Source organism: Vicia villosa, linkage group LG5, assembly GCF_029867415.1.
Source record: "Vicia villosa cultivar HV-30 ecotype Madison, WI linkage group LG5, Vvil1.0, whole genome shotgun sequence".
Classification (NCBI taxonomy): Eukaryota; Viridiplantae; Streptophyta; class Magnoliopsida; order Fabales; family Fabaceae; genus Vicia; species Vicia villosa.
The window spans coordinates 146,614,324-146,686,412 of NC_081184.1; the positions used below are offsets into that span (position 1 = coordinate 146,614,324).

The following is a 72,089-nucleotide window of genomic DNA, read 5'->3' on the forward strand; positions in this document are numbered from 1 at the left end:
ACGTGCACGATCAAGTTGAAATTTTTTAACAAACTCATGAATGATAGCATTGCATGAAATAAATAATATGTCCAAAGGAACTTTTACAGAACAACCTTGTGTGCATCATTTACACGAGAAAAAAAAAAAAAAAAAGAAAGACGAAATGTGAAAAAAACGTTGAATAAGCCAATGGTAAAAAAATGAAATAAAAATGAAAAACCGTGGACGGCAGGATTCGAACCTGCGCGGGCAAAGCCCACATGATTTCTAGTCATGCCCGATAACCACTCCGGCACGTCCACACTGTTGATAGATTTTCTACATTTTTTAAACAATTTCATAAGTTTGGTGATTAGAGTATCCAGTTGTGTTCAACAATAGTATTCATAACAGATCTTTCACAACTAATTCAATCATGATGGAGTATGTTTTTATAAGACTATTTCATTCATGTTCAGTTGTGTTCAACAATAGTATTGATAACAGATCTTTCACAACTAATTCAATCATGATGGAGTATGTTTTTATAAGACACTATTTCATTCATGTTCCCTCGTTAAGTTTTGTGTTGTTTTGAATTTTTTTCTGCAATACTCCATTATTATATTTTAGAAGATGAGTATATCCAAGTGAGTTTTGTTGAAGGACAATCTAACCTTTTTTATTTCAATGAGTATATAATTGTGAACTTTATTTAAGGATGAACTAATTTTTTTAATTTCGTCGAGTACATTTTTGGGAGTTATATTGAAGGATTGAACTAATATTTTATTTCAAAGAGTACATTTTTGGGAGTTTTATTGAGAGATGAACTAATATTTTTAACAAGTTTTGAACGATTCAAATATAACCAACAAAGATTCAATAAAATGAAGTATGACAGATACAAAGTTTTGTAATAAATATATTTGCTTAACAATAAGGAAGAATGCTTAAACAAGCTCTTTCGGCACTTTCTATCCGCTGTATAACTCCAAACCAATGAAATCTTCATTCTACATTTAAAAAGTTCTACAGCAAAATAGTCTTTGGAGATGTGTGTTCACAATTAGCATAAAATTAACAATTACAGAACTACAGCTTTTATATATTACGAACTCGTTAAATAAATATAGCCTCAATGATGTAGAGAGAACAAAATTTCAATTAATTTAGATTCCATGTTCTACATGATGTGCAACCAAGCTTGGAAATCAGGGTCTGAAAGCCGAAAATGCCACAACAGAGTTGTGTCCACCAAATCCAAAAGAATTTGAAATACCTGGTAAAAAAAAAAAAAAGAATGCTGTTAGTTAATACTGCTTCGTATTAATATTATAGTCTTAGTAGTGTCGAAAATAAAACAAGCTGGGCTGGGTGTTGAATTATTTAGAATCTTACCAACATTAATTTCATGCTGCTGCTTGACATTTGGCACTGTATCAAAATCAACTGCAGGTTCTGGATTCTGCACACAATAACAAGGCAGACATAATGAAAAAAGAAACACAAAACATCTCTTTTGCCCACACCAATCACCAAGCAACGAAAACAACGCGGCTTGACCTGAAAAGGCAACAATCCTAATCCTGAATATCAAAGAATGAAAGCAAACTTACGAATTGATTGATTGATGGATGCAGCCATCCTGTTGTTATGGCTTTTACAGTGGCAATAGCTTCCAAACCCCCAGCTGCACCAAGGCAGTGCCCTATCATAGACTGATAACATAGAAGAACATATCCACCAGTTAATGGCCACGGAATTAATAAAATATAACCTGTTACAATCTAGAACACAGAAAGCTTTCACTAGCAAATAAAAGCCAATGAGGCAAAAAATACCTTGGTGGCATTAATTTTGATGCCAGAGGTGTTCTTGAAAACCTTTTTGATAGCATTAATCTCTGCCAAGTCACCCGCAAGAGTGGAAGTTGCATGTGCATTTATGTAGTTGACCTGAAAAGAAGCAAATGACATGCTTTCACTTTGTTACATAGATGCCTATGAAACACATCATTCTAATTTCTATCGAGGAAAAGAAAAAGGCTTGTGAGAAGAAAAAGACAGCCCAATTTTCTAAAAGCCTTCTTTTTATCATAAATGAGCGGCAGCAGAGTTCTTTGAAAAAGCTTTAAAAGAAGGACAGTTGGGTATTTTTCATTATATTTCTTCTAGAATAATTTATTTTCTTTTTATATAACAATTAAATATATAAGATAAATATTAAAAAAGGATAGCATAAAATTACTATCAAATATTAACGGCTACACATTTATACTTTTATACTATTAATTAACTATATCATCATATATTTAATATTCTCAGTTTCTTTCGCCATTTTCTCATTGATCTTAGCTTCTATCATGGTTCTCTATCTCCGATTCTTCCTTCACCTTTCAATCTTATCCTAGGGATTTTGATTCTAATTCACAAAAATGTTTATAGAGAGGATCATATTGTAATATCTCATCTAGACATCCTCTTTCTTCCCAATTCAAGTTTTAAAGCATTTTGCCACTGCTTCCCTCCATCTATATATTCAACTCCCAAGATTTCAAGAGCTCTAACACCAATAGGTAGAAACTGGAGTACATAACAAAAATAAAAACGGCTCGTATATTGTATCTAGCATCCTGGTACTGATATCAGCTCCAGTACACTGAAATACAAGAGAAAAATGAACAGAAATGACTAAAACGAATACAGTTAGTCAGCCAAGGTTTCTTAGAGGCCTTAATTTCTCCCTTCAAAAGGTCTCTCACTATGCAGATTTTTCTTGCCTTTTCTTCACTTAAACTGTTTCCGGATTTATCATACCACTCGATGCTAACACCATAGTCTCTCCCCTTCCCAAACCCCCATACTGTGAACAAAAAGCTTCACATGCATGCTTTTTAAGCATCACGTGCATTCTAATTTATGCAATTTGATATCTATAAAAGTGTAACTTCTTCACACATATTTATCTAGAACTCAATGCCAGAAATTTTAGTATAACTACTTGAAATCATAACTACATAGCAGCAGCTTTACAAGAGATGTTAACTATTTTTCATGCATGCCATGTCATTCTCTATTGTATCATGTACCAAAAGATGTTGAAAACACGCATCCAGTATGAATACAAAGCAAACAGAAAAGTAGGGTGAGATTGAAACGAAAAAGCATGCCGAAGAAGAAAACACAGTGAATCGAATGGGAAAAGAGAGACCAAGAATCCATTAAATACATATAATTATGAGCAAAAGTTGTAAGCCTGGTAAAAGGGATAAAAAAAACCATACCTCTTCAGGTGACACGCCAGCATCTACAAGGCTGCTCTGGATGCATGTAGACACACCAAGTCCATCGGCTCTTGGGTCAGTCATATGATGAGCATCACAGTTCACAGCACCTCCCAAGTATTCAGCAATGATAGGTGCACCTCGCTTCATGGCATGTTCAAGGCTTTCCAATACCTGTGAAGTTATAATAGACTCTCTTTATGATATAGAAAATTAGCTTGTAGAGGAGCCAGAGATAAAAAAGGACACATGCAACATAGCACCTTTATGAAACAGGTTTAAAATTATTCATTTTGGGGGCAAGTACAAAGAAAAAGATAGTGCTATTGCAATATTCATGATAGTCTTGCAAATTTCTATCTTAAGAAGCCATCATGGAGATGCAATTGAATTTGATTCAATCATGTAAACTTTTATATTGTCAATTGAGATAACCAACAATAAGAAAACATCAAGAACAGCACAAACAAATCCTTACCAGAACTCCAGAACCTTCACCCATAACAAAACCATCCCTGTCTTTATCCCAGGGCCTGGAAGCAGTTCTAGGGTCATCATTTCTCTGAGAAAGTGCCCTGCAAGCAACAAAACCCCCCAAACCAATCGGAATAATAGCCGCTTCAGTCCCACCCGCTATCATCAAATCAGCCTCACCCCTACGAATATGATTGGCAGCAGCATAAAAGCAATAATTCGAAGTAGCACAAGCAGTCGAAATAGAATAGTTTGGACCCATAAAACCCAAATCAATCCCAAGCAAAGCTGAACCCATATTGGTAATAGCATAAGGAATAAAAAAAGGTGTTATCTTTCTATGTCCTTTCTCAATCAAATTCTTAACCCCTTCAGAAAACACCGTTAAACCACCCATCCCAGACCCAACCAAAACACCAGCACGCTCCTTATCAATCTACAACACAAAAACAAAATTTCAAAAACCAATTAGGGTTCAATTCAGATTTAACAAATACAGATCTAAAAGAAAAAAGAACACAAAACCTTAGAGAGATTTAAACCGCCGAGGCCAGCATGCTCAAGTGCTTTCTTCCCAGCAACAATGCAGTACCGGAGACAATCATCAAGTCTCCGGTCATTCTTCCCATCAATATACCCCTCAGAGCTGAACTCCCGGATCTGACCAGCAAACCTCGTCGGAAACTTCGAAGCATCAAATCTATCAATCGACGTGATCCCACTCTCCCCAGCAAGAAGCTTCTCGTAATACCCATCAACATCATTCCCAAACACAGAAGCCAAACCCATCCCCGTAATCACAACTCTCTTCTTGGGGTCCTTCTGTCTCTGCGGCGCGGCGGTGGTAGCCGCGGCGGCGACAACGGAGACTCTCTTGGAAGGCAATTTGGCTTTCCCGGCGACATTGGAAGATTTTCTACGAAGAGGTTCGAGCGGAGAAGGACGGAGAGTGGAAGGAAGTTGCTGAATCTGAAGTGATTGCATTGTGTTTGATGAAATGACGGAGAGTACGAAGCTCGTTAGAGAGAGTAACAGGTGTTTGATAATATTTCATCAATTTGAGGCTATTTAAATGGAGACTATAGTTTCTTGTTTCTACCAATTTTGGAGTATTTTTTTGTGAAATGATTTTGTTTAGAATTAAATTAAACGTTAATTACAATGTTTTCTTGCCTTGGGAATTCCGTAGTGTATAAATGGAGTGGCAAGTTTGACATGTACACCTCCATATTAGGTGGTTCATAATAGATGAACTGCCCCTTTTTAATTTAATTTCTTATAAGTAGGTTAACTCATATATTTTCTCTCTTAAATTAAGTATTTTTTGAAGAAAAAAAAACATTCAGAATCAGTAGTACTTTATTGTCTTAAATTTTAGAGAAAAACTTGTATGAATACAAACATAAATCATCAGTCTTAGAAACAACGAATAAGAAAATTTAAAATTTAAAATTTATTTAAAATATAATTTTTTTTAATTGGATTCATGAAGTGGTTGTGATTGAGTAGGAGAGAGAAAAAAATAATTTTTATTGTTTAATTAATAAAAAATTGTGATTGGTTGTTTGTATAACGATGTGTTTGTGCTCATGCAGTATTTTTCTAAATTTTAATAATGGACATAAATTATTAGTGTAAAATATTTTTATTGAAAATGGTCTTGTATTCTGTCTGAAGACAAAATTTTAAATGTATGTTTAGTAAGACTAAAAAGGTAGTTTTTACATATCTAATATTTAATGTTGAAATCACTATATATAAAAAGAGAAATCTACATATACACACACAAAAGTAGTAGTATGGACTTCCTTATAACAGAGTTGTTATTTTGACACTTATACCAACTAAAATACACATGTGTTTGTTTGTATCAAGAATAAAGAAAAAAAATGTATTAAAAAACAAAAACATATATATATATATATATATATATATATATATATATATATATATATATATATATATATATATATATATATAAGGGGTAGGTGTCATTAATAGTGTAAGAATAACATTTTTCTTGTAAGAAAAAATAGAAGTAGTTGATGAATCAATCACAAAATCACGCGTCGCTGAAAAGACATAGATTTGTTACTTTGACATGCAAGATTGGAAAGGTTTTTTTAGTTTGCAACTTTGTATACTTATGTTTAAGCAACAATGCATGTAGTTTTCATTTTTTTTTGTTTGTGTTTGGATCTTTATACCATGTATTTGTGCAATTTATGCTTTTTTTAATGGTTATAATTGAGATATCATCCAAGATTCTCCTTCTAGGAACTTTTGTCTCTGCTTGATCTCCTCCTCTGAGTAATTCACTCTCTAAATTTTGTCCCCCCCACCCAGTGTGTATATCACTCTTCGTAGGTGTGTCTCTGTCCTCATTTCATGCCTCCTGCATATGAGTGTTTTACTTCCCGGGTCGTTATTTTGTTCTACCTCTCGTTGTCTTCTCCGTTGCCTCATCGTGAAGAAACAATACCAGAATCCAGGGAAGCAACAAATCCCTTTCGTTCCGTCCGATTACATTGGTATTTGTTACGCTACCAACCGCACCTCCATTCACTCCAACCCGAGCGAAGTCCAAGAATCTCCCTGCATCGCTAAAAATTGTCAAAATTCGAAGAGCGATATATCATAAAACCTTTTAACACAAGCACAATCACGTTAATAAAAGATAATGAAGTAAGATCACAAGGTTGCAAAAACTATAGTATGGATGCAACAAACGAAAACACATGTATAACCAGAGAACTTGACTTCGTTGTTCATGATTAACAAGAAATACAAGATCCTCCAGAAAACAACCCTAAGATTATCATAAGCAAGATCATTACTAAAAAAACCTAATCACAAAGGGCCAATCCAGGTTGCCTTAGCCAACATTTGGTATAACCTCGTGTACCTAGCAGTAAAAGAAATGGACTACGATATTTTTCAAAATAACAATGGACAAGGTTTTATATCACAATCGTAATCTCAAAGGAAATCCCTTGATTTTCAGGAATTCATGGTTGGATCTTACAAAAATGGAATGGGATAACACCATCAAATTATATGGAGTTCCACCAAGTATCCATATGGGTCCAGATTTGGGAGTTACCTATATGTGCCAAATCCCCTGAAATGGGACTAAAACTAGGGGGAATTGGGGGAAGTGTGTGAAGAAGCCATTTTTGAAATACCGGACATAAACATTATCATCAAGGTCAAGGTTAAAATTTGAATATATCAAACCATCAAACCTAGTATCTATATTATAGCAAAACTAATGGAACCTCATTGATAAATTTTAGATATGAGAAATTGCCCATGTTCTGCTTTCAATGTGAGTTAATGTTCACAGTGAGGAGCACTACAATAAGGACATTAACCATGGACATGGATTTACTGAGATAAACCTTTTTGAGCCCTAGATCATAACCAATCAAATGGGCAAGAGACAACTTCAACAACATGAAAGGAGGTTCAGCAGCAACTCCTCAAGAAGCCAAATGTCAGCCAGTACAACCCATTCCCAGAGCCATGATGGAAAAACTGACCACGAGCAAGGAAAACAACAATCAAAAGAAGGAAGCCAATACTAATGTTCAGGTAGACAAAGCCAACAACTACAACTTGATTGCGAGTGCGCCAAGTGATTTTATTGAAATCGTAGGAATGGGTATTCGGTTGAAAGAATCAGTACGTGAAGTCTGTCTGATCAAGAATGTTAGTTCATCTAATGGTGCAGAGAAGTATGGTGTGTCTTTGCAGAAGAAGAAAGAATAAGATGTTAGCGCAGTTTCATCCAATGGGTATCCGGGACCTGTTCTGTCTTCCATGAGAAACCGCACTAACATCTTGTTCTTTCTTCTTTTGGAAAGACACACCGTATTTCTTCGCACCGTTAGATGAACTATCACTCTTGGTTAGACGATCTTCACGTACTGCTTCTTCCAGCCGGATACACATTCCTACCATTTCAGTAGAACCCACTTACTTGTTATAACCTCTATCTCAAATATTATAATACGTACTGTATGATCTTTCAACTCGTTGTTTCTTTCGATAATCTTGTTTACTACATTTTTATCCTTGTTTTGTTACTTAGTCTAAAGTTCCAAACTTAAAACCCCAAATAAATTATAAAACTAAGGGAACCCATTTCTTGCCAAAAAATCCAACTTGTCTTTCACTTATCAATGTCGACCTGAAATATGACCCAAGTCATACCCTTTTTTACGAGGGTCTTGGGTTTGGGTAGAATACTTGTTGGAAACTTCATTTCTAGTAGGGTTCTGATTCTTACACGACACACTCGCCTAATAAAATATAAGAAAATATGTCAAGGAGGTGATAAAAAGTAAAAGATAAATTAATATCACATGTTTAGATAACCAGTGAGACAATTATAATGTGCTAATAACTCTTGGAAATAAATGTATTCCTGGTTCACAATTTATCAACTATAATCTTTTCTTACTCTATGTCTGCAACTATTAAGGTCTACGAACTTGGGCTCTTATACCAATTTTTACATGATATAAATCTCCATTCATGAGAAGCGCCCAAACGTATACTTCAAGTGTGGAAAGCTTAAAGGGGTGGCAAGCAAACATGTTTGCCTCATTTAGTCTCGTATTGTAAAGCCTGCAAAAAATGAGGCAGACATGTCCGTTCCGTTTAGACCCGTTTGTGGAATCATGTTTTTCAAGTTTAGTGATCAAGGAAGCTTTCAAATCTTGGATGTGCTTTTGACGATGACAACTAATAACTTAAGTGCAAGCACAATAAATGGTTAAAGATGCAACCAAACTAAGCTAGGGTCTAACGATCACTGCAACGTCCTCAAATGATGGCACCAAACAAAAATATACCTCATACCTTATCTTAAAGAATATCTCAAGTAAGTGTTTGTACGAATTATTTATCTAAAAATTCCTAAAGCTTCAAAGTGTGAAAGAGAGAAAGTGTAAAAGCTCGCCTTGTCGCGTCTGAGTGAACATTACGCTGTAAAAGCATAAGGTTTTTTTTTTTGTAAAATTATACGTCTAATCACACACACACACACAAAACAAATTTTATAACTTATTTATCTTAAGAAAATGTTTCTAATTTTTTTAAGTCGTGTCAATTGAATCGAGAATTGTCAGAAAAGTTTTGGACATGTGCAAAATGTTCTATATTACTATTCTTTGTGGCATCATTCAATGAAACAAGGTGCCTCATCCTAATGTAGTGGAAAACAAAGTAATGGACATCTAATACTCTTGTCGAAAAGTATATATTCAAATCAATATATAAACGTTGGTGTTTTTCAAGTTATCAGGTATAAAGCCACTCATCCAAGCCGATAGACGAAGCTACATAGACTTTAGACTCCATGTTCCTAGACTTTAGAATTGAACTCACAAAATCCTTTATATAGAGAGGTCATTTCCCATTTATCCACCAAAGCCCATGCCTTGCAAACCTTTTCATGTAAGTCTAGTACGTAAATGAGTGTTTCCGTTGGTCAGGATCAAATGATCATGGAGAATGTTCTTGCATCGACTCAAATCAACCTATATGATTCCTTAAATATTTTGATAGATAGTCTCTCCCCCTTTAGACAAAATTTAGGAAAGTTGCTTGATGGAACATTATAAATATTGTTTAGGGTTGTAACAAACTTTTTCTTTGAGGTGCACGAAAAAGAGCTGAGCTGACATTAGAGAAGATTGTGGAGTACAATCAGATGATAAGGAAAAAGAATGAAACAAGGTTAAAGTAGTAATTTTTTTTCTAGAATTTTTGTTTTCTAATATTATAGAGTAGATTTATAAAAAATTAACTAGTTTTTTTTGACAATAAATTAACTATAGTTAAAACCTTAACCGTTGGTACATAATAAATTTAAAAATCAAGTAAATTAAATCCTTAATGTAGCAAAAAGAAACAGTAACGTTCAACCGTCATCACATTATAGACTATAGAGTTGATTCTCGAGAGAGGCACCAACGTCTCACATGGCGAAAAAGGCTAAAGCTTCTCCACCCTCTGCTTCCGCCTCCACCCCCACCTCCTCCGGGTACCCATTTCTTCTTACTTTTCTTCACTGTTTCGGTTCCATCCACTTTCTCTAGGTCCCTATTGGAACCCATAGGAAATAACGGTTAAAGGATAGATTGAAGTCATGATTTTTGTATTCTTGATTTTATCTGTCAAAATTGAGGGGTATTTAATGCTTATTCACTTCACTATTGGGGTTTTACCAACTTTATTTTTTCCATGAGGAGATTACAGGTTGCAAAAGAAGGGTAATTAAAATATAAAAGTTGGGTTGGATTATGCTCTTGATTTTTCTGTGATGGCTTTGTTCTTTAGACCCAAAACTGAATAAAATGATGGCCTCGTTGCAAATTTTAACCATTCCTAGGTTTACTTCTCTAGTTTGTTTTGCTCGGGGTGGGGGGAATTAAGTTATTAAATTTAACCGTATGCAGAAATAGTTTCTTAGTTTGCAAACCCTAGCTCAATTGGCAGAAGCCGATATTGATAGGTTGAACGCCATCACCAGGGTTGGAACTCTGGTACTCACGGTTGTGTATGTGAGTTTCTAGTGGTTATTACCACTCCGTCTAAAAAAAAAAAAAGAAGAAATAGTTTGCTTAACTAAACACAATCCTGCATTGAGTTTTTCAGCAAACTAGTGTTGAGGATTAAATCAAATGAGGGAATGAAGAGATCCGTGCGGCAGACTAAGTCAAGAGAGATAACCAAAGCAAAGCAAAGAAAGAACAAGCAAAAGATTGATGCTAAGAAGCCAAAGAAACCCCCCACTGCTTTCTTCTACTTCATGTAAAACTTTTGTCTCCCATTGTTCTTTGTATATGATGTTTAATTCTTATCTTTTGTGATCTGTTAGTATTAACTACTCTTTGTATTTTCCATTTGTAAGAAATGTTTACAGAATATATTAGTTTGATAAGAGTTTAGCTCCACCATTATGGTATTTTCTAGGTAGTAGCTTTGTTTGTAGTACATATAAAAAAGTAGCAACAAATATTAGTGGTTCATTATTAGAATGAAGTCAATGAACAACTTTGGTTGATGTTATATACTTACTTTCTTTCGTCATCCTACTGAAGTTGATGGTATTCTGTTGTATCTCATGGATTTTTACTTCAGTAGACTGTATCTCATGGATTTTTACTTCAGTAGACTGTATCTCATGGATTTTTACTTCAGTAGACTGTATCTCATGGATTTTTACTTCAGTAGACTGTATTTTGACTTCGGAGGAATGATGCCGAGGAAGTTACCATTTGTTGATTAGCATTACCACTTCAAGTTTAAGAGTTGAGACCAGAGTAGTCAATAGTGGCACTATCCCGCTATAGCGGAGCGGAGGAGGCCGATCACTATGAGAGAAGCCTCAACGGTGCAAATTGCTATGAGAAAAGCCTTAGCGGTGCATAACACTTTAGCAGCCACAATAGGGTAAATAGCGGGATAGCGAAGCATAGCGGTTCTCGGCCCGGAGCGGTTTCTGGCCCAACCGAAATTACTCCTTAAATTTACAATGATTTAAGGGTAATTTTGAGTTTTTCAATCAAATTTGTAGTGAGACTCAACCTTAACCTTCCTTCATAGTCGTTTATGCACTTCAAGATTCATGCGTGCTTTGATTTATGAATATTTTATGAGTTGAGTTTTGTTTAATTTTGCATTAAATATATTTTTATAATTATTATATGTAATTTGTCCAAAAAATTATCAAATAGAGCGTTCATCCTTCTATACGCTATCCACACTATCCCGCTATTCCACTTTTGAGGTCAGCCGCTATCCAGGAATGACTACTCTGGTCAAGACAACCACTCATCTTCAAACATGCTTTATTATTAGTGGTTAAAAAATTATTATCTTCTCAAAATTTCCCTTCCCTGCTTATACGATTTTTTGTTCTGTGTTCAATTCATAATACTGTTTATATTATATATGGAATTATGGTAATGATCTAGCATAGTAACTGCATGTAACAACAATTGCTTTTTTATATGGAAAGTCTTTCAATGCTTCAACATTACTGGAAGTTCTTTTTCATTCTTAAGGGAGGATTTTCGGAAAGAGTTTCAAGAGCAGAACCCAGATGTAAAGTCAATGCGTGATGTATGTATAGAACCCTTCACATTATTATTATTATCTATCTTCAGTATCACACATAGTAATATTGTTCTTTTTTTGTTTTCCTCCTTTCTGTGTTCATATAGGTTGGCAAGGCATGTGGAGATAAGTGGAAAACAATGACTTATGAGGTTAGTTTTCCTCTGTACTTCTCCGTTGCATGATTAACCTAAATTGTGTTATTATGGTTGTGATGTTTGATGGCTGAAAAGTGAGTGAATCATAAATTGAAGTTTCAAACATTGGCTCTGGGAATTTTGTCAAACTATTTATGTTTTTAATGTGGCTGAATATTTTTTAACTTGATTTCCATGTCTTGGTCATGAGTCATGACTTGTTTGAAATTGGGTGAGTTAAATTTTGAACAAAACTCGCGAAGAATAAATTTTCGTTATATTTTGAAATGGTCGGAATTCATTATGATTAGTTTGGAATTTCTAGGTTATGTACGATTTTGAAAATCGGCTATGTAATGCAAATGTTGCAAATCTGTCTGCCACTCTGGTTGGAATTCCAAGTTGAAATGATCTTTAGTTTCTTGTTTGACCATGGGACCGATCATTGTTTACGATTTTAAATTTGTTGTTGGTAGCATTAACAAGGTTGGTTTAGTAATTTAGTTCTTCATCTGACCCGATTATTTTAATATACGGCAAAATCTGAAATTGAAAAATGAAAGAAAAATGGGTTCAAACCAGTTTTCTGAAAGCTTTTGATTGAGGCACATGGAGTTGACAGCTTTTGATGTGCTACTGCTAAATGTTTTGCCGTTAATTCCAAATGAATACAGAACTAGCTTTTCAAGTTTGTTTCGTGTTTATTCCAAATGAATGTAGTACTAGCTTTTCAAGTTTGTTTCATGTTTGGTAAACTAGGGTTGTTTATATACTTTGTTCAATTTGATCTGACCAAAAAAGAAACATCCTTTTGGTTGAGCTCTATGTTAACGAAACTAGTATCTTCTGACAGGAGAAGGTTCAATACTATGATATAGCAACGGAAAAACGTGCAGAATTTGATAGAGCAATGACAGAGTATAACAAGAAAATGGTAACCAATCTGTCATATTCATGGCTTGTAAACCGACTCTTATTTGGCCAGTTATTACAATTTGTTTTTTGTTACCTTGCAGGAAAACGGTGATTATGAAGAAAGTGATGAGGAGTCAGAGTATGACGAGTAAAACTAAGTATTCATTTTCTTGTTTATAAGGCTTCACCTGTATTAGTTGAAACTACTTGGGGACTTTAAGTTGTATATTCAGTTGTAGTCAAAGCTCTGATTTGTTCTTGTGAATATTTATCATTTTTCTGCTTATAATATTTTCCTCTCACAAACCAGAACTACAACAAAAGTCTAAAATAGGAAAAGACCCTGAAAGATGGATCCTAGCAGTTCTAAAGTCTTAAAGAAAGAATCCTAATTTTCCTCGCACGTTTTATTCACTTCCTACAACACCTTAATCTGATCCTTGCAACATATATTGAGCTACTGTCTATAAGTTTCCACTTCACGCGTCTGAATGGATGTCTTCAACGAATCAGCAATGCTTCTAACCTCAGCAATCATGGCAACCACATCATTTAGTCGGTTAACTGCAGAGCCCACGCCCTGTGATTTAGAAATACACGGAGCCGAAGTCAATGATCAAAATTTTCTGCCAGAGGGGTGTAGTACTAGAAAGCTTAAATTGGGAAGAGATTTAACAAAAATCCTTACCACACCAGAAGCTCCGGCAGTGATAGCCATAGGTGCCGTGACAGCACTTAGCCCAGATGCACACATGACAGGTATCTTAACTGCTCGTGATATAGAATACGCTGCCGCTAAAGTTGGTGTAGCCTACAATAATAGGGCGATTAGAAATCTGATAACCTTTTTTCTGTTGACCTTTATATTCTCAAACATGTTTTTCCGTTTACCTTCTCAATCAAACCTAGAACACCAGACTTTGTAGGATTAGAACATTTTCCTCCCTCAGTTTGAATAATATCTACACCTTCTAGTTCCAGCAATTCTGCAAGCTTGACCTGTAATAGTTTTATATTGTTTGTTTATTTATACTGCAAAAATATTGATACTATCAGCAAAATTGTGCACTTCTGTTTGTAACCTGATCAGGAAGGCTTAGTGTGTGAGGAACGGTGACAGACAAAACTACGGACGGAAGTATCCTCCTTGTCTCTTTTGTTAGACTCAAAATCTGCATCGAATCATAGATCATGAAAAAGCAAAAAATCAAGAGTAAACTTTGAGTGACTATGATAAACATTCAAGATTGAATGCAGAAAAGCACTCTTTACCTGCTCTGCAGTAAAAATCACTCCCTTGTCATAGAATGAATCATAATTTCCAATCTCAACCTGCCAATGCAATGTTATGTTAAGTAAAAATCTCATAAGGTCCAATTTTAAGTTCATCTTTGGCTAGAGTATGAAATTGGAACTGATATTTGAAATGTAACTAGACAAAAAAGTCGAACCATTAGTGCTCCTGCTTTAACTGCAGCTGGAAATAACGCAGGATCTACAGAAGAAACACAAACCTGCAAGAGTAATGAGTCAAACAGTTTCAATTATACATTTGCCAAATCAATTTTCAACAATCTTGACCATTGATTTAGATCAGATAGTTGAGATCTGCGTGATGTGCTAATTGCATAAATCTATTTTCTAACACGAGTATACCGGACAAGAAGTTAGGCTGATAGCTAGCTTCACCAATTCCGGGTCGCACGCTATATCGACGTGAGTTGCTCCTCCCTGCAAGCACAGTGATGACAAGACATACTCATTCTCAAATCACAAATACTCGAGTACTAATCATCGAAACAATGTAGAAAGAGTGAAGTAAGGAACCTTTTCTGCTGCAGTAACAACAGAGGCAACATTATCTTTATCAAAATTCTGCAAACCTGTGATAATCTTCGAAAGAAACCAAGTGTTAATCAACAATTAATTATGGCAAAGAAAACAAATGAAATGGGTTTTGCATGATTCATAGTTTACCTTAAGAGCCGTTCTTTCGCGAAAATCCTTGAGGATAGATTCTTTAGATGATGAGAGTAATGCTCTGGTAGTAAAACAGGTTTTTCTTGAAGTTGCATTGAATAAAGGATTGTTGAGGTGGTTTGGCTTTAGAGAAGATATAGATGAAGGAGAAGAAAGTGGTAAGCATGTTAAGGAATGCATGCTTGTGTATTAATGGAAGTTATGAGTGGTAGAAAGCAAGAAGAAAAGTTGGATTGAGAAGAAGTTCTGTGTGTTTTTGTTCGTTTATACCAGGGAAGGAAAGTAACAGATAAGATGCGGCAGCTAGATAAGTGATATGATGAAGTAATTTAGAGATTATTTTTAGAGATTTTTAGATAATCATTTGTATATTTAGAGATTATTTAGTTTTAAAAAACTCAAAAGCCTGTGATAAATAAATGGGCTTGGAGTGTAATGCGTGCCTTATTGCCTATTTATTTATTTTTTATTTTTGAATAAATTAACTTAACTGGGAATTTAATACGGCACCCCTAAAATTATATCCAACACCCTCAAAAATTTGAGTTTTCTATATTGGCTAAAATAAGAAAAGAATCCTATATTTATAGTTAGATTTTGTCAGATGGCTCACCCCTACAACAATATTTTTGTCTTCTCTTATTCTTTTGGTTTTATTGTATCAAACGTGGATCTCTCTCATGAGATATGAGATGTGGCAGTCATGTCGATCTATATCTTGTCACCACTCCTTTCAATTTTGTCAGTCTTACGTCTAGTCTATGAAACAGTCGTCTTGGTCATCTCGGCGTGTGTGTTTTAAATTTCCTTTACAATAATAAGTTCATATATTGTGAACTTTTAATTCTTCTGTTATTTGCGACTTTTGTGTTTTAGGAAAACATGTTAAATTGCCATTTTTTAATCCTCAAACTACAACTTTGATGCCGTTTATATTTTACATAGTGATTTATGGTCGTCAAATTTTAAGTTCTGATGGTCATAAATATTATGTACTATTTTTGGATGATTTTACAAATTTCCCGTGGACCTTTCCTATTAACAGAAAATCTCAAGTATTTGAAACGTTCAAGCCACTTATAAAACCTATTCAGACACAATTTTTGCAAACTGTAAAATCTTTTCAATGTGACAATGATAGGAACCGGTACCAAAGTACAAATTGTTTATAATCAACAATTGACAAATAAATCAACCTCTAAGATTTAGAGAGCCTAGTCTCTCCCAAACCAACCAATATACCAAATACCCGATCCCTTCCTTTTCCCTTTCACTAGGGGTGGGAATAGGCTGGGCCGAGCTAGGCTTTGCCAAGCCTGAGCCTGGCCTGCTATAATATTCAAAGCCTAAGCCTGGCCTGTAGCCTATCATAGACTTATTTTTTGGCCTGGGCCTGGCCTTTTTGAAGGCCTGATTGGCCTATTAGCCTACTTAAAAGCCTATTTCATTTGAACATTTGTAAATAAGTCATTCAACTCGTCTTTATATAGACTAACAAATTAAAAGATCAATGAGATTAAATGTTTGTTTGCATTAGTTTATTTGAGTTTACCTAGTAGCATAAATTTTGTGATATTATTTGTTTGAGAGAACTTATCGAAACAACTTATGACATTGTTCATAAGATTCTTTTCATCTTATTTTCATAATTTCTTCTAAATAACTAAAATTTATTTTTATATTTTTAATTCAAAGTAAAAAATTAATATAATAATAATAAAATTATTCATATGTATTTAAATAGGTCGGCCTCTTAGGCTTAAAAGGCTTTTTATGTGGCCTGTGGCCTAGCCTTTTTAGCTAAATAGGCTTATAAAAAAGCCTAGGCCTTTTCTATTTATCTAAAAAGCCTGGCCTGACATAGGCCTATGTAGGCTGGGCTGTAGGCCCCTGTTAGTCGGCCTGGCCTATTCCCACCCCTACCTTTCACCCTATATTTATAATTCTAACTACCTAAAGCAGTTACAAAGCAGATACCAAGCAGTTACATAGCACTTACTGCACACACAACATTTAATAATAATAAATAAACTACCTAATAAGCCTATTACTAACAATACTCCCCCCCTAAACTATCACCTTGTCCTCAAGGTGAAGATGAAGGATAACATAAGTGTCCACCAGGGTCCCATAACTTGAAGCAGAGTGATAGAGCAAGGCGTGAAACATAATAACTTATGCCTAACTTATGCCTGGATCATACACTCTGTTTTGAGTGGTCTGTTTGATCCAAAAACATAGCATGACAACAGTAGGCATCAGCAGCGCCGGTTTTATCAAACCAGAGGATAATCCACCCTTCACCAAGGACTCGTCTGGACCTGGTGGCTTTGGCGGCGGTGACTGCGCTAGGTTGTCCAACTTGAGTGAAGCCTTGCTTTCTCCGATAGTTGTTCTAGATAGTCTTGTCATTGATTCACACACTATAGTCTCGCCATGTTCATCAAAATGTCTGTTGATACCAAAAAATTTGCAAAAATTTGCTTTTGTCACTAGTTGCTTTTTGACAATGACATTCATGAGCGAATTTTCAACATCTTCTACTTTAGGAATTTCTACCTTTTCCTTCTTTCTTGTTTCCACTGTCTGAATGAGGGCAGAATTTCCTAGGTATGTTTCTTCTTTTTTAAGGTTTAATGTTTGAGGCATCGACAACTCCGATTCTAATTCAGGTTCCTCTTCTTCATATGATATATGAAGAAGGTCTCTATACTCTGGCTTAAAATGCCAAAGCAGCGTAACCGAAAATGTTTTCCAATTCGCTTGTAGATGGCGTCGACTCCACCATTGCCACCATTTTAGAGCACGGTTTCTCAAGGCTTTCACTGCCTCTGGCAACTTCTCACTTTCCGGTGTTCCCACATCATCAAAATGCTTCTCAATACAAATCAACCACCAATAGGCATCTTCACTGCCGTCAAATTGTGGCATGTCCATTTTTCCTTATTCCGATTTTCTCGCTTAGGATCAGAACTGCTCTGATACCAGTTGATAGGAATCGGTACCAAAGTACAAATTGTTTATAATCAACAATTGACAAATAAACCAACCTCTAGGATTTAGAGAGCCTAGTCTCTCCCAAACCAACCAATATACCAAATACCCGATCCCTTCCTTTTCCCTTTCACCCTATATTTATAATTCTAACTACCTAAAGCAGTTACAAAGCAGTTACCTAGCAGTTACATAGCAGTTTATGCACACACAACATTTAATAATAATAAATAAACTACCTAATAAGCCTACTACTAACAGACAATGGCGGTGAATATAATAATGAACTATTTTAAAAATATTGCACTAATTATGACCTTATTTTTATTTCTCTTGTCCCCACACATCCTCATTTTTTATTTCTCTTGTCCCCACACATCCTCATAAAATGGGAAAGCTAAACGCAAAATAAGAACCATTAATAATATGATACACACTATGCTAGCTCATTCTTCCATTCCCACATCATTTTGGCATCATGATCTTCACATGACAACTTATATTTTAAACATTATTCCCTGTAAAAACACTTCAAAATCAATCACCATCACAACTCTTATACCACCGAAATTCCACCTACACGAATTTACAAGTTTTTGATTGTCTATGTATCCTTTATTCCCGTCCTCTAACATTCATAAGTTACAGCCCCGCTCTACTCCGCGTGTTTTCTTGGGTTATCCGCTGAATCATAGAGGCTACAAGTGTTATGATTTATCAAACAAAAAATTAATAATTTCAAGGCATGTTATCTTTATCTTTGATGAAACTCAATTTTTCTTCACCAAGATACACTATTCTTCCCCTCACTCTTATAACTTCCTAAATGATGACCTACACCTTTACCTGATACATTAGTGACAAAATCAAATATAGACACATGTTGCACGTAGCCAACAAACAACAACAACCATAAATGACCAGCCACCCTCACCCATAAACCAATCGTCATTATCTCCTAACTCCCCGATAAACTCGCCAACTACAACCTCTTCTACCTCACCACCACCAACTCAACCACATCCACCTCCACCTACAAAAGCCATCACCATTCGTAGCATGAAAGACATTATTAAACCTCACATGATATTTACCCTATCGGCCTGTCAACCTGACCAAACCATCTCTCCCATACCTAAAAACCCCAAACTAACCATATCCGACCAGCATTGAAAATTCGCAATACAATATGAATTTGACGCTCTTATTAGAAATAAGATGTGGAATTTAGTTCCTCGTCCATGTGATGCTAATCTTATTCGATCTATGTGAATTTTTAGGCATAAGAAAAATTGTGATGACTCCTTTGAGCGTTATAAGGCTTGTCTTGTAGGTGATATCAAGTCACAAATTGCAGGTGTGGATTGTGATGAAACTCGCAACCCCATGGTGAAACCAACTACCATTCACACAATTCTCACCATTGCTCTATCAAAATTCTAACATATTCAACGGTTGGATGTACATAATGTATTTTTACACGGTGATCCCATGAGGATGTCTACATGCATCAGCCATTGGTTTCCATGACCCTCATCATCCAGATTATGCCATCGTCTGAAGAAATCACTTTATGGTCTCAAACAAGCACCTAGAGCATAGTACCAACGCTTTGCTGATTATGTCGCCACCATATCACATTAAAACACTCCCGATTCATATATCGACAAAGTTCCGTCATGGCTTACAGTATTCTATATGCAGACGACATCATCCTCATCACCTATACTCACGCCCTTTGCAAATTAATTATGCCACTCTTAGCATCTGAGTTTGTGATGAAGGATTTGGGTCCTTTGAGTTATTTTTTAGGTATTGATGTATCTTGTCATCCTAGTGGTATCTTTCCCAATCAAAATACTTATGCCCCCAAAGATCATCGAACGTGTTAGCATGATGTCCTGCAAACCATCTGCCACTCCTGTTGACACCAAGCATAAACTTAGCACCTCTTTCAGCATGCCTTATGTGGACCCCTCTCTATATCAGAGTTTTGTAGTGGCTTTACACTATTTCACCTTTACTCGGCCTGATATATCATATGCAGTTCAACAAGTTTTTCTTCACATGCATGCACCTCGCACGAAACACATGTTTGCTCTCAAGCGCATCCTGCACTATATTCAAGGTACAATACATATTGGATTACATTTATCACCATCCCCCATTACACAACTTATCTCTTACTGATGCTGATTGGGTAGGATGTCTAGACATCAAACGCTTCACATCTGACTACTGTGTCTTTCTAGGTGACAACCTTATCTCTTGGTCTTCCAAAAGGCATCCCCCTCTCTCTCTCTCTCTCTCTCTCTCTCTCTCTCTCTCTCTCTCTCTCTCCCTCTCTCTCTCTCTTGTTCTAGTGCTAAAGCCAAATATATAGGTGTAGCTAATGTTGTGTTTGATTAATGTTCGATTCATAATCTTCTTCTAGAGCTCCATTTTCCTATTACTCAAGCCACTTTGGTGTATTGTGACAATGTTAGTGCAATTTATCTCTCTGGTAATCCTGTTCAACATCGGCGTACCAAACATATTGAGATGGACATTCATTTTGTTAAGAAAAAAGTAGCTCGTAGTTAGGTAAATGTTCTTCATGTTCCCTCCTGACATCAGATTGCAGACATCTTCACCAAAAGACTTCCTCGCATTCTCTTTGAAGATTTTCGGACCAATTTAAACGTGCTTAAACCACCGCTTCGACTGCGGGAGTGTAATATAATAGAATATTATTATTATAACTAGTCATAATTAATTTACTTTAATTAGAATATTTTGCCTTATAACTATGTTGTATCATAATTAGAAAGTTAACAAAATTATATATATATATATATATATATATATATATATATATATATATATATATATATATATATATATATATATATATATATATATATATATGAGGAGAAATCAAATTACACCCAAAGAGTTACACCACGAGTTACACCCGTTCATAATTTTATTTCGAATAAATATTTTTCAAAATCAACCATTTGACGGAAATATATTATCATATAGATCAGACCTATAAAGTTTGAGATTATTCTATAATGATTTACTATACCATCAAGATATGTAAAGATTAACGTCAAAATGAATTTTCATATAACGTTAATTTTGATGTAATTCATTGACATAGTAAATTATCATATATTAATCTCAAACTTTATAGGTATGATCTATATGATAGTATGTTTTAATCCAACGGTTGATTTTAAAAAACATTTATTCAAAATGAAGTTATGAGCGAGTGTAACTCGTAATGTAAGTCTTCGGGTATAATTTGATCCCTCTTTTATATATATATATATATATATATATATATATATATATATATATATATATATATATATATATATATATATATATATATATATATATATATATATATATATATATATGAATGAGAAAAGACAAATATTCCATTATCTTAGAGTTGTTATTTGTTACCCATTAATTTGAACATAAGGGTCTTTTTGAAATCTCTAGCATCATCTAAAACATAGGAAACTCATACTCAAATATTAATTTGTTCGGTCGATTAATTTTGAAATTAAGAAGTGCTGGATATACATAATCAGTATATAATAAGATTAATAATTTATCCAAAAGTAGGAACCAGAAAGTAACACTGATCGCATTGAGTAAGAGGAAGTTAGAAGAAGCTTTGATTACAAAACGGTAGAGATATATATGTAAACGGTTAATTACATGAAAGAGAAACACAGCAAGATCAGAAGCTACAACCGCAACAGAGGTAAAAAAAACAGAGAGCAAGAACAAGAAAAACAGCTTCAAAGGCAGAAACAACCTTAAAAACAACATCATCCATGAATGAAAGAGGCAAAGTAAGCCTGTTCCACTTGAAAACGGAAAATGATGGCCATAGAAACTTCAACCTTAATGATTCCTTTCTCAGTTTCTTCAACAACCTTCTTCTCTTCCCATTCCCAAACATTGACATGTTGCTAACTTTAATTAATTAATCAAACAAATTAATTAAATAATTGATTTTATGTTATGAGTTTTGCTTGGAGTGTTGGGGGTTATATTGCAGAGAAAAGGAAGCTTCCCCGTTGCCTTTTTGTTAGTACTTTTCTTAGTAGTCACGGTTTTTCAATGGAAGAAAAATAGTGAATAAGGAATATAGTTGATAAATATTTTATTAATAATAATAATAATAAGCTTTTGTTTATAATAATAATAAGCTTTTGATTGATTTATTTTACACTGCATTTTTTTATATATATATTGCATTTAGACAGGTAAAATAATAAAATATTACTATTTTTTACTTATTTTTAATTTAAAAGGTAAATAATTACATATCTAAGAAGTTATTATGTGACAAACCTTTTTTTTATTTAAAAATAAAATTATCAACTTTCACTTATAACTATTTTTTTATTTTTTTAATAAAATATTTGTAATAAATGAAACATAATAGTAGTAGACTACATTTTTTATTTATATTCTTATAGATTACTCATGAATGAAATATAATAAGTAATTTTTTTTTTTCATAAGTTTAAAATCAAATGTATTTAGATGCAAAGATTCTTCAAGCACATATGATCTATTAAAATTATGTTCTTTTTCTTTTAATAAAATACAATACCACCACCACTTTTTCACAATAACTATTCTTTCCTACAAAGTTAAAAGGTTTTCTTTTGTCATTTCATAATTAAAATATTTTTTACAGCTACAAGGCAAATTAGGATGCGTTCTCTTCTTCTCTCACTTTTTACTTCTTTTATAAATTAAACTCTTTTTATTATCCCGTCTCTCTATTAAACACCCAACAGCACACTTCACAATTTTTAAATTATGGGTCTGTTTAGTAAAAAATAGCGTTTAATTGATAAATTAGTTTAAAATGTATAGTTTATGACTGATGGCTGATGACGGATGGCTTAGAGCTTATAACAGATAGTTGAGACTAATAGCTTATAAGCTAATTGAAGTGTTTGGTAAAATTAGCATTTTAATTAACTTATAAATATAAAATGACATAAAAGATATTTAATATATAATTATTTTATTTTAAATTAAAATAAATTATAAGGGTTAAAAATGAATTTTAATTAAAATAATAAGAATAAAAAAGGAAGAAAAAATAATAAACTATAAGACATAAACTAAAACGCTATTTAAAATAGTGTCTGAAAAATAAGCTATAAGCTATAAGCTCGTGATGAAAAGAACGTTACCAAACGAATATAAATTATCATACGAGTTTATAAGACATAAGACATAACCTATAAACTTGAAAACATGTATTACCAAATAGAACCTGCATTCACTTACCATCTCATTCTTCTTTCAAATTAAATTTGTTTTTTAATATTTTTTTTATTTCATCATTTTATCTTTTCTACTTAATTATTTTATTTTTTATTAATTATTTTTAATATATTAAAATATATAATCATAGTATATAATTATTATATTAATTATTTATTATCTTTTCTACTTAATTATTTTATTTTTTATTAATTATTTTTAATATATTAAAATATATAATCATAGTATATAATTATTATATTAATTATTTATTATCTTTTCTACTTAATTATTTTATTTTTTATTAATTATTTTTAATATATTAAAATATATAATCATAGTATATAATTATTATATTAATTATTTATTAGTGTATATACAATGTTGACATTTACTAAAACCATACACAAAACTAATTTTTTCAATTCACAGACATATTTGAGATACAAAATTCTTATTTTTAAGTGTCAAAATTTTCTTTCTCGCATGTCACTATCAGTAAAATATATATTTTATTTTAATTAATAATTATTTTTGTTTAAGATACAAAATTCTTATTTTCAAATGTCAACATTTCTCTTTTACTCATAGGACATTATTGGTAAAATACATATTTTATTTTAATTAACATTTGTCTTTATTTAAAACACAAAATTCTTATTTTCAAATATCAAATAAATAACTAATTCTCATTTTACCTAAATAATCAAATAATTAATTGTAAATTAACATCTATAAATTTAAAAGGTAAAACATAACTTTAAATTTAAAAGGTAAAACATAACTTGTGTTAGCGCATAGAGAACTTGTAAGAATTTTTTTCTTAGGGAGTTATTATGGTCATGATTGGTGGTTTGAACTTGTGTGAGAAGTTTAAAGAGAGAGAAGTAGTGCTCCACGTTTTGATAGAGTCAAGTCGTAACTGCCTGACGTGTGCTCGTATGCGCGTCTTATGAGATGAGAATAAGTTGAAGATGCCAAGTGGATGGATATTATTTCCTTTCACATGTATTCAAAAAGTTATAGGTTCTTTATTATATATTTGATATATTTATTTTTATTAAGCAAAAGATATTAAATTAAAGTTGAGGAAAATAATATAATTGACAAGTAATAAATAACATAATACTAATCAAATAATTGGGCTCGAATACTAAACAAACTTATTATGCTAAGGACGAAGGTTCGAGAAATATCGAGTTTATAATAAGGATTAAATATACAATACGTTTTATAATATAGGTAAAATTCGTTTTAATTTCCTATACAAAAATTGAATCATCCATTTAAAATATTAAAATCTATGTCTTTTGTCTCCTAAATATACAAATTATTTCTATAATATATATATATATATATATTTATTTATTCTCTAGATTTAGTGTTTAATTTGTACATTAGAAATTAAAAATAATAATATTATAAGAAAAAATTTAAGAAAAAATTACAAGAGATAAAGTGAAAAATATCTATATTACATAGGATAAAGTGTGGTATTAATCCAAATAATAACAAGAGTTTTGTGCAACTAAAAAAATACACATTTTTAACCTAAATGAAATGTATATATATATATATATATATATATATATATATATATATATATATATATATATATATATATATATATATATATATATATATACCATTATTATAGTAACAAATATACACAATTGCCTAGAAAAAGCAATATACACAAATTGAGTTTGCAAGTAAAGAAACTGTATATTTTTCTTTAGATTCTCTCTCTCTTTCTTTTTTTTATGGACTGATTTTTGTCCCCTTTTTTTCTTTAGGGTGTATCATCTTAATTTTTTTTAATGAAAGCTTTATTTTTAAAAAAGTACAAAAACCTTTTAAAACAATGATAAATGTCATCCAGAAAGAATGGTTTATCTCTAATGAGATATATTAAGATCTTATGAGAATTTAAAAAGCAATTGTTATTTGTGGCCACCACAAGTATTTAATTGTTTATTCTCTTACTTGGTGTTCAAGGAAGATGATGTCAAGATGTCACACTAGAAGATGCAACATCAGACAATTACAAAAGCTACATAATCTATTCTAATAGATCTGACCAGTATAATGCAAGGTGAATATCTTGGTCGATAGAAACAGGTATATGCTTTTTCTTGTATGATCTATGGCAAAGGAAAATATATTATATGAGAAATCTTCAAAGATTCTTATCTTATCATAAAAGGAGAACAAGGTATGCTTCTGAGAAAAATAGTATTAATGATATTCAACCAGATGTTGAAGCATTATCTCAACAAGTGGTTACTCTAGAAATTGTGAAAAGACTAGCAGACACTGAGTAAGAAAGTTCTTAGATAAACAAGATTTTTATATAAAAGAGAGTTCAATTATTTAGAGTTTAGTTTAGTCAGAAGTCATAAGTAGATTCAAAGATTAAAAGACTAACTAGACATCTACCCGTGCGATCCACGGGAAAGTTATATTTAATTAGTATTAAATGTAAAATCTCCGTAAAAGTAATTTATAAATTACATAGATATATTACCTAAAATTTAACGATAATAAAAGAGAGCAAAACAAATATAAAAATAGAATAAAAATAAAAAGTCACATATGTTTGAGTTTAAAGTAAATGACATAAATGTAATATTCATAGTAAAAGTTTGATGAAATACAAAAATGAAATAGATCAGTAACAATTATTTTAAATTTTGAAACACTTCTTTGTAAACGACATTTAATGTGTTATTTGTATGTTGACCCTCATCCGTAGCTATCAATAATTTCAAACCGATCCTTGATGTAACTCTTGAAATGACAACATATAATTGTCCATGTGAGAAAACAGACTGTGGAAGATAAACTCCAACATGGTTCAAAGATTGTCCTTGACTTTTATTAATAGTCATTGCAAATGAAATAACCAAAGGGAATTGTCTCCGTTGAAATTTAAAAGGAATTCTTGGATCAGAAGGTGTCAATGACAACCTAGGTATATACACCTTATTACCAATATTTCTTCCCGATAAAATCCTTCCTTCAAGCACATATTTTCCCATTTTTGTGATGATTAGTCGAGTTCCATTGCATAATCCAGAAGATTGATCTATATTTGTTAATAACATTACAGGTACTCCAACCTTGAGTTTCAACTCATGATTTGGAAGGCCAGATGCACTAATGGTGTTTAAAAATTCAGGTGTGTGTACATCATTAGGCACATCTATATCTGGATTCGCCGAGTATGGAGTGTCAAAACTTAGATACGTTTTTAATTCAGTGGGAATTAATGATAACATGTAGTCATTAATGTTATCAATAATATTATTTTTTGGGGCAAGTATAGCTCTGTCTTGAAAAAAAGATGGATCATTCATGTTATCCAAAAATGACGGATAAATGCTATGAACAATAGATGAAATTGAATCTGTTGAACTTTTAATTAGTAAATCATCTGGAATTTCAAGTGTGATATAGTCATCACCTTGTTCTCCAATTGTTCCATCACCAATCCCTAACACCCAATCTGAAAACAATTTTCTTTGTCTAACATCAACATCAGGGCTCCCAGTAAGTAGCCTCATATTTGTATGCAACGTCAGGACTTCACAATAATTCCAAAGATATGAGGAGTTAATGGTAACATGAACCACATCTTGTCTTGTTGCTTTAGGAATAACTGGTAGAATTTGTCTGAAGTCTCCTCCAAAAACAATAACCTTTCCCCCAAAAGGAATATTTAAATTTCCATTATTACAAAATCGAAGAACATCTCTGAATGTTCTATCAACAGCTTCAAAACAATGTTTATGGAGCATTGGAGCTTCATCCCATATAATGAGTTTTGTTTTTGCTATCAATTGTGCTAAAGGGGTATTTTGATCAATACCGCAAGTGGAATACTCATCAATGTCTAGCGGTATAGAGAATCTTGAATGGGCTGTTCTTCCTCCAGGAATAAGCAAAGCAGCGATTCCACTCGATGCCACTGTTAAGACAATATCTGCTTTAGATCTTAATGCTGCTGACATAGCCCTCCAAATGTAAGTTTTTCCAGTACCACCATACCCATATAGGAAAAAAATGCCTGGTTTATTTTCTTCAACTCGTGCCATAATTTTGTCATATACTGTTCTCTGTTCAACAGTCATAGTTGACATCAATTGAGTATGTTCTATAGCCAGAAGTTGTGTATCATAATTTAACTCATCATAAATGAGTCTATTTTGGCTTTCAGATGTAAGAGATGCATCTATTTGAGGCATTATGGGAAAATCACTTAAACTCCTATTATTGCTCTGTAAAAATGATTCGAGATCTTGTAATACTAAACTTTTTATGTCATCATCTGATAATTCCAAATCTGCCATAATAGTTAAATAAGTTTAGCAGAATAGAAAATATAAAAATTTAGCTGATTAGATAAAAAATTTATATGAGCCAAGTTAGTTTTACATGTAAAAAATTAGAGTATATAATGTATATACAATTACCTGGAAGTTGAAGAATGAGTCTTTGCCTATGCAAGATGTCATCACCCAAATAGTGCCATGTTTTGTGCCAAACATCTTCTGGTCTGGATAGTTGTTTTGAAATTAAAAGGGTTGCAAATAATTTTCGCAAAAAAGTACCTGTACCCCAATTGCTGGACTCTATAATGGCATCTATGTATTCTTTATAATCATGTAGTAAACCCATAGCAAAACATGCGTCTTTAAATGTATCATATAACACGTTGTTTACTGTCTTGATTTCTTGATAATTTCGTGGACCTTTGACATAATTAAGCAAAGTCCGCAAATAATATCTCTCACCCGATCCAGGTGGTGCAAAATGAACTCTACCAATTATGAAACCTTTTTTACGGGGAGACCACTGTTTTTCAGAATCTTTCCAAACAAATTTCAAAGGAAATTGATTGTATGTAAGATTTCTTCCTTCCTCGTATTTTTTATTTGCTTCCATCCATGCCAGAAATTTGGTATTTTCTATATTTGGCTTATTGATAACTCGGTTAATTGGAGCAACATCGTCGTAAACAATATATTGTTGATTTTCTAAATGAAAAGGTAGTCGCTCAACAGAAGGTTCTCTATAGTTAATGTCAAAACTAAATATTCTCCAAGCTGCTTCACATGATGACAAATATCTACAGTCATAATACATTTTGATTTCATCAGAAATTTCCGAATCGTTGGTTCCATTGGCACTATTATAGAACCTAGCGGTAACACGATCATGCCCTTTGTTGACATACTTAAAAAGATACTTAATAGATCGATACTGATTGCACCATTCAACATTTATATGAGCATTGTATTTTAGTAGTAAATGCCTATTATATGGTACGACAAACCTGTTATCTGCAAAAGACTCAACTTTTTTAATGAAATTACCATTATCTCTCCTTCTATATATTGGATATCCACTTGCATCAATAGTGGTGTTATCGAGAAACCTCTTTGGGAAATACTTTGTGCACTTTCCATTTTGCATGCAAGGAGATTTTTTATTTTGAGCACCGCATGGACCATGAATCATAAGTGAAGAGACTATTTTAAATAGTTCTATATCAGCTTCTTTATCAGGAATCTCAGCTGAAATTATTTTGTCGATATCATTGGGATTTACGCATCGAAATTCATGATGTAGAAATACCAAAATATGAGCATGTAGTAACCCACGTTTTTGAAACTCAATTGTGTATATCACTGGACATGAAGATAAAATAAAATATATAATTAATAAATTTAACAACTAATTGCATATAATTCAACATTAAAATATAATTAGATAAATACCTGCTTTGACTTTTCCGAATAAGTGTCCTTTCTTTATATCCTTTATCAAATGATCAAGTTTAATCTTGAATATTCTGCAAACTAAATCAGGCCTGTCTTCTGATTTTAGATTGTATTTAGACAAAAATGTAACTAATTCTGGCCATTTTTGATTGCATGTAAAAGTAATAAATAAATCAGGATATCCAGTCCATGCACAAATAGCCATAGCATCTTGGTAGTTTTGAAGGATGTACCGTGTGCCTCCTACAAAACTTGACGGCAACACAATTCGTCTTCCTGTGGTTGAAGGACCAGTCTCTCCTCTTAGAATTGCCTCTGTGAGACCTTTATACATGTCGGCCCTCAATTCTTTTTGATGGTTTCGAACCCATTTTAATCTGGAAGACTCTATCATGCTATATCCATCAACCAAAAACTGTTGAAATAAACGTTTAGCAAACAACAATGGAGCCAAGTCATTTTCTCTCTGTTGGATTCTATAAGAAAACCACTCTTTGATAGTTACCATTTGTCTTTTTATTGTTGGTGCATCTGATACATCATTGTATTGGATTCCTTCCCAATATCCATCTTCTCCTCGAGGAAATAGTGATGGATATTGCAATGGCAAGTAAGGTGAACTCAAAATTGAAATACGCTTTAACCATCCAGATTGAGTCTCAACAATGATATCTCTCTCTTCAACACTATCAAAGTCACCTACAATTAATGCAGCTACCTCTGAAGTCGTGGGTAGATTGTATCTCCGGCCATCATAACCTCTCTTACCTAAGATTCGTAACCGCAATATTGGTACATTACATTCATTGATTTTTTGACGAACCATTCTATAATGTTTACAATATTGATTATATTCGTCAAGAACATCCTTTATTTCATTAACTATTCCGGCTTTCAGCGGTGCAGCATTGTCTTCCATTCTAGAAAAAGAAACAAAATTAATTGTGCACATTTATTTATATATTAAAAGTATTTTATAATGTAAACTTCGCAGTGAAATAATTACCTAACCACTTCCATTCTGTTCTTTATCTCATTTTCAGTGTCGTAAATGTATAATTGAGCAAATTTAGGCTGACTTCCAGGAAGAGGGAGGAGACTTCCGATTTGATGATAGTTCTCGCCATTCATGACAAACATTGGAGGTGCATCATGGCCATTGTTTATTTCACCGTGAATTTTACCACCCATAGAAGTGAAAGCAAACATACTATTGAACGATCTAATGTTATCCATAAATAATTTGCTTCTTGTGTCATGTTTGTGAAATAAATCGTGCAATGGTTGAGGTGCTTTCTTATAATGAGGAAGCACAATTCTTCCTTGAGAACAACACATAGAAAATTTAGGATATGTTGCATTATATTGCTTTTGTACTCTTTCTTCAAACCACATGATTGCACCACAATAATTATAAACTGAATTTGGTTCTCCAATGTCCCAGTATTGAATTCAGGTTGAGTCCACATACGAATGATTTGAACCTTCAAATTCCAATCCATCTTTCCAGCATGAATGTTATCAATGAAAGTAATTATAGGAAGTGCCATTGAATAAATTATGAAAAAGAAAGTTGAATATTGGAGAAGGAGGAGAACTGTATTTATACCAGTTTGGTGGAGGAGTTAGGGATGAATAAAATGAGATTGTGATTTGAAACATGGGTTTATGATTTATAAAAAACGTGGGTTTAGAATTTGGATGTGGGGTTTTGAAACCGTATCAAAGAACGTGGGTTTGTGATTTAGAAAATAAGAATGTATGGTTAGTTGAGGTGTTAATGAAAGATGGGTTTGAATTAAAACGTTGGTGAAAGTTAGACATGATTAATTAGGTTGTTTAATGGGTTTCAATCAACTAAAAAGTAGGAAAGAATGAAAGTAATTTTTTGTAGGGTTTTATTTATTTTAATATATTTAATATTTAATAATTAATAATGAAAGTAGTTTTTTATATTATGTAGTTTTTTATGTATTATTTTTTATTAAATAAATTAATTATAGTATTATATTAAACGTGAGTGGTTTATGTGTGAGTGGTTGAAATTGGTTTATGTTTTATTTTTTATTAAATTAATTAATTATAATATAGTATTAGTTTTTTATATTATGTAGTTTTTTATGTATGATTTATTTATTAAATTAATTTAGTATGATAGATTTTGGAGGGAAAATTTTGGAGGGAAGAAGTTGCAGGATTATAATTTAGTATGATGATATGATGTTTGTGAAATTAGGAGTAAAAGCTAGAGGTGGTATTTAAATATGTGAAAATAGACCATTAATTAATCAAGCTCAATGTAAGCTAAAGGTTTATTTTATATAGTTTTGTAAAAATACTTTTTAGTGTTTAAAAAATAAATTTAATAAATTTTTGATTATATAATATTATAAATTATTTTGAAAAATATATTTTATTATATATTTTGAAAAATACAAAACAAATAGTTTTAAGAGTTTCAATTTTTTACTTTTGAAAATGAGAAGAAATAAAAACGAAAAGCAATATGATTTTCGTTAATGATATATTTGTAATATTGTGTAATTGAAAAATGTATAAAAAGGGATATGAATGCTGATGTGTCCAAATCACAAATTAAGTCGTAAATAATATTTACGATAATTTTTTCATGTTTCATTATCCTATATTTTGATTTCTTTTATATAAAGAAAATAGTTATCCTTATATTTTACTTTATTTTTTTGTTGGTTGTATTTCTTGTATATTCAACTTTAAAAAAATTATAAAAAAATTACAGTTTAAAACTAAAAATGATTAGATGAATGCTTTTTAAATATACAAAAATTAATTTATCTTTCAACAAAATTGATTGAAAAAATAATAGGAAAAAAAGTCAATATGTTAATTGTCACATATCATTAATTTTGTTGGCAGAATACTTTAAAAATATTTAAGATTTTCAAACAAGCACATATTTATTTTAAAAATATTTTTTAATCTAAACTATTAAATATAAATTTAATAATTTTTATTAAATTTTAACATTCTCATATAACTTACTTATTCTTAGCTCTTAAAATAATAATGATATTTGATGATTCACCCTTCTATTTAGTAGTTGATTCTTAATATTTAAATTAATTTTTTTTAAACAATATGAAAATTTGAGGAATTAAATTTGAGAGTATAAAATTTAAGAAAATAAACTCAAAAGTGTGGCGGGTGATTAAAAAAACTCACATACTTTGAGTACATGTTGGGGACGTCCATGTCTAAATGGAGGGAGTAAAAAACAATATTTCAATCCACTAAATTACAATTCAGTCACATGTTCACTTTTTCAGCAAGTGAATATTAATGTTCCTGTCGGTGTAATGTCAACCAAAATACTAAACTGCTAATAAATATTAATTTGCCAACAAAAAAAAAAAATACAACATTAATTTATTCATTTCTTTTATGGAAAAAATTACTCAAAATGAACACTTATTGATAACTTTTTAGAGAATTTATAGCCACCCCGAATTTAACCTGACATCCAGTTTTTCATAATATTTCTATTATCCTTGTTAAAATTTTAGCCAAATCAATGTTTTAAAAACTGGATCGGATCGGCTAATTAAACCGGTTGAACTGGTCAGATAACCGATCTGGTTCGATTGTTGGATCGGATATGTCATTGAACCGGTGTGAACCGGTCAAAACTAATAAAACCGGAAAAACCGACGGTTTTCTAGAACCGGTGATTTAAATGCATTTTTAATTTTTTTTTTATTTTAAAAACTTAAAACAACATCATTTTAATTATTTTATAAAAAATTAAAATAAAAGGTAGAAAATAAAAAGTAGAAAATAAAAAAATAATAAAAATAAAAATAAAAATTTTCGCATGCGGTTAATTTTGTTGCAGATGATTTTGATATTGAAGAAGGAGATACCAACATTGAAATAATTTTTTCTTCTTTGAAATTAAATTTAGTAGACAATGAAGTTGCTTTATTATAATTATTCAATTAGATTATTTTGCGATTAAATTTTCTTTGCAAATATATATTTTGTAATTTTGTACTATTTTATTATGTGTGATACTTATGTTTAAAATTTGAATTTAAATTATAAACTTCTGAATTTATTTAGGATATGATGTTTTTAAAAAATTTAAGTGTCGGTTATATTTTGTAGAGACTGAATCATCATGTTCGACATGTTTTATAGCTATATAATTTTGTTATAACGGCCAGTCTGTTCAACCGAGTTATCCGGTTTAGTCATGCGGTTCGACCAGTGACCCAGTGGTTCAACCAATAAACCAGTGACCCAATACCCTCACCGGTTTGATGTCTGGTCCTGTTTTTAAAACACTGAGCCAAATGTTTGACGAAAAATCCATTAGAATTAAATGAAATGTTTAGTACAAATTAAAAATTTCGGTGGTATAGTTATATCAGTTTTATAAAATCCATTAGAATTAAATTAAATGTTTAGGGTTCTTAATGTTTTTCTAGAAATTCACATTTATCTTTGATTATTAATGTTAGTTAATGTCATGGTTAGATTCCTGATTAAATTCTGATCATTTTAGAGTCTTAGTTTGTCAAATTGGTTGAGTTTTGAAGGAATTCAAAGTTGTGCCATAGTTGTTGTTGAGTTGCAACGAAGAAGATGAAGATCTTCTGTGTTAAAATTTGAAAAATGGCGCGCTAGGTTAAAATATATTGAATTGGAGTTGAGTTACTAATTACTACATCTTTACAGCTCAATTGGCAAAGCGCTTCACATTTCTTATGACCCCAAAGTCTGGGGTTTGAATCCCCCTCGCCCCAGACTTTTGTTTTATTTTTGAATTTTTACATGTTTCACATATTTTGAACTAAATGCATCCTTTTATCACTACATGCGCGTAGCCCAGTTGGAACATGTTTTGTGTATAGAGTGATAGGGCGTGGGTTCAAGCCTTGCCTCCCACATTCCTATATTTTTATCACTAGTTTATTTCACTCTTTTTATTAAACTTTGAAAAATCATTAAAAATAGGAAAATTAGTTTTTAATCCCTTGTTTTTTGTGTGGTTAATTTATGTTTCATATTTTTATGTTATGTTAAAAAATCACAAAAATATTTATTTTATCATCATTTTAAAATTAATCAAAAACAAGTCTTTTAATATAAGAAAAATCTACAAAAATATGTTTCCTTTTGAATATTTTTCTAAAGTGACTTAGTATATTCTTGTAAATACTTGTTTAGGGTTAGGTTATAATGTCATTGACTTTCCCATGTACCCTTAGACCAATTCTCTTAAAGAATTTGGTATTTAGAAATTAAAATCAATTAGGTCTAGGTATTTCTTTAGAAACCCTAATTCAAAAAACTTAGGTTTAAAACCCTAACAAAAAAATTTGCAACATGTTGACCTTTGTTTATCCATATTTATCTTTGTACATAATTGTTGATTTTAATCCATGTCTTGTACTTAATTATTAATCTTTGTTTTTGTACATGATTGTTGATTTTCTAATCCATGCTTTGTACTTAAATGTTAAACCTTGTCTTGTACATATACTTGCTGATTTTATATCCATGTTATTTGTACTTGTTATTATTTTATCTAACCCAATGTTTAATCATCACATTAATCATTCATCATTCATACATGATTTGAATCCAAGGGTTTAGATACATCCATCTCTTGCTTGTTAACACTCACTTGTTTGTTCTTGTACATACATGAGGTATTTATTGTTAATTGTTTAAGCCAGATGTTTTATCCAAAGGATGAGAATGATATTGACTAAATTGTCAATGTACTTAAATTCTTTTCCAATCTCTTTTACTTTTGTGTTAAGTATTTTAAAGCTTTTCACTTGTTTATGGTTTAGTATTGTTAAAGCTTAGCCAAAACCCTTTTGTTTTGAAACCTTGGTATTAAGAATAGAATTATTACCGGTGAAACTATTCTTGATCCATTGATCTTGTTTTTTAAACCTTGGTGTTAAGAGATGAATTATTCCCGATGAAACTTCTCTTAACTCATTCACCTTGTATTTTAAAGCTTGGTCCTTCTTTGATTTGTTTTAAAATTTGTTAAGTATTTTAAAGCTTAACCCTTTTAAAACTTATTAGGTATTTTAAAGCCTAATTCGTTTTCCAAAATTGTTAAGTATTTTAAAGCTTAACCTTTTAAATTTATTAGGTATTTTAAAGCTTAATCTTCTTTTAAAACTTGTTAAGTATTATAAAGCTTAACCATCTTTTAAAAAACTTGTGAGTATTTTAAAGCTCACACCCAAAAATATTTTGGCCACTTTGGCCCCTTTTTTTCCTTTTTTAAAAGAGGAAATATAGAAGCTCTTACTTCCCTATTGCACTTAAAGGGTATGTAGGCCTAAGATGCGATATTTTATCAAGCTCACTTTCAAAACTTCTCTTCTCATCCCCACCCTCTATTTCAAACAAGTTTTTTTACATAGTTTTTTCAACAAAAAAAAGGTATTTATAAACAAAAGATAATAACACAAAAACAAAGAGGTTTCCATGGAGTACCATGGATATGAGGGTGCTTAGAATCTTCCCCTTGTATAACAAACCCTCTGTAGCCAGAACTCTGATAAGTTTATTAGTTTTGATTTTAAAAACTTCTGTGGGTTTTATTCGCTCTTTCACCCATTCCTTTTTGGAAACTATAAAGCGCGGTGGCGACTCTGTTTAAAATGAGCTAAGTCTTTCCATGACTCTAGTCTCACCAATTTCACCGCTACAGTCGCTACTCCTCAATCTGAAAAATATCAACAAGTAAGGGTGAGTTTCATTCTCAATTAATCAATGTTATGCATTCATAAACAACAAAACAACATAGTATATCATTCACCCAATGTGTCATATATTCAGATTTCAATCATCATTCATCAACTACAACAAATACACAACAAACATAACACATAATCATTTCAATCATGTTATGACAATAATGCATATGACCAACTGACACTATGCATGTGGTACCAATAAGCCGTGGAAATAATCCACCTGATCGATCTAAACCTCATCGAGATACGGCCCTAACGACACAAATTCCACACAATGGGAATTATGTCCACCATTTATCCAAACATCACCGAGATCCATCACCGAAATGCGTATGAATGAATGCACACATATAACATACTTAAAGACATCACCGATCCGATGCACCACATCATCTCACCATAACTCACCATTTTCATCACCGACAAAGTATGTACATGTTTGCACAATCATTCAATCATTTACACATTCATCACGATAACCATAACAATAAACACAATTTATCTATCATCACACCGAAACATTGTCATATTCACACAATCACACATATGCACAATATTTCATTTCACAAAGCAATTAAATCAATTTTGAAAATAATTCCGTCCACTGCTCATCCCACCAATTAATCATATAAAATATTTAATTTGCTTTACCACGCCCAAAACGGCACTAAGAACGAATATACGGATCAAAAGATACGTTATTTCAAAGTTTTAATAATTTTCTGCGCTACAGGGTCCGCTAAGCGACCACTAGCGCGCTTATGGTATCAAAAATTCAATAACCCTGCTTCAAGCGGCACATCACAGAGGCGAACTATGTTGGGACCTCCGCTTAGCGGGCTAGGTCCGCTTAGAGAGCCCTTTTATTTTATTTTTTTGAAAGTGAACAGCATCTGCTTAGCGAGGCAGGGGCCGCTTAGCGGTCGTGCGATTCTGCAGATTCTCAACTCTGTGACAGACCTACGATTTCACACTCCTTTCACCCAAAATCGATTCCAAACACCAGTTACAGACATACAATCATAAATTATATAATCATACATCGATAAAACTCATTATCAACCACAACTCATACAATTTCATCAATTAATATAAATTATAACATTCCTAAACCTAACAATCTCAATCTCACTATACCCAATTGAATCGAATCACATGTTAATCTATTCTATTACCTATAATCGCATAATAGAAATTAACCAGAAGAGTCCCCCCTTATCTTGGTTAAAGATTTTTGAAACTCTTCTTCTTCCCTTCCCCTCTTTCACGTATCTTTTCTTTCTGAGACCTTTTTGCTCCTTTTTGCTTATACTTTTCTCTTTTTTAAAATTACTCTATTTTATGAAAAATAGAATATAACTTTAGTAAAAGGCCTAACCATTTATCACCTCCCCTCTACTAATCATAACACAAGCCCAATAAATTCCTTTTCCAAAATTCTCAATTAAATCCAATAAAATGCCAATTACTTTCCAATAATTAATTTAAATCTTAATTAAATTAAAATGGGAAAAATATGGCGTGTTACAGTAATTCTATCATCTTTCGTTCTTGGAATCTTAATCAAGTCTGTAAGGATAGTTCATCTCAGTCAAAGGAAGTTTCTCAAGTGGAGAGATTATTGGAAGACTAGAAGGAAGTGAGTTATCAAGCTACTATTAGCAAAGAAAAACCCAAGTGACAAAAGGTTGTTCACATCAAAGGAAAGTTGAGTCAAGGATGTTGTCTAAATGTATCAACATTGTGCTAAACATCAGGTCACTCAAGCTATAGGCAAATACTTGCATTGAAGAGATTTCTTCTATTGTAAGTTGAGTTCAACAGGTTCTTTTGTTCGCCTTTTCTTTGACTTTACTAAGGTCAAAATCAATATTGATTAACCAAGCAGTGGTTAACACTCCGGGGATACTAAAAGGGGAATTAATGACATTTGATGACTGAACATTACTGAATGGAGTATCTAAGCCTCAATAATATAAGTCTGTTGTGTGAGCAAGGTCCGAAGATGTATGTCATCAAGAAAGAATGGTTTATCTCTAATGAGATATATGAAGTGTCATACCCCAATTTTTGACCTCTGAGATCCCATCATTTTTTAAGTGTTATGATCATTATCATTATCATTTATCATCATGCATATTTTTATTTACTAACAAAAAAATAAAAGAAAAAAAGTTTGTTGCTTGTGTGTTAAAAAACAGGAGAATGATCAAGAGAAAGCTGAAGAAATTAGGATTTTGAAGCCCACAAGAGGTTCAACATTCTCTCAAGATTCAAAGGTTCCTTAAATCAATATCCAAGTCCAAGGATGGCTTAGTTTAAGGCAGACAACTCTCAAGAATGCCAGAAGCGCCAAATTAGGGTTTTGACCTAATTTCACCAGAGGATTGACTTTTAATCAGGAGATGATTCCAAGACTCAAAATATGATTCAAAGGCCTTAAAATCAACATTATATTCCATTCATGTCATTCAATAGAGGAGAAGACCTTGATTCATTGAAAGATCACGAAACTACAGTTCATTTGGAAAAAAGTCAACTGCTGTAAAAAATCAAGATTTTTGGTCAACATCAATCATTGGAAGTAATATTCAGAAACTCAGTATTCTGGGGAAAATCAAGGCCAAGACCTTTCGTTCAAGCAGTCCAAGCAGACTATGTCATATCAAGCAGTCCTCAAAATCAGAATTAATGTCGGGAATCATGCTTGACAAACACCCTACCAATCATTACCCTTTACTGGGGCATGTGTCAAACAGTTCAAACCATAAAATTCATTCATAACATGCATTCATCAATCATACATATCATTCATGGGACATCTCCCATAACATCCAACATGGATACCGAAAAAAATAGAGCTCATTGTCCATTGGCACACATCTGATAAATCCATTACTTGCATTGATCAATCATCATTTCCTTGTCATTTAAATCAATTCATTAGTTGAAAATAATCCTTCTCCTGTTGTTAGCCCATTGGTTGAAATATATCATTTACCTCCTCAACTCATTGGTTGGAGTTGGTCTCATTTTTTCCGGTTAACCCAAGTCAACTCATTGGTTGAAATCAGTTTCTTTAAACCCTCATCAACTCATTAGTTGATGTCAGTTAAGATCTTTAATACTCAACTCATTGGTTGAGAAAAACGTGTCTACTTTCATTAATTCATTGGTTAATGTCAGTTGTGTCTTAGTAGTTAGCTCTTTAGTTGATAACAAATTGTTTTTTTTTTTAAATAAGTGATGGAATTAAAGGGAGCAAAAGGGATGCTCCGCCCCGATACAACAAAGAAAATCTACCTTTCAAAACAAAGAAGAGGTAGAATATTCCAATTATAAAAACTACAAAGATTGACTCTCCTATGAGAGGCACACAACCACCTCCAAGATAGTAATACAATATCCGACATGCATTCGGTAAAACTAAAGTCTTCCTTCTTAAAGATCACCGCATTGCGCTTTAACCATATCACCCAAACCGTAGCAAGCCAAACGGTACCCACAATCATACGCTTGTTTAAGCAATGAATCTTCCCGTAGAAATGAAAGAAATCCCCGAACTCATCAATAGTCAAATCTTCGGATATGTCAAGCCACATAAACACCCTTCTCCAAATTCGGATCGAAATATTACACAAGAAGAAAAGGTGAGATAATGTTTCCTCCTCTTTAGAACATAAGGCACAAACCGAATCACTTCCTCCCACCAAGACACCCCTTCTCACCAATTGATCTCTAGTTGGTATTCTATTTAATAAAAATCTCCAACCAAAACAAAGAATTCTAGAAGGAACTTTGAACTTCCATAAATAGTTAAAGGCCAAAACCTTATTACTTTCCATTGGAGGACCGGATAGAGACGCCTTAAAAAACTCATAGCAAGAGTTAACGGAAAAACACCCATTGGAAGACAAAGCCCAAGAGAAGTTGTCAACACAATTATCTTTAATCGGCACCAAATTCATGACACCCTGCACCTCTTGAATCGCCGCTGCCAGCTGCTGAGAGAAGGCAGAATCCGCCACTGTTGCATCGCCAGCAGCAGCCGGACTGTTAACAGAAGCAGCAGCCGGTGGAGCTCTACTGCTGTACCTGTCGTGATGTTTCAATTCTGCAGCAACAGCAGCCGCCGGGCTCCCTTCATCGAACCATCTTGTGAAATTCCAGCACCAACCTCCATCAATAAAGTCCCCTGCAAGATAAATAGAATCCGAAAAATTCCCGGCTAGAGAGAATAAAAAAGGAAAGGATTCCATAAGAGATTTTCGACCCGTCCAAGACGCGTACCACAACGGAGTAGATGCTCCATTGCCAATATTACATTTAATAGCACTCATAAAATGATCAAATAAAAGCCTCTCAAAATTATCCGAGACTATTAAATCCCTCCACCAATGAGACTCCTTTTTAGACAAGATAGAAACATCCCCAATCAACACTTTAAGCCTCGTATTGCCATACCGAGCTTCTAACAAATCTTTCCACACCGTACCCATTTCCGTGAGAATCCGCCACTTCCACTTACTAAGTAAAGCTACATTCATTATCTCCACATCTTTCACTCACAAACCTCCTTCCTTTCTCGGTTTTCAAACCGTATCCCAATTAACCCAATGGATGGATTTGACAAGCTCACCTCCGCCCCATAGAAACTTGCTTTGGATGGATTTAATTTCTTGCAAAACCTTCTTAGGCGCCTTATAGAAAGATAACGAGTAAATCGGGATAGCACTAAGAACCGAATTAATCAACTCCACTCTACCCGCCATGCTAAGATATCTTCCTCTCCACACATTTAACCTTTTTCTAAACATTGCTAGAAGATCCTTCCACATTGATAGTTTCCTAGGACTATCACCGACTCTCACACCAAGAAATTTAAACGGAAGAGAACCCACTTTGCAAGTCAAGAAGGACGAAGCCGCCTCCATATACCTCTCTCCCACATTAATACCAAAAAGATTACTCTTGTGAAAGTTAACTCTTAGCCCCGTCATCATTTCAAACCCTCTAAGAATGGCTTTCATACTCCATAAATTCGATGTATCTCCTTCGGCCAAAATAATAGTGTCATCCACGAATTGTAGCAAGTCCACCTCCTTATTCTCTTTGTAACAAAAACCCCTAAATTCCCCTAACTCCTTGGATCTTTTCATAAGAGCCGTAAGAACCTCCATGACCAACACGAACACGGAAGGAGACAAGGGATCACCTTGTCTAAGACCTTTCTCAACTCTAAAGTCTTTGGTATTACTCCCATTAACAAGAATGGACAAAGAAATAGTGAAGATACAAGACTCCAACCACCTCATCCACCGATCTCCAAAACCCATCCTCTTTAAAATATATCTAACAAAATTCCAACTTACTCTATCGTAAGCCTTCTCAAAATCGACTTTCAACACAACACAACTCCTTTTTTCTCTTTTAGCTAAATCCAATACCTCATTCACAACAAGAATACCATCCATAATATTTCTTCCTTCAATGAAAGCCGATTGATTATTTGAAACAAGTTTCGCGATCACCTTCTTAAGCCTATTAGCCAACAACTTAGCCAAAATCTTGTACAAACTTCCCACCAAACAAATAGGCCGATATTCATACAATGATTGCGGATTATTAACTTTTGGCAATAAAGTGATGAAAGAGGAAGTGCAAGCTTTTATAAGTTTAGCCCTCTCATAGAAGTCTTGCACGAAAGAGAGAACATCCTCCTTTATCACCTCCCAAAACTTTTTATAGAATTCTAACGAAAACCCGTCCGGACCGGGGTTTTTATTCCCATCACACGACCAAACCGCCTCTTTAACTTCTTCTTCCGAAAATCTCCTCTCCAACCAACAAACCTCTTTCTCATCCAAAGAATTGAAGACAAGGCCTTCCGGAATCGGTCTCTCCATGTCCTCCTCCTTATAGAACTCTCTAAAATGTCTACTAACCTCCTCTTTAATATTCACAACACCTTCTATTCTCCCATTAGAGCCTTCTAAAGAAGTTAACGCTTTACGCCTATGTCTCTCCTTCAAAGAATTGTGAAAGAACTTAGTATTCTTATCTCCCTCCTTTAACCACAAATTTCGAGACTTTAACTTGAGCATACTCTCTTTAATTTTCAAATAATTCCAAAAATCTTTTGTTGCCAAACTTCTATCTAAAACCTCCTTGCCAATGCCATCACCAAAGTTCACCTCTATAGCTTTATCTAAAATATTGATCTTCTCCGAGGCCTCTTCCACCTTCAAGTCGATCCACCCAAAAAACTCCCTATTCCACACCCGGAGACTCTCCTTAAGCTTTTTTAGTTTCTCATAAAGCACAAAATCCCCCCTCCCTTTAGCTTCCAACTTCTTCCATTCTTGAACAACAAACGAATTGAATTCTTCATGCTTGAACCAAGAATTATTGAAACAAAAAGGTTTTGGGCCCCAATCAATCTTTCCCACCTTCAAACTAATTGGAGCATGATCCGATATATCTCTTCTTTCTATTCTTTGGTCAACCACTTCCCAAATCTCTAACATCTTCTTAGAAATAAGGAATCTATCCAATCTACTCATAGCTTTACCATTATCTTTGAACCAAGAGAACCTCCCTCCGACACAATTAACATCGATCAATTCCATATCCTCCACGAAATTACCGAAGTCCTCCATCCCTTTCCAATTCCGATGGCCTCCATCTCCTAACCTCTCCTCTTTCTTCAAAACCTCATTGAAATCGCCAAAAACACACCATTCCTCATGGATTCTACCAAGTCTAAGATTAATCAAGGAATTCCAAGTGGATAGTCTATCTAACCTCTTACAAGGCGCGTAGACATTAACAAGGTTAAACTCCTCTCCTTTCCAAGTAACATTTATACCAACGAAACCTTTATCCAAGAAACTATAATTAACCGTAGTTACTCCTTTCCTCCATAAAATCACCATACCACCCGATGCCCCAACGGAATGACTAGCCGTCCACTCTACTTCATTACTACCCCAAAACTCTCTAGCTAAATCATCGTTAAACATAGTTAACTTCGTCTCTTGTAAGAAACACACATCAATAAGATTTGATTGAATCAAAAAACTAACTCTTTTTCGTTTAGAAAAAGAACCACCCCCTCTTATATTAAAGGAAAGCAAATTCATCGGACACTATCTTTTAACTCCTTCAAACACCACATCCCCTCCTTATCTCTAACCTCCAAGACATTTATCCTCCTCTCATTCTCAGCATCCTCCTTAATACTTACCACCCTCAAATTAGAGATGGAATTCCACACCTTCATACCCACAGCCGTTTTCTCACCAAACCGTTTATTGCATCTAATAATATCAGAATCTGCTAGGGAAGAGCCAGAAAAAGACTCACCTGATGATATAGGGTCTGTCGCATATGAGAAATTAAAATTGTTTCCCTCAATCGATTCGATCCTTCCACCCTGTTTGCCTTCTCCATCAACTCTAGCTGATCTTGGAGCGATACAAGCATAATAGGAGGAGGATACTGGAACACGCTCACCTAAATCCTCGTTCAAACTTTTCTTTTTTTTCGACTGCTCCTTTTTTCTAAAACAGGGGCCTTTAGGTAATTTCTCCGGCACCACACCCTTGCATACAATTCTGCAGACTTCATCAAACGTTTTTGGCCCACTGATCCGATCCAGGGAAATACCGGGCCCATTAGTCTTAAGCCCACTTAGACTCAGAGCTGAGTCAGCTTACCTCCCACGTACATCCAAGGCCTCTATACCGTTGTACTCCCCCACCCTTTTGATATTACTATGATGCCCTTTGACATTTAATGCTTCATTGCTTTTTGCCTTGGGAACCTCCTTAATACTATCAGAAGAAGAGTCAAGAATCGCCTTTTCTAAAGCATTCTGACACTGCATAATAGAATGGGAAATAGATAGTCTGTCCCCTAAAACAGGTTCTGTCCCATCAGCCTCAACAAACGGCGGATCTCCTTCCTCCCTGATTTGACCCTCTTCAACCTCCTCCTCACCGGACATGGCTACCTCCTCCTGTGAAGAATCCTCAGATTCTGATTCTTCCCCGAGAGACCAAAGTTTTGGGCTGTCAGTGGTACCAAAAGAGTCCTCCAGCAAACTAACAACAAAAAGCTGTCCATCAATGGAAAGTTTTACCATGTCATCCAATCTCTCCCTGATCTTAGTTCTGATACAAATTCTTGCCTCATCCATTCTCTTTTTCAAAACAGTTCCTTCATCACATCTTATAAACACACCTTTAGTGTCTACTAGTTGTTTAAAGCATATCTCACTCCATGCATGACAAGGGACTCCCAAAACTCTTAACCAAGTCACCCTCTCTTCGACTCTGTCCTTAGGTTCCCATTATTTGATCGAACTAAACCACTGCACCCACCAAGATTTCCTCTCCTCAACAAACAACTCAACTTCTCCTTCAATCAAATCCTCCAGAAGATAGAGATTAGGTGTAACACCCCATTTCTACTCGGCTATTGTAATGCGGAAAATATCAGAGTATTTAAAAAATTTCTCGACAAAGAAATGAGGCGTCACATATTCACTTCCACAATAAATCACTTCGTCGCATTTAGCGGATACATAGCACTTTCTAAAACAGAATAACTTCTTTTATTAGAACATGGAGGAATCATAGTTCTCAATCCTAGAGTCAATAACGTATTATCCAGCTAAGATAAAACAATAAACAACAACATCATAAACATCATAAATCATCCCCCCGAGTGCTACGTATCAGAGCGACAACCGACCCGATAAACAACAACTAAATCTTCATACTCGAACACCTGCACGTTACCAATATAAAGGCAACGGCGAACAAGAGAAAAGGGTGAGATATCAAATCATATAAGTGAGCGTATGATAAATTGTATATTAGGATTCAGACATATATAGTTATCACATCACAAGTATTAATATCGCCTTACACTTCATACTTTCACCAACTCACAAATCTCATGTACTTTTCATCACACCATAAGTCACGACACTTCATATTCACATCAATTATATATATCTCATTCATTTACTTTGTAAGCCAAGTCATGATACATCACAATTATAAATCACAATTCCAATCCCAAAATGTCATAGCATATAAGTCATACATCTAGTCATAAAACATCACATAAACATCTAAACTCAAAACATCACATATACATCTAAACACAAAACATCACATATAAGTTATACATATATTCACAAACATCGCATATAAGTCATACATATATTCACAGTCATCACATCATAAACGTCGCAAATCAAATCACCAAACATCGCAACATATACATCACGAAAGATATCATGAGACACGACTCGTGCATATGTATGTGGTACCAATCGGAGCTTCAGCCCCCGTCACCAATTGCCCAATTCAGAGGCACAAGGCATAAGCCTTCGTCACTAGTTTGCCAATCCAGGCCGTCACAGAGTATGCATATGAAATGTGACTCGACAAACAAGACAACACAACATACTCATCACAATCACATATCGTCACGAGGCATAAGCCTATATCACAATCAATTACCATTAAACAAGGTAATTCACGTCACCATAATATTTCATCTTCACTTAGTCGCAAAATTATCATCACAAATATATACAACATCACATATTATCAATCATCACAAACATCGTCATATTTCGACACATCGTCGCAATTATACAACTTCTTATATAAACAATATCATCACAATTATCATCATGTTCGGCACGTCATCACAAATACACACTTCATCAAAGCTATCACAATTATCGTCGTAATCGACTAAACTAATGATAACTCGCTAGGGTTCATGCCATAAGGCTAACCACATACAATGCACATTAATAAACATATTGGCAATCACAACATTATTCGCAACAAAGGCATTCAAACCGAAATCACAATGTTCAGTCGGTTCGTAAAATAATCTCAACATGCTAATTCATCAAGTAAACCGAATCAACTTCCAATTAAAATTTAACTAAATTAGATGTCATGTTAATTATCAAAACGACATCTCCATGCTTCGGTATATCACAACAAACATATAAGTTCACATGTTAACAAAATCATCACAACATCATCATGTTTCGGTATATCACAACAATTCGATTCATTAAGTCAATTCAAATTAGTCTCATAATCCTCTATAAATTAGTCTTCTAATTAACTCACTAATCCACTATCAACTAACCAAAATTTATTTACCTAATATTCTCTAATTATTCGGATACATCCCGCGTCACTACCGATTATCTAATTTCCGGTTAAATTCTTAATATTCACAACTTTATGAGTTTTCGGGTTATACTTCCAAGTCACCAAAAACACAACTCAACCGGTTAATTCGGATACAATTTTATTCTTTACCGGTTATTCGATTCGTTCGATTAAATACTCATGATATCGTAATTTACCGATAAATCGAATAGTTAATCAAAGTTCAAGTTTATTCCAATTAAATAGGCTCATTGAAAATTAGTTCAACCATTAATTTAATCGACCGGCTAATATCACAATTTCGACAAAATAACACCACCACATTAATGTACTAATTAAACTTAGCTACCACGTAAATTTTCATCAAATTCCGGTCAACTAATTATACCGCTTAATTTGACTATTTTGATCAAATGGGACTGTTTTGCATCTTATGAGTCCTATCCTACTGTTACTAAACTTACTCCTTATCCCACTGTTTCTAATATAACTCATTTTAAGATCATGATCCATTTACTTCATACTATCCCAATATTCATAATTATAGAATTCATTTTAAATTGGTATCATACTATTATAAATTGTATATAGATTGATAGAATGAAAAAGCATTTTATAATGTTCTGTTTGTAAAGCTTTACATCATAGCATGCCATCTTTAAATTCCATCCGCAGCAGTTGGTCATTTATATTCTTAGTAAACAAGTAGTAGGTTTCTAAGAAACTAATGTGTTATGCATTAAAAGTTTCTAAGAATAGAGTAGCGTAAACAATAGAGTAGCTAGCCTGAGACGGCCACCTCCAATCCTTGGGGCGTACGTCTCCAAATTCTATCATTCCATCATCTAGTTTCCATTACACTATTTTTATTCCAGATTCATACAACCAGCAACAAGTCATTGTATAATACGAACAACAACAGTGATTCTATCAAACAACATTTCATACATTACCGATTTTTAGCAACAATTTAACACAAGCAAAAACAATAAATCTATATACCCAATTCCCACATACAATTGTTCATGAGCCCCATTATAGGAAAAGAACCCCACCCTTACCTTATCAATGGAAGCAACTCAATGGGTCTCTATTGCATCTTCAATTGACACCATGGATGAAAAATCTTCAAACTCCTTCTTCTTCTCCATAGTCTTGCCTCTTTCTCCTCTATTCTTATTCTCTTCATTATTACCACTCTCCTCTTTCCAATTCTCTAAAACCCTAATATAAAATCCAATTTGGGCTTAGTTAACACTTCCTCTTCACAACCAATTTTAGGCCCAATAAGCCTAATAACTCCAATTAAATCAAAATATCACTTTTGTTATTATTCCAACAATATAATAATTTCCGACTTGTAAATAATATTATTCTTAATATTATTCTTCGACCGTCCGACTAAAATCCGACTTTTAACTTAATAAATTCAAATACGCTTCTTAAAATAACACCGACAATCCAAATTCTACCAATATATCATATTTCCGGTCTTATCTTAATTACTCAGAAAATTATCAAAACTTCAAATATTATTCCAATAATATTTCTCATACTGAAAATATCAAAACTCTTGATTAAATATCAATCTACTATCCTGAACTAATACCGACTAAATCGTCTCAAAATACGAAAACTTCACTAAACACTCTGAACGTCTAGATTAAGCGAATAATCGAATTTCCGGGCGTTACATTAGGGCCCAACACGGTAACCCTAATAGAAAAGATACCTTCCTCTAGAAAAAGTTTTTTGATATCTTCAATCTTCCCCGGCTCTTTAATCCTCCCTGTGAAAGCCTTTTTGTATTGAGAAACATCTTCAAAGCAAGGCTTAAAGAACAAAGTTTTGGGCACCTTGTTGCCTTCGTTATAGTTGAAACCACCATTACTGCTCCGGATGACATCCACATAAGATCGATGATTTACAGTTGTTCCATATCTGATGCCGTCAAGCCTATTACCACCGGTTCCCTTCGTATTCGCCTTGGCTGGAATACTCTTCTGGGCCGCAAAACCAGATTGCTCAGCATCTTTAGGCCTACTGAACCTTGGCAGATTCGCGAATAGCTTTCTCCCTTCTAGAATCATATTATCCAGCTTTGTTGCCATTAACTCCTCATCCTTGACATTCAGAAAATGAACAAAGCCAAAGCGTCTACCAAATCTATCTTTTCTCGGAGGAATAACCACTTCCTCAATGTCTCCCAACTCTTTGAATTCGAAATACAGATCTCTAGCTCTCCACCTATCTCCAAATTCAGTAATGAAAAACGACGACAATGTCTCACTACCTTTAGCCATCTTCTTCCCCTCTCTCGCTATATCCCACTTCACCTCCCTTCTTCCTCCTTCCCTTACCTTTTGCCATTTACCAACACTAGAACCCCTCATATTGCAAACTAAGAACAGAATACTAATTAGAGAAAGAAAAGAAACACAGACCAAAAGAACTTGCAAGAGAAACAAAGAAAACCAATCCCCAAAGACCAAGGCCCCTAACCCTAAGGTTAGGAGTTTAAGCCAAAAATCTTAGGAATCAATCTCCCATTAACATACTCTAAACTTTTCAACTGCAGTAGATTACTACTATCATATTCAAATTTTATCACAGAATGATTTCAGATTTTATCAACCCACTTCATAATGAATCACATGTGGTAGTGGGAAGCATTAATCCTTTTCGCCAATTAACTTCTATAACTTCCAATCATTTTATCATCGTCAATGTTCATACAACAAACAAATGCTACAAATAGTTATAACAAATTGTTGTTTACCTTCATCCATCCATTGGTCGATGTTGATATTTTCATGTTTGATCACGCTCAATCCATTGGTTGAGAAAGATGTGTCAACTTTCATCAGTTCATTGATTGATGTTAGTAATCAAATCATTAATTGATGTCAGTCACCTTTATTAATCCATTGGTCGATGTTGGTATTCTCATGTTTGATCGCGCTCAATCAATTGGTTGAGAACGATGTGTCAAAGGCAGCTCATCAGTTGATGTCATTTAAGTATTTTATAACAAACTCATTAGTTGATAACAAATTATCATTTACCTTCATTAACTCATCATTTGATGTTAGGCGTCTATCTGTTTTAATCATATCGACTCACTGGTGGGGAATAGTTATTTTTGGCACCATTGCTTTTCCTCGGTAAGTGTTCTCGTTAGAACTCTTTGGAAAAATCATTCCATCAATCCCCACAGAATTCACCTTCCATTTTTATATCCCCAAGTAGGAATTCATGCATTCATGGCATTCATAAGCATTGCATCTCAGGTTCAAAAATTGTGTTTATATATATATATATATATATATTTAAGTCTCTTCAATCACGTCGAAATGAAGATTTACAATCATCGTGTCTCCGGATAGAAGAAACTTAAATAGGGGCATCTGTCATACCCCAATTTTTGACCTCTGAGATCCCATCATTTTTTAAGTGTTATGATCATTATCATTATCATTATCATTTATCATCATGCATATTTTTATTTACAAACAAAAAATAAAAGAAAAAAAAGTTTGTTGCTTGTGTGTTAAAAAACAGGAGAATGATTAAGAGAAGGCTGAAGAAATTAGGGTTTTTAAGCCCACAAGAGGTTCAACATTCTCTCGAGATTCAAAGCTTCCTTAAATCAATATCCAAGTCCAAGGATGGCTCATTTTAAGACAGACAACTCTCAAGATCGCCAGAAGCGCCAAATTAGGGTTTTGACATAATTTCACCAGAGGATTGACTTTTAATCAGGAGATGATTCCAAGACTCAAAATATGATTCAAAGGCCTTAAAATCAACATTATATTCCATTCATGCCATTCAATGGAGGAGAAGACCTTGATTCGTTGAAAGATCACGAAATTGCAATTCATTTGAAAAAAAGTCAACTGCAGTAAAAAATCAATATTTTTGGTCAACATCAATCATTGGAATTAATATTCACTATTTGATCAAGGAATGATCATAATTCATCAAGAAAAGTCCAGAAATCAACAAAACTCAAAATTGCAAAATTAGGGTTTTTGACCTAAAAGTCAACTGAACTTTGACCAGCCATAACTCTCTCATGATTCATCAAAAAATTCCAACCAAAGCTCCTTTCGAAGGAAATTCAATTCTCTACAACTTTAATGTTGGGCCCAAGGTCAAAAAATGCTTTCGCATAAGAGATATAAGCCAAAACATTACAGGTCCTTCTAGAAAGTCAATAAAAAGAAGTTTTTGTCAAAGCCCATATCATCAAGATAACTTCTCCAAATTCAAAAAAGCTTCCAAAGTGGCTTGTAGAGGACATCTTTGGATTTCCAAAAAGTACAAGAACACCTTTATAGGATCAAAATTAAGGGAGTTATGCCTTGATGAAGTTGACCTTTTTTGGAAAAATGCATGAAACAAGTAATGACCAAAACTTGATTCTTTTTTCAAAAAGGCCAATAATTTTGTGATTCAATCTTGATTCTCATATGTTTAAATACATTCACAACCTATCCATGGTTCATGATATTTTATTTCATTTTTGATTAAATTTTATTAATTTAAAATTTAATTAAAGTGAGATAATTCAAAGATATTATCAAAGATGTTTATGGTTGCCAATCAAGACCAATTCAAAGATGATTCAAGATAAGATTGCAAGATTGGAGAGAATAATACTTGAGTGTTTTAACCATGTTTAAGCTTTGCACTCATTGAAAAAATATTCCATTTTATCTTCTTTTCCAAAATCACTCATGGCAATTCCAACTTGTAAGGCTTCCATATCAAATCCTTTGCCTATAAATAAAGCTTCAAACTTTATTCAAAGGGAGCACAACAACAACCACAAAGCCCTAGCTCAAGGCATCACTCCATATTTTCCAAAAATTCAAAGAAACTTACAATTTTCGAATTCATACTTGTAGCCCTTATCAATCAAATCCAAGCACTCTAATCATCTCCTTGGACCTCAAAAGGTAAGTTTGGATCAATCACCATGGCCATACACACCCAGAACATGCATACATAAACTTCCATATTCCTTCATATTTTCAAATTTTCCGTAAATTGCATTTATGTGAGGTTTTAATCAAAACTAATGACGTATTTGAGTTCCATATGAAGTTTAGAGAAGGTCTAACGTAATACATGTGAAGCTAAAGCCTTGGATCATGTTATGCCATTCTTGAGGTTCAAAGATGGTGATGCTTCGTATCCATAGTTACAGCCATTTTTAGACCAAACCAAGGACACCATCGTGTTCATAAGGCCCTAAGTAGGTGATCTGGGTCATTGATGTTCTTGTTCATCTTCGTTTTGCAGGTGGTTCAAAAGCACGGAAATCTGAAGAAAAATCCTCAGGTAAATCCGAAGCTAAATCCGCATGTAACGTAAAGAAGAAGATGAATAGTGCTGGTTGAAAAGTTGACCGCTTGCGTGGCAAAAGGCTGGCGTGTGGTTGGCCACTCAACACCCACGTGGGCCTTGTGCTGACTGGGTGGATACCTTTGATCCGTTGCTTTGCTCTCCACCATTATGCCATGTGCCATCATTCCACAGCCATCAGATCAATCAGCTCATCAATCCAACGCTCCTGAGCTTGCATCCTCACCATAGACCCTCAGGGTCTACCACACAGGATCCTTTTATTTAATTTTCTTTAATATCTTTTAATTAATTTATTTTCTTTGCATAATTAATTAAAAATACTTTAAAAAACCAAAAAAATATTTTAAATTCAGTTTTAAGTTGATAAAATGTTTATTTAATTTTTAACAAAAAAATATTTTATTTTTCTTCATAATTAATTTATTTTGCTTAATTAAATAATAATTATGTAAATATTGCTTTTTAATTATTTTCAACCAATCAAAAATCTCCAAAAAATATTTTCCTTTTAGATTTAGGTTTATATTTTTATAATTTAATTTTTGACATAAAAAAAGAATATTTTTCTTGTTAAGTTTAATTATTTGTATAATTATTTGTTTAATTAGCTTTTAATTAACTTAAAATCAATTCCAAAAATCACAAAAAAAAGAGTGAATTAGGTTAAAATTAATTTAGACATAGGATTTTTATTTTATTTTCTAAACTTATTTTTCCTTTGTCATCCACCTTTCAAACTTTCAAACTTTCAATTTCAATTGCAATTTACTGCTTTATTCTAAATTCCAAAAATAAATGGTAATAGCGTAGGATTTAATTTCCTGTACATATTTAATTGTTAGTAATTAGGCGATAAGATAATAATTGAATCGCTATTTTACTAACTCAGGATATAAAAATCTGAATACAACACACTTCGCACACTTGCACCTCTAGGGTTTCCCCTCTTGTTACCTTTTTTTGATCATACCATCACTTAAGAAAGGTATTAAACGCATAGGAAAGATCTTATAAATTGAGGGTAGGTAACTCCTAAATTGCTTGCTCAAACAAATCAATTTCAATTGGGCCTCTCCCTGAGTATAAACCCCAACACCTTCATTTTCAAACAACGTATTTTCAAAACTTCTCATCTATTTTTAAAACTTTCATCTGGTATTTGAAGGGCATTATTCCCGGTGAAACTCTTCAGAGACCTATGTGACCTAGTGTCCATCTTCACTTCTTCTATTTTTAAATCAATTTCAAAACGGTTTTCAACCAAACTTTCGATCATTGTTTTCAGGAATTTTTTTTTCAAAAGATAAAACTTTGTAGGCATCCGCCAAGGATCATTACAAGGTTTTTCAAATCAAAAGTTCAAATAATTTTCATACCTCATTGTCAAAATAACTTCAAAAAAAATGATATTTGTATACATCCGCCAAGGATTATTACAAAGTCAAACCATTCAAAAAATAATATTTGTATACATCCGCCAAGGATTATTACAAAGTCAAAACATTTTCTAAACACACACTCTTACACCTTTTCAAGCAAACGAATCAAACATGACAAAAAGTGATCAAAGCAAAATTAAGAGCCCATGGATAACCATGGATACAAAGGGTGCTCAAAACCTTCCCTTTGTATAACCAACCCCCCAACCCAAAATTTGTCAAAAGGTCTTTCCTGTTCTTTTATGTCTTTCCTAAATATTGGATAAAATAAAAGTCGGTGGCAACTCTTGCAAAAAACCCACAACCAAACATTTTTTCTCTGCGGAAATCAAAATAAAAAAGAGAAGGAGTCAGTTCGAAAAACCGAGTTACAGAACTGGCGACTCTGCTGGGGATTTGAAAAATCTTTTTTAAAAGATGGGTTACTTTAGAGTTTTAGATCACTTTAATATTTGCTTATACTTGTTTATTTTGTTATTTTTTTGCTATTCTGGATATATGTGTGGTTCCGTCACTTGAGATACATTATGGACAAATCCTAACCTGAATTAAGTACACATAAGAATAAGGTGGGGGTAAAGTCATGTTTGGCATACAAGGAGTTCAGTCCTTAACAAGCTGTCATGAGAATCCTTCCGCTCAGTGGAGGTTCCTTGCTGGTAGTATATGTTTAGCAAGTCAGTTGCAAAAACATTATTGCTTTCATTGAGCTGTAGAAGCTGAGTTGACCGTAGAACCTGTCATACCCCAAAATTTTCCCATCTCATTTCACCTTTCAAATGCTCAAAGATCTCCAGTTACTCGAAGCTACCTATCTCCTAAACAACAACCCTTAAACTAGGGTTTTGACCTTTTTCAAAGTAAAATCAAGTTTTGACAATTCACGTGGACCTCATAACCTCTCATATGCCTTAAAGGATCCTTATGCCAATTTTCAAGCTCTGATTCATCAGACTGCTCAATCAACTGCTCAAATGGTCAACGATCGACTAGTTTGACCTAAAAGTCAACTGTGGTCAAAGTACAGCCAAAACTCTTGATTTTTTGTTAACATCCTCATTTGGAAGTATCATTCATCATTTGATCAAGTATTGATCATGATGGATCAAATAAAGTTCCAAAATCATCAAAAGTTTAAGTTTCTAAATTAGGGTTTTAAGGAGAAAGTCAACCCAACTTTGACCAGCCATAACTTCCACATGGAACATCAGAAATTTTCCATCCAAAGCTCATTTTGAAGGAAATTGAATTCCCTACAATTTTGTATATCACAAGCCAAGGCCAGAAATGCATCATTTGGGAGATATGAGCCAAAACATTACAGGTCCTTCTAAAAGATCGCAAAAAGTCATTTTTTCTCAAAGATCATAACTTGAACATGGTAGACTCAATTGAGATGAAACCAAAAGGAGCCTTTAGAGGACTCTTTTAGATTTCTAAAAAGTATAAGAACACCTCCATATGATTAAAGACGAGGGAGATACGCTTGGTACAAGTTGGGCAATTTTCAAGAAGATTGTACAACCCTAATTGATAAAGTTAGAACTTTTAAGTATTGGGCCATAACTATTGAAGTACCCACGTGAGTTTGAGCCCAAGGAGAGTCCATTTGTCAAAAATTATTTATTTTATGAATTTATTTCATTTATATTTGATTTTATTCAAATAAAATCAAACAAAATCAAATAAAATCATCAAAATAATTATATAATTGGTGCATTAAAACCTTTTTTTGGATTCAATCTAATTTAAGGGTTAGGATTAAAAAGAAAATATGCATGAAATAACATGGTATTCAAATTTAGAAATATTTCATGCAAAATCTTTTCATATTGCCAAATCATCAAGTAACTTGAAATCCAAGACAAATATTTGCCCTAATTCCATCCCTTATATATTCACAACATTACTACAAGCAATGGGACGAAAATTGAGAAAAATAGCCAAGAGAGACTAGGGTTTCAAAGTTCAAAGTCACACATAAACTTGAAATTCTCGAATCCTTGTTTGTAGACTTCTTCCAAGCCATTCATCCATCTAATCTCGTTCTGGAGGTAAGGAAAAGTGGTGAGTATCTCTTGTACAGTCCCCATGTTCACTATAACATCGCATATGCATTCATACTCCCCAAGATACATTCACTATCGTTTTTATGATTATGACTATGTTTGATTGAGACTAACACTGCTAACATGTTCATATGGTGTGTTAGAACCAATTTGACTGTTTGTTTGCAGCTTGTGGTGGCCGGAGCGGTGATTGCCATTGTTAGGGCAAGATAACTCAAAAGCTTCGGATACATGGTTACAAGGGGTTTTAGCCTAAAATAATGGCACCATGAGATTCGTAGCAATGGAATTAGGGGATCTGGGCACGTTTATTGAGTTTGATTCGTGTTTAGTACGTGTTTTAAATTGCAGGTGAAGGAGACGAAGAACCTGCGGAAAAATCCGCAGGTAAATCCGCAGCAAAAGGCGCAACTAAATCTGCAGGTCAGGAGGTAGAAGATGCTGACATGGAACTATGACTTTGGACTCCACGCGTTCTCTTCTTAATCGCTGGTCAATGGGCGCCGTTCCTCTCTCCTGATCCCATTGGACGGTCAACTTCAGCAATTCTCTCTTTTTTTATTGGTTTACATGTGAAACACTGGGGCCCACTCTGACTTTTGCTTTGAATTAAATATTTAATATGCGTTTTATTATTTAATGATTGGTGATGGTTTGTTTAACAATTAATTTCAACAGCGCAAGTGGCAAAGTCATTATCTTGATATTCAAGAGGACCTGGGTTTGACCCCAGTGTCCAATAATTAATTTTGCCATTTGTTTGTTCAATTCTAACACGCATATCCAGCGCAGCGCACCCCCACAAGAACACCATGCACCTCCACGTTCTAGCCCTCAGATCTCTCCAGCTCTAGATCAAACGTCCTAGAGCGTGCGTTCCACCATGGACCTCTCTTGGCCAACCACACTCAAGCAAAGCTAAGTTTTAATTTATTTTAATTTATTTTAATTATGTGAATGTCTATTTATTTCCTTTTTTTCTCTTCTTATAATTTTCTTTTTTTTAAAGTTAGTTTTTTTATATAGATGTAATTTTATAATTATTTATTTTTAATCAAAAACCCGATTTTCCACAATTTTATCAATAATTGTTTTTTAAACAATAAAAACTATTATTTTTGTATATACTTTTAAATTTTGTTAACTTCGATCCATTTATAAACCCCGGTATCCTTAGGTTTACTGGTAGGTGTTGCCCATTAACCTTGTTTAACTTTTGGCTCATTCAGGGCTTGCCTTTTGCCATGCCCTTTTTATTTGCCTAAATTATTATTATTTTTATTTTTTGATCTGCCACGTTATAATTGTTGAGATCACTCATGCACTAACATTTTTCTTCTTCGTGGCTAATTTTCAGGATAACCAAAATCCTTCAGCCACGCGCCATCAGATCAACAAGCTAAGTTCTAACTCCTTTTTGTTTAAATATCACTTTAATTCTTATTTTGCTTTTTGCCCAGAGTAGGGTTTATTAGTCAATAAATCTTTCATACACTCACCCCTATTATTTTCTGTTTAATTCTCAGATGTTCAGAGTCAATCAAGGGTTCGAGGAAGATCAAGGCTCAAGTTAATTATTCATCTCTCTTATTTTCTGCTTTTTATTTCCCCTTTCCTCAGGTGTTTATTGTAATAGCGTAGGAACCTTTATTTTTTCTGCCTTTAAATTTCTGTATAATATTAATTGCTGTGGTTAGTAATATAGGGAGTGCAACCTTGAATTGAATTAGCATCACTAATTACAAGATAAATATCTGAATTAACCACGTGATTGTTGCACCCACACACCTTTAGGGTAATCCCTCTGGTTGCCTTGTTGCCTTATATTGTTGCCTTGTTGCCTTTATTTTGTTGCCTAAAAATAGTCAAGTCCCTCGATTCCGAGGATACCTAAAGCAAATGTTGCCTTCAAAGTTATTGAAACTCCCTCGAAGCTGCCTGGGTAAAAATGTGATGATTGTCCCAATTGCTAAGGTATCCTCGCATGATGCCTAAAAAGATAAAATGACTATTATATCCTTCCCTTAGACTACCTGGCCTCTTTATGGCATGGGACAGTCTTGTGGCGAACGATTATTCTCGATGACCCTTAAACATCCAATTGAAAGACTTCCTGCCCTCTCATGGTATGGATAGAAACATTCGCCCAAAAGGCTAAAAGAACGAATTTTAAAACTTAGGGTAATTGCTTTTTAATTGCTTGCTCTTTTTCAAATTCAAATTATTTTTCCCACTAATTTTCAAATACTTTTCAAAAAGACTACGCTTATTTACAAGCTAAAGTTCTTGTTCAAATTTCTATTCACACCCTACCTTTTCAAACAATTCAAGCATTTTTGAAAACAAAGTGAGCTAAGCAATTAAGAGTCCATGGATAACCATGGATGCAAAGGGTGCCTTACACCTTCCCTTTGTATAACTTACCCCCCAAACTCAAAATCTTTTTAAAAGGTCTTTTTCTGTTCTTTTAGCCTTTCTATAAATTGGATAAAATAAAAGTCAGTGGCGACTCTTGCTATCCGCGACATTTCAAATAAAGTCAGTTCACCGTATTACAGAACCCGTTATCCCATCTTGGCCTTCTTAGGTTGTGATGCAGAAATTATTTAGGTGTAGACTTGGATTAGTTGTCATACGGAGAATCACACGCAGACGAGTTTTTCTTGAGAATGTTGTTGGCTCACAAGTTCAGTTGTGCAAGCCGGTAATATCCGAAAGAAGAACACACACATCAGGATGAACAAGCTCCGACTTTTCTCTCGACTTTATAGACAGATTGTGTTTGAATGATTTTCTAGCTTTCTTTGCTTTGCAATATTCCTCACACACCTGACTTGATTCCTTTAGTTGAGGTAAGCCATACACCATTTTCTTCTAGTTGTGCATACCTAGAGCTCTGGAGTTTAGGTGTCCATATATGTGTTGCCATAACTAATTTTTGTCCTCAACAGCAGCCGAAGCATGACATTGATGATCAACCGTGTTGATATCTACTTTGAAGATCTTGTTGTTTGCCAATGGTGCTTTCCGAATCATCATTCCTTTACCATTACACACCTTTATCATATTTTCTTCCAACTTCATGCTATATCCTTTGGCAAGTAATTGACTTATGCTTATCAAATTACTTATCATCGAAGGCACATACAATACATAAGTAATACTTGCCCTCTAACCATCTCTTCTAATCAAAACTAAGTTTCCTCTGCCAATTGATGTGACATGTGTACCATCTCCAAACCTGATCACTTTCTTAACCAATTCATCTAACTTGGTGAACTAGTTTTTATTCACAGTCATGTGGTTTTTGTATCCTGAATCCAAGTACCACATATAAGTTTGTTTATTATTCTACTAAGTATTTTCCATAAGTAGCATATCATTAGAGCCACTTTCTCTAGCAGCATTTGCATATTATATTTTTTTGTTTCCCCTTTTCTCTACTAGACTTCTTGATGAATATTTCTTGCTGTGCCTGTTTCACCACTTTCCCCCTTTCTGAGTTCCTCCGCTTCAGTCTCATCTCATGAGCCTCTAATGAAGCTTGAAGTTCTTTTAAATTCATCTAATCTAGGTTATTGGACTCTTCAATAGACACAACAATATAATCAAAACTTCCAGTCCAAGATCTCAACACTCTCTTAATCTTTTGCAAATCATTAATCGATTCATCACACACCTTCATCTGGTTTGTGAGTAACATTAATCTTGAGAAGAAATCAGCAACCAAGTCATCTTATTTCATTTGTGTTATCTCAAACTGCTTTAAATATATGCAACTTCACCCTCTTCAAATTTTCATCTCTGTCGTACAAGTTCTTCAATTTGTCCCACACTCCTTTGAACGTTTCTTTTCAATGATCTCCTCAAACACATTCGGATTCACACACTGATCAATCAAGAAAAGAGTTTTTCCATTTTTTCTCCTTTGTTCCTTGTGCGCAACTTTTTGAACATCACTAGCATTTGATTCCAATGCATGTACTCCACCACTCAAGATTTCAGCCACATCTTGAAATCTGAAGATGACATTCATTTACGCAACCTGTCGTTTGTAGTTCTCACTTTTGAAAATCGATAGATTCACTGGAAACTGCGTTGATGTTGTGTTACCGTTTGTCATTACATATTCACTCTGGATCGCAATTGGGCTCATTAATACCAATTTGTTGTAACAATTAAGATTTTCAAGAAGAATGAAGAAGAAAAAAAGGGGAGAGAAAAACTACATTAAGAAAAGGGGAAAATATTATTGTGAAGTTACTATCTTGATTTACATCATAATTGTCTATTTATAGAAAACTAATACACTTTGCTAACTGCAGTACTCAACTATGTTAAATAATTGCTTACACATTTCGACAAAACCGTTATATTCGATTATGTTGAACTCAATTATGTCGAATACAACGTTATTACTAAAACATTGAGTTACATCTTCTAACAAAAGAGACTAAAATACTAATGTCAAAATTAAGTTATAATCGCAAGATATCATTGTGGTTGTTGTGATGATTGTGCATTATTTTTTATTGAATAAAGATTAAATATTCTTGCAATTGTAATATATGTAATAACAATAGTTAAGATATGAGCAAATTATAAGTTATAATTAACATGCAAGAATAATTAGAGCGTGTTTAAATGTTAAACTTATATGCAAGAATAATTAGAGCGTGCTTAATTGTTGGAGTTCATATTTAATTTTATAGAAGTTTCACTATACTCCAAAATCTTATTTTCCATAAGTAGATGATACCTGTCCACTATAAATGGTAATACTTTTATGGATCAGAGTGAATTTAAATGAGGGAAGATGTGTACATGTGAAATGGTTTATGAAATGGTAAAAATGAGGGAAGACGTGTACATGTGAAACATCTAAAAAAGACATAATAAAGAGAGAATGTGGTGGAGGTGATCATCATTCTCCTAAAATATTACAATCACATATGTACAATATCATACTCTAAATGGTCATTTAGATTTTTTCATAATGTATTACAATGATAAATTTAAATAACTAAATTATTTTATTTTTATTTAAAATTTTGAAATATTTCTTTATGTTAAAAAATATTTTTCTCTGTCTTTTGGTCAACGTACAAATATATTCATGAGACTGTCACAAACGTATACTACTAGATTAAGTTCTAATAAAGGATCATTGATTAAATGATTAATATAAAAACAAATAAATAAAATTTCAAAATATCTTTTTTTTAGTCAAAAAGATGAGTTTTTCATTTAAACCCCGTGCATAATCATATAAATCCATCTAATAAGTTTCATCCATTATCATTTAGAGTATTCAATATTTATTTATTAGAGAAGGTTAAGCACATGTATGATGATAGGCTAAGCATGAACAGTAGTATAGAGTACAAAGTATTTATATAGAGGATTGCAGAATTTATTTTGATAAACAAAGTATTTATATAAATATATAGAGTACAAGGGGGTACTCAGCCCATTACAAATATTGTGTCCAACTCAAGAGGTGCTTGTAACCAAACTTAATTAGGGATCACACATAGTACTTAATACTTATTCTAATAGATCTGGAACGTACTTATTCTATAAGAAGTAGTAAGTGTACGTACTCCATTTGAATAATAATATCAGCACTCGTAAAGGCAGGTACCATAACTAGGGTTGTTTTCCACAATCACACCCACTCCTCCAAAATAGAAACTGGATGGAGTTCGACTGCGATTTGCATAGTACACGTTCATCACGGTCGACGCATGAGAGACGGTATTGTCAGGGTAAAAACAAACTCCTCCTGGCTGAATAAATGAACAGTCGCCAAGAACACTGCATCCATACTCTATCACGGCCCTTACTTCTGCTTGCTCAACGTCTTTAGCAACGCACCAAGTCTATTAAGAACAAAAGGCAAAAAAAATATTAACATATGAAAAGTGCAACATTAATTACCAACAAAGGGAAATTAACAACATATGAAAAGCAATATATATATATATATATATATATATATATATATATATATATATATATATATATATATATATATATATATATATATATATATATATATATATATATATATATATATATATATATATTAACATTTGAAGATTGTGTTTGTGAGTATTTTTACCTTTCCCTCCACCTTATCTCCGAGTCCGACTGCCATGGGAATGAAAAAAATGATGAACATGCTCTTCATTACTTCAAATTTTGCTTTGTGATTAAATGATGAATTTATGTTGTGATGTAAATTATGAAATCCCTCACACTCTATTTATATAAGAAGTAGAATATCCCTTTGCGTGTGACTTTTTTCATCCTTTATCATTTAGATTTTAAATACTTGTGTGTCTTTTAATTTATAATTCATTTTATTTCTTTATCTACTTTTATTGTATATTAAAAAAACATAATAAAGAGAGAATGTGGTGGAGGTGATCATCATTCTCCTAAAATATTACAATCACATACGTACAATATCATACTCTAAATGGTCATTTAAATTTTTTCATAATGTATTAGAATGATAAATTTAAATAACTAACTTATTTTTTTTATTTAAAATTTTGAAATATTTCTTTATGTTAAAAAATATTTTTCTCTTTCTTTTGGTCAACGTACAAATATATTCATGAGACTATCACAAACGTATACTACTAGTTTAAGTTCTAATAAAGGATCATTGATTAAATGATTAATATAAAAACAAATAAATAAAATTTCAAAATATCTTTTTTTTTAGTCAAAAAGATGAGTTTTTCATTTAAACCCCGTACGTAATCATATAAATCCATCTGATAAGTTTCATCCATTATCATTTAGAGTATTCAATATTTATTTATTAGAGAAGAATAAGCACATGTATGATGATAGGCTAAGCATGGACAGTAGTATAGAGTACAAAGTATTTATATAGAGGATTGCAGAATATTTTTTGATAAAGAAAGTATTTATATAAATATATAGAGTACAAGGGGGAACTCAGCCCATTACAAATATTGTATCCAACTCAAGAGGTGTTTGTAACCAAACTTAATTAGGGATCACACATAGTACTTAATACTTATTCTAATGGAACTGGAACATACTTATTCTATAAGTAGTAGTAGGTGTACGTACTCCATTTGAATAATAATATCATCACTCGTAAAGGCAGGTACCATAACTAGGGTTGTTTTCCACAATCACACCCACTCCTCCAAAATAGCAACTGGAGTGAGTTCGACCGTGATTTGCATAGTACACGTTCATCACGGCCGACGCATGAGAGACGGTATTGTCAGGGTAAAAACAAACTCCTCCTGGCTGAATAAATGAACAGTCGCCAAGAACGCTGCATCCATACTCTATCACGGCTCTTACTTCTGCTTGCTCAGCGTCTTTAGCAACGCACCAAGTCTATTAAAAACAAAAGGCAAAAAAAACATATTAACATATGAAAAGTGCAACATTAATTACCAACAGAGAGAAATTAACAACATATGAAAAGCAATATATACATATATATATATATATATATATATATATATATATATATATATATATATATATATATATATATATATATAACATATGAAGATTGTGTTTGTGAGTATTTTTACCTTTCCCTCCACCTTATCTCCGAGTCCGACTGCCATGAGAATGAAAAAAATGATGAACATGCTCTTCATTGCTTCAAATTTTGCTTTGTGATTAAATGATGAATTTATGTTGTGATGTAAATTATGAAATCCCTCACACTCTATTTATATAAGAAGTAGTATATCCCTTTGCGTGTGACTTTTTTCATCCTTTATCATTTAGATTTTAAATACTTGTTTGTCTTTTAATTTATAATTCATTTTATTTCTTTATCTACTTTTATTGTATACTAAAAAAACATAATAAAGAGAGAATGTGGTGGAGGTGATCATCATTCTCCTAGGGGTGCTCGCGGTGCGGTTTGGGCGGTTTTGACGAAAAAACCATCCGAACCGCAAGAGAAAAAATCGTGCGGTTTGGTTTGGTTCGGTTGGCTTTTAAAAAAAATCCGAACCAAACCAAACCAAACTAATGCGGTTTGGTTCGGTTCGGTTGGTTCGGTTTTTTACAAATATTTTATCGAACCATACATATACATATAGATGACAACATAACTTTATATTTAGACATTCATACACTATCAGATAACAAAAAAACTCGTCATATTTTGACAACAACTTTCTATTTAATATGTAAAAATTAAATTACTCAAAAGTGGAATAATAAACATAAAATAATAGTATAAAACAATATAAAAATTATTAGAATGAAACAAAAAAGTAGAAGAGACGAGAGATTAGGGAAGGTGAAAAAGAAAAAACAAAAGAGTTGAGAGATTAGAGAAGAAGATGTGCGATAAAAATGAAATTGAAATAGGGAACATTTGCATAAAAATGAGAAGGTGAAAAAGAAAGAATATAAGAGAGTAGAGATTATAGAAAAAGAAGGAAGATGTATGTGGCAAATAAGGTGTGATAATGCTATTAGAGATTTGAGAAGATCGGAACTAAAATCATATGTGTAAGGATGAGAAAATTATTCGTAATCATAAGGTTAAGGTATAATAGATTTAAGTTTGGGTTGGATGTGAATTAAGTAAAAGTTAGGTTGTAACATAATGCGGTTTGATTCGGTTTGGTTCGGTTTACAAAATACAAACCGCAAACCGAACCGAACTGTGCGGTTTTGTTAAAAGATAACCCAAACTAATCCGAACCAAATGCGGTTTTTTGCGGTTTCGGTTTGGTTTGGTTTGGTTTGTGGTTTTTTATTGGGTTGGTTTGGTTTTGATCACCCCTAAATATCATCACTCGTAAAGGCAGGTACCATAACTAGGGTTGTTTTCCACAATCACACCCACTCCTCCAAAATAGCAACTGGATGGAGTTCGACCGTGATTTGCATAGTACACGTTCATCACGGCCGACGCATGAGAGACGGTATTGTCAGGGTAAAAACAAACTCCTCCTGGCTGAATAAATGAACAGTCGCCAAGAACGCTGCATCCATACTCTATCACGGCCCTTACTTCTGCTTGCTCAGCGTCTTTAGCAACACACCAAGTCTATTAAAAACAAAAGGCAAAAAAAAACATATTAACATATGAAAAGTGCAACATTAATTACCACCAGAGAGAAATTAACAACATATGAAAAGCAATATATATATATATATATATATATATATATATATATATATATATATATATATATATATATATATATATATATATATATATATATATATATATATATATATATATATTAACATATGAAGATTGTGTTTGTGAGTATTTTTACCTTTCCCTCCACCTTATCTCCGAGTCCGACTGCCATGAGAATGAAAAAAATGATGAACATGCTCTTCATTGCTTCAAATTTTGCTTTGTGATTAAATGATGAATTTATGTTGTGATGTAAATTATGAAATCCCTCACACTCTATTTATATAAGAAGTAGTATATCCCTTTGCGTGTGACTTTTTTCATCCTTTATCATTTAGATTTTAAATACTTGTTTGTCTTTTAATTTATAATTCATTTTATTTCTTTATCTACTTTTATTGTATACTAAAAAAACATAATAAAGAGAGAATGTGGTGGAGGTGATCATCATTCTCCTAAAATATTACAATCACATATGTACAATATCATACTCTAAATGGTCATTTAGATTTTTTTCATAATGTATTAGAATGATAAAGTTAAATAACTAACTTATTTTATTTTTATTTAAAATTTTGAAATATTTCTTTATGTTAAAAAATATTTTTCTCTTTCTTTTGGTCAACGTACAAATATATTCATGAGACTATTACAAACGTATACTACTAGTTTAAGTTCTAATAAAGGATCATTGATTAAATGATTAATATAAAAACAAATAAATAAAATTTCAAAATATCTTTTTTTTTAGTCAAAAAGATGAGTTTTTCATTTAAACCCCGTACGTAATCATATAAATCCATCTGATAAGTTTCATCCATTATCATTTAGAGTATTCAATATTTATTTATTTGAGAAGAATAAGCACATGTATGATGATAGGCTAAGCATGAACAGTAGTATAGAGTACAAAGTATTTATATAGAGGATTGCAGAATATTTTTTGATAAACAAAGTATATATATAAATATATAGAGTACAAGGGGGTACTCAGCCCATTATAAATATTGTATCCCACTCAAGAGGTGCTTGTAAACAAACTTAATTAGGGATCACACACAGTACTTAATACTTATTCTAATGGAACTGGAACGTACTTATTCTATAAGTAGTAGTAGGTGTACGTACTCCATTTGAATAATAATATCATCACTCGTAAAGGTAGGTACCATAACTAGGGTTGTTTCCCACAATCACACCCACTCCTCCAAAATAGCAACTGGATGGAGTTCGACCGTGATTTGCACGTTCATCACGGCCGACGCATGAGAGACGGTATTGTCAGGGTAAAAACAAACTCCTCCTGGCTGAATAAATGAACAGTCGCCAAGAACGCTGCATCCATACTCTATCACGGCCCTTACTTCTGCTTGCTCAACGTCTTTAGCAACGCACCAAGTCTATTAAAAACAAAAGGAAAAAAAACATAATAACATATGAAAAGTGCAACATTAATTACCAACAGAGGGAAATTAACAACATATGAAAAGCAATATATAGATTAACATATGAAGATTGTGTTTGTGAGTATTTTTACCTTTCCCTCCACCTTATCTCCGAGTCCGACTGCCATGAGAATGAAAAAAAAATGATGAACATGCTCTTCATTGCTTCAAATTTTGCTTTGTGATTAAATGTTGAATTTATGTTGTGATGTAAATTATGAAATCCCTCACACTCTATTTATATAAGAAGTAGTATATCCCTTTGCGTGCGACTTTTTTCATCCTTTATCATTTAGATTTTAAATACTTGTTTGTCGTTTAATTTATAATTCATTTTATTTCTTTATCTACTTTTATTGTATACTAAAAAAACATAATAAAGAGAGAATGTGGTGGAGGTGATCATCATTCTCCTAAAATATTACAATCACATATGTACAATATCATACTCTAAATGGTCATTTAGATTTTTTCATAATGTATTAGAATGATAAATTTAAATAACTAACTTATTTTATTTTTATTTAAAATTTTGAAATATTTGTTTATGTTAAAAAATATTTTTCTCTTTCTTTTGGTCAACGTACAAATATATTCATGAGACTATCACAAACGTATACTACTAGTTTAAGTTCTAATAAAGGATCATTGATTAAATGATTAATGTAAAAACAAATAAATAAAATTTCAAAATATCTTTTTTTTTTAGTCAAAAAGATGAGTTTTTCATTTAAACCCCGTACGTAATCATATAAATCCATCTGATAAGTTTCATCCATTATCCTTTAGAGTATTCAATATTTATTTATTAGAGAAGAATAAGCACATGTATGATGATAGGCTAAGCATGAACAGTAGTATAGAGTACAAAGTATTTATATAGAGGATTGCAGAATATTTTTGATAAACAAAGTATTTATATAAATATATAGAGTACAAGGGGGTACTCAGCCCATTATAAACATTGTATCCCACTCAAGAGGTGCTTGTAAACAAACTTAATTAGGGATCACACACATTACTTAATACTTATTCTAATGGAACTGGAACGTACTTATTCTATAAGTAGTAGTAGGTGTACGTACTCCATTTGAATACTAATATCATCACTCGTAAAGGCAGGAACCATAAATAGGGTTGTTTCCCACAATCACACCCACTCCTCCAAAATAGCAACTGGATGGAGTTCGACCGTGATTTGCATAGTACACGTTCATCACGGCCGACGCATGAGAGACGGTATTGTCAGGGTAAAAACAAACTCCTCCTGGCTGAATAAATGAACAGTCGCCAAGAACGCTGCATCCATACTCTATCACGGCCCTTACTTCTGCTTGCTCAGCGTCTTTAGCAAGGCACCAAGTCAATTAAAAACAAAAGGCAAAAAAAAACATATTAACATATGAAAAGTGCAACATTAATTACCAACAAAGGGAAATTAACAACATATGAAAAGCAATATATATATATTAACATATGAAGATTGTGTTTGTGAGTATTTTTACCTTTCCCTCCACCTTATATCCGAGTCCGACTGCCATGAGAATGAAAAAAATGATGAACATGCTCTTCATTGCTTCAAATTTTGCTTTGTGATTAAATGATGAATTTATGTTGTGATGTAAATTATGAAATCCCTCACACTCTATTTATATAAGAAGTAGTATATCCCTTTGCGTGTGACTTTTTTCATCCTTTATCATTTAGATTTTAAATACTTGTTTGTCTTTTAATTTATAATTCATTTTATTTCTTTATCTACTTTTATTGTATACTAAAAAAACATAATAAAGAGAGAATGTGGTGGAGGTGATCATCATTCTCCTAAAATATTACAATCACATATGTACAATATCATACTCTAAATTTAAATTTTTCATAATGTATTAGAACGATAAATTTAAATAACTAACTTATTTTATTTTTATTTAAAATTTTGAAATATTCCTTTATGTTAAAAAAGTTTTTTTTTTGTTCTTTTGGTCAACGTATAAATATATTCATGAGACTATCACAAACGTATGCTACTAGTTTAAGTTCTAATAAAGGATCATTTAATATAATATAAAAAAAAAAAATTAAAAATTTCTTTTTGTCGAAAAAGATGAGTTTTTCATTTAAACCCCTTACAGAATCATATAAATTCATCTGATAAGTTTCATCCATTATCATTTAGAGTATTCAATATTTATTTATTTGAGAAGAATAAGCACATGTATGATGATAGGCTAAGCATGAACATGGTGAGCTATGTACATGATCATGCTAGCTAGGTACATTTAGAAGGATTAATTAACTTTGAGTTATTCGTTTTAATTCTTTATTTATTTATTTATATTGTATACTCAAAGTCTTTATAATTTGTCATGTATTTTATTGTAGTTGAGAAATTTTACACGATGTAAATTATTTCACAATATCTTTTACAAACAATTTCATTAGTTTTAGAATTGAATCATTATAAATGATTTATATTGTTCATTTAAATTTTAAAAAGAATATTTATAAAAAAAATTTGTCATAAAAAATGTTTTAATCTGGGTCCAATTTAATAGAGAGAATAAAGGGAATTTTTTTGTGCACTCATATAGGGTAAAAAACACCTATGAAAATCTTAAAATTTCATTCGGATATACATATTCAAACGCATTTTTTTTCACATTTTAAAGATGTTTCGGATATGTATATCCGAAAATACTTTTTTCAAATATTTTAATCTTTAAACATTGGATTTAAAATGTCAGAGATATTTTTGGATATGCATATTCGAAAATACTTTTCTTATACATTTTTCCCACTATCACTATTTCATTATTTTCTTTTACTCAAAAACCAAAACCCTCTCCAAAACCTCAACCATTTCCAATCAATTTTCGTCTCCAAACCTAATTTCAAGTGATTAATCATAACAAAGAGAGCATAGAAAGCTACAATTTAAGGTAAAAGTTCCTCATTTCATCTCTTATTTGTTTGTATTGGTGTTGATTTGTTGAAAAAGAAACCTGCGTCACTTCAGATATGTGTGTGCGCGCCTGTAAGATTTTTCTATTTTCTCTTTGGTATATGTATATTGTTTCTCTTGGTATATATGTGTGTGTGTGTGCGCCTGTAAGATTTTTCTATTTCTCTTGGTATATGTATATTGTTTCTCTAGGTATATATATGCGTGCGCGCCTGTAAGAGATTGAGATCTATATACACTATTTCTCTTGGTATATCTAGGGGAGAGAGAGAGAGGGGTCTATGTACACTATTTCTATTAGCATATGAGAGAGAGATTTTTAGTAGGAAGGAGGAGGGAGTATTTTTAGTAGGAATAAAGAGTGAGATAGAGAAGGGAAGAGACTATTTGTAGTAGGAATGGAGAGGGATAGAGAATAACTTTGTAGGAAAAGAGAAAATATTTTTTTTTACGAAGAGGGGGAGAGAATTTTTTTTTTGTAAAGGGAGTGAGATAGAGTGGGGGGGGGGGGAGACTATTTTTAGAAAAGAGAATAATTTTAGTAGGAATGGGGGAGAGATAATTTTTTGTAGAGAAAGAGAAAATATTTTTAGTATGAAGGGGAAGAGAGAGCATTTTTAATAAGAAGGAGGAGTGAGAGAGAACTTAGATATTTATTATTTTTAAGACGTGTGCGCTAAAAAGGTGGAAAAATGACCGCGAAAGTGCATATCACAAAATTTACACACAAAAATACAGCTTTATATTTTTACGTGTAAGCGAATTAAAAAAAGCGGGAAAACGGGCACGGAAGTGCCCGATTGAACGCTAGTTGAAAATAATGAAAATCAATATATGTGATGGTTGTGACAACAATTTGTTAGTATACATAGAATAAGCAAGATGTTAATAAAATATGAATTATGATCATGTGCATGATACCATTTGAATACACGTTTTATTAATGAAAAATTGTGTTTATCTGCTTAATAAATAAAAGATTTAATTTAATTTTGTTTTCTTCTCCTCATAGTTATCCAAATGGTATGAAATGGTAAAATGAATGAATTTGTACGAGACATTTTTACTATATAAAAGCAACAACGAATACGCATTTTTACTATATAAAAGCAACACGTAATTAAAGCTTGCTCAACATGTGAAGTTTATTTTAGTATATAAGTCAAGATTATTTACACTCATATTTGAACTAGTGAATTCTTCAATCAATCAAACCATTACACTCATATTTCAACTTGTTATTTCTTCAATCAATCAAACCATTCGCAAGCAATGAAGACATTAATGTTGATGTGTCTGTTGTTCTTGTTTAATGCAGGTAGAAATACTTAATTGATAACCAAGCGGTTGAGCTCCATTGACAAGGAACCCCGTCCAAGGACGTACTCGGAGAATACCGAGTTCGATTGCGCATGCCTCTCCGCACGAGCCAGATTAGAAAATTGATTTTTTTTAGCATACATGGTAAAAATTGATTTAAAAATTTAATTTTTCCTTATTCTGGACTTGCTACTTTTATCCTTATAACTAGAGTCATCAAAAGTTATTTGTACTAATAATAGGTATTAGGTATTAGTTATATATTTTTGTGATTCGTGTGCTTATTCTTGATTGTTTGTTTAATAGTTGTTAATTTATAATAGTTTGTGATTGTCTATTTGTTTTAATCTATACTTATATATAAAGAGGATAGACAAAAATGGATTGGCCTATTTTGTTTCCAATTTTATCCTTTTAAGGTAGTTATCATTTCAATCACTTAGAATAATTAAATTAAAATTAAAATAGAAAATATCTTAATTTCTACTAACCACGTATCAGTGACTACCTATTCATGATAGCTTCCACCACTATCTATTTAACGATTCCTCTTATATTAATTACTCTATGCATTTTTTTAAATAGCTAGTGTAGTCTGTTTATACGACACTTCTTTTAATTTTCTATGAATTTTTTTCATATATAATATACTACACTCTGCGACATGTCAAATCTTCCATCATCTTTTAAGTCTTTAAGGTATGTACATTTTAAAAATTACATGCACATTTTTCTACACTTAGAACAATCATAACACACATTCATGAAGCAGTTTAAAAATTATTAGAGGCATAATATAACTTCTTTTTCAAACTTCTTCCCATCTATAAGATATGTAATTATTCTGTTAATTGATCGTTAAGATTTATAATTACACCATAACATATTTGAGTTATATCATGCTATGGGAGTGTCTTTTTCTATTTCTCTTGGTATATGTATATTGTTTCTCTTGGTATATATGTGTGTGCGCGCCTGTAAGATTTTTCCATTTCTCTTGGTATATGTATATTGTTTCTCTTGGTATATATGTGCGTGCGCACCTGTAAGATTTTTCTATTTCTCTTGGTATATGTATATTGTTTCTCTAGGTATATATGTGCGTGCGCGCCTGTAAGAGAATGAGATATATATACACTATTTCTCTTGGTATATCTGAGGGGGGAGGGGGGAGAGAGGTCTATGTATACTATTTCTATTCGTGATGCATTCGTGATATATAGTTTCGCACTGTATAGCATTGCTCTTATTATTATTATTAGATGCCATTTTTGTCAATACTAATTAATCTAAATACCCTAAATTGTCAAACCTATCTATCATTCATTATTTTCCCGGAAACCTATCTTTTAAATGTTAAATTTTTATCTTATTTATTCACAGTAGTATTTTTTCCAAACAATTTGTCCACACTATTTTTCATCTTGTATAAATCTTTAAAATTTCTTCTACGTTACCCTTAATTAAAAAACTATATCCAACAACAAAAATTAAAGACTAAAACGAACACTAAAAAATTTCTTTTATTTGTTATTAAATTCTAAGGAACTTCCACATGTTTGAAGAGTCAATAATTAATGCAATAGTATACTTAGAAAGGATTCGAGAATTAATTAAAATCTTAATAATACCTTTAAGAAAGACTCTATAAGTCAATTTTTTATTCTTGTTTTGTTTGTTTGTGTAAGCAATAATATATTAACGGGAGAACTAAAGATTCTCCAACCTGTTTAGACAAGAAAATGGGAAAACTCTGACAAAAAAAAAGATTACGAACTAATTAAAATAACGATAAAAATAGCAAATGACCTTTGCTAAATTCGTAAAAAATAGAATTGAGATTAATAATTTCCCCTATAAACATTCATTTCCAAACCAATTTTTTTACATTTCATACCGTATTATCAATATTCCACCCTTCATTCCGAAAATAAAGCAACTCCCAATTTGCCCTCCCTAACCTTCTTTCTTTTACAAAACAAGTATCAATCCATAAGATTTGATAAGCACTCATCCTCTATACCAACTGATTTACAAACCCATAATGCTATAGCATTCTAAATAACCTTCACCACATTACAATAGAAAAAAGAATGATTCTATTATCAAAATCTAGCCTTTTTATTCTAGTTACTACCCGATAATGGAAACTAAAATTAAATTAAAGTATTTGTTTGAATTAATCATTTATGCCCTGCATTGCATATTGTTGATACGTGATGATCACGTCTTACTATTTTAATTTAATTTGAATTTATTTTAGTAGCGGTCTTTTTCATATTACATTTGTGATTATGTCGAAGTTTGGGGCTTTGATCCAATAAATCTATTGAATTTCTTACATATCATCAAGAGTAAAACATC

The 72,089-nt window shown here is 32.7% G+C and overlaps 5 protein-coding genes and 1 non-coding gene across 6 annotated transcripts; 1 reads left to right on the forward strand and 5 right to left on the reverse strand.

The window, feature by feature from the left end:
• Positions 1 to 202: 202 nt before the first annotated feature.
• On the reverse strand, positions 203 to 284 carry TRNAS-AGA (transfer RNA serine (anticodon AGA)). Its single transcript has one exon. It is a non-coding gene; the product is annotated as a tRNA-Ser (tRNA).
• Positions 285 to 950: 666 nt separating this feature from the next.
• On the reverse strand, positions 951 to 4,870 carry LOC131603053 (3-oxoacyl-[acyl-carrier-protein] synthase I, chloroplastic). The gene is made up of 7 exons (XM_058875301.1): positions 4,247 to 4,870; positions 3,726 to 4,157; positions 3,248 to 3,421; positions 1,806 to 1,919; positions 1,581 to 1,682; positions 1,363 to 1,429; positions 951 to 1,243 (listed from the first exon to the last, which is right to left on the reverse strand). The coding sequence occupies exons 1-7, from the start codon at positions 4,703 to 4,705 to the stop codon at positions 1,176 to 1,178; spliced, it is 1,416 nt and encodes a 471-aa protein (XP_058731284.1). The 5' UTR covers positions 4,706 to 4,870; the 3' UTR covers positions 951 to 1,175.
• A 4,765-nt stretch (positions 4,871 to 9,635) lies between these two features.
• LOC131603055 (high mobility group B protein 14) lies at positions 9,636 to 13,147 on the forward strand. The gene is made up of 6 exons (XM_058875304.1): positions 9,636 to 9,773; positions 10,388 to 10,543; positions 11,800 to 11,857; positions 11,959 to 12,003; positions 12,842 to 12,922; positions 13,005 to 13,147. The coding sequence occupies exons 1-6, from the start codon at positions 9,712 to 9,714 to the stop codon at positions 13,053 to 13,055; spliced, it is 453 nt and encodes a 150-aa protein (XP_058731287.1). The 5' UTR covers positions 9,636 to 9,711; the 3' UTR covers positions 13,056 to 13,147.
• A 7-nt stretch (positions 13,148 to 13,154) lies between these two features.
• LOC131603054 (uncharacterized protein ycf23-like) lies at positions 13,155 to 15,201 on the reverse strand. The gene is made up of 9 exons (XM_058875302.1): positions 14,881 to 15,201; positions 14,731 to 14,796; positions 14,560 to 14,634; positions 14,355 to 14,417; positions 14,176 to 14,235; positions 13,986 to 14,075; positions 13,795 to 13,902; positions 13,592 to 13,714; positions 13,155 to 13,483 (listed from the first exon to the last, which is right to left on the reverse strand). The coding sequence occupies exons 1-9, from the start codon at positions 15,061 to 15,063 to the stop codon at positions 13,361 to 13,363; spliced, it is 891 nt and encodes a 296-aa protein (XP_058731285.1). The 5' UTR covers positions 15,064 to 15,201; the 3' UTR covers positions 13,155 to 13,360.
• Positions 15,202 to 25,850: 10,649 nt separating this feature from the next.
• Positions 25,851 to 30,401, reverse strand: LOC131605682 (uncharacterized; the record flags this gene model as incomplete). Its single annotated transcript, XM_058878010.1, has 4 exons — positions 25,851 to 27,514; positions 27,645 to 28,862; positions 28,953 to 29,875; positions 29,962 to 30,401. Coding segments are annotated over 4 exons (4,245 nt in total), but the record flags the coding sequence as incomplete, so codon positions are not given.
• An 8,620-nt stretch (positions 30,402 to 39,021) lies between these two features.
• Positions 39,022 to 40,221, reverse strand: LOC131605683 (uncharacterized). Its single transcript, XM_058878011.1, has one exon. It carries the CDS (start codon positions 40,219 to 40,221, stop codon positions 39,022 to 39,024), a length of 1,200 nt encoding a protein of 399 aa, XP_058733994.1.
• Positions 40,222 to 72,089: the final 31,868 nt, after the last annotated feature.

Bases quoted from the DNA above. Each gene is read 5' to 3' on its own strand.
- LOC131603053 (XM_058875301.1), bottom strand. From the start codon at position 4,705: ATGCAATCACTTCAGATTCAGCAACTTCCTTCCACTCTCCGTCCTTCT. The intron at 4,158-4,246 runs GTTTTGTGTTCT...TTTGTGTTGTAG, and splicing joins GCGGTTTAAATCTCTCTAAG to ATTGATAAGGAGCGTGCTGG. The intron at 1,683-1,805 runs GTATTTTTTGCC...CTATGTTATCAG, and splicing joins TCAAAATTAATGCCACCAAG to TCTATGATAGGGCACTGCCT.
- LOC131605683 (XM_058878011.1), bottom strand. From the start codon at position 40,221: ATGGGTACGGTGTGGAAAGATTTGTTAGAAGCTCGGTATGGCAATACG.
- LOC131603055 (XM_058875304.1), top strand. From the start codon at position 9,712: ATGGCGAAAAAGGCTAAAGCTTCTCCACCCTCTGCTTCCGCCTCCACC. The intron at 10,544-11,799 runs GTAAAACTTTTG...TTCATTCTTAAG, and splicing joins ACTGCTTTCTTCTACTTCAT to GGAGGATTTTCGGAAAGAGT. The intron at 12,923-13,004 runs GTAACCAATCTG...GTTACCTTGCAG, and splicing joins CAGAGTATAACAAGAAAATG to GAAAACGGTGATTATGAAGA.
- LOC131603054 (XM_058875302.1), bottom strand. From the start codon at position 15,063: ATGCATTCCTTAACATGCTTACCACTTTCTTCTCCTTCATCTATATCT. The intron at 14,418-14,559 runs GTATACTCGTGT...TTACTCTTGCAG, and splicing joins TCAGCCTAACTTCTTGTCCG to GTTTGTGTTTCTTCTGTAGA. The intron at 14,236-14,354 runs GTTCGACTTTTT...TTGCATTGGCAG, and splicing joins TTAAAGCAGGAGCACTAATG to GTTGAGATTGGAAATTATGA.